Raw genomic sequence first — 72,089 nt, forward strand, 5'->3', positions numbered from 1 at the left:
GATGATGTCACCCCCAGTTTCACCGCGTCTTGTGGGTAAGTTCCGGTTCGGAGAAACAGGAAGGTGGGGGCCTGCAGGTGCAGGACCAATGCAGAAAGCTCCATTTCTACTCATAAAGAAACATCATAGAAGCAATGCCCTAAGTTCGTATGACAGTTGATATGTTGAAGTAAAAATGTTAACGCTGATTCTGTTAAAAGAAATGACAATTGATGAGGTTTATTTTCTTGTGCCTTTGAAAGCATAGCTGGAAAAATTGTGTTGGAGTCTACCTAAAACTGTTGATGGCTTAAGCAGATTCTGCCTGTATGTTGTACTTTAATGTAATACAGTTTGTTATAGTTTTATTTTTACAAATATTTATGATGCAAATGTGGTGTCAAGAAAGAAACAGACACTGTATATGTTTTGTATTATTTATCAACAGTTTTCACCATACGTTAATGTGGAAGAGTGAACAGTGAACGGTTAATCTTACTGCGATCCTGTCCTCATTGGCTCCGGTTTAACTTGGTGTTTAGTCAGAGTTTCAACACACTGCACAAGAACACTACACCTATAAAGTATCCAGGACACCTTCAGGGAGAGGTGTCTCAGGAAGGCAGCATCCATTATGAAAGACCTTCAGCACCCAGGGCATGTCCTTTTCTCACTGTTACCATCAAGTAGGAGGTACAGAAGCCTGAAGGTACACACTCAGCGATTCGGGAACAGCTTCTTCCCCTCTGCCATCCAATTCCTAAATGGACTTTGCTGTGGACACTACCTCACTTTCTTCAATATGCAGTATTTCTAGTTTTGCATGTTTTTAAAAAAAGTAATCTATTCAATATATGTAATTGATTTACTTGTTTATTTTTTTTCTCTCTCTCTGCTAGATTATGTATTGCATTGAACTGCTGCTGCTAAGTTTACAAATTTCACGTCAATGCCAGTGATAATAAACCTGATTCTGATTCTGAATTGTTAAGGACAAGATGATGGAGTACTTGGTGACACAGGACAAGATCAGGCAAAGTCAGCATGGTTTCCTTAAGGGAAAATTTTCCTGATGATCCTGTTGGAATTCTTTGAGGAGATTACAAGTAGGATTGATAAAGGAAATACAGTGGATGCTGCATATTTGGATTTTCAGAATGCCTTTGCCATGAGGCTGCTTGCCAAGTTAAGGGCCCATGTATTACAGGAAGGTTACTGGCATGGTTAGAGCATTGGCTGATTGGTAGGAGGCAAGTGGGAATAAAAGATCCTTTTCTGGTTGGCTGCCACTGACTAGTGGTGTTCCACAGGGGTTGGTGTTGGGCCTGCTTTTTATTATGCTGTATGTCAATGATTTAGATGATATACACTGCCAATGGTGGCTGGAGAGGAAGATGATTGCAGGCATTTTGGAAAACCTTAGACATATGGCTGATAGAAAAATGGAGAATATATAGAAGGGAAAGTTTAGATCGATCTTAGAGTAAGTCAGAAGGCCTGCCAAAATCATGGCTGAAGGGCCTGTAAGGTTCTGTTCTATTTTCTGTTTCTCCTATGTTGAGTTAATGAGACTGACCACATGATGGAGCTAAAAGAACATGTGCTTTTATACCCAGAAACAGACAGCATATCTTCATTAACTCAAGTTAATTCAGCTGCTCCATGCCCCCAGCCCCACAATAAAAATTTATCTGATTTTGCAGGGGCTCATTCAACACGTCTGTCCTGACTGGAGAGAGGGCAAATCCATGCTGACATCAAACGCCCTACCTTGCAGAAAATCTCCCAAGGTAACCGTACCCTGCAGTTGTGACGTGTCATCATCTTACACCAGCTCCACCGTTGGGGTCTTGGTTGGATCTCTCTTTGTCTGGAACCTCCTCCTTGACCTTTCTGCCATGGGTGACCCCACCGGGAACTAAGCCCCAGGCGGTATCATTCTCAGAATCTCACAAGTCTTTCCACCGCAACAAGATTATCCTCGCATAAGATGGCCATGTATACATAAGATTAGCTTAAACATGTAAGACTAATTATAGGTATTTTTAATATAATTTTTAATTATTTCAGTTTTTTTTTTAACTTTCTCACCAGCAACCAAACCAGATTTGGTTACTCTTTCATATCACTCGGAAAGTTCCCAAAAAGTAAGTAAAAATCTGTGAGAATATGTTAAAAGCAAAAATCCCCAGGCCAGTCAGAAGCAATGGTCTCTTCACACAGACATCCGATACTTTTCTCAGAAGGTTATTGCCAAGTCTTAGTGAGTTTCTCTTCTGTAAGTGCTGTGGTCAAACAACTGGTGGTAAGTGCTGAAAGAGCAATAAAGGAAAAAGACTTAATATTCCAAAGCTCCATTCTGCGCATAGTGACTCCTTGCAAGATGGCTTCCATTACCAAAACTGGATATTTATCAACCATCTGGATGATAATCTGGTAAACTGGATCAGCAAGTTTGCTGTTGACACTAAAATTGGGGACACAGTGGACTGTCAAAGCTTGCAGTGGGATCTGGACCAGCTGGGAAAATGGTTTGAAAATGGCGGATGGAATTTAATGCAGTTAACTGTGTGATGTTGCACTTTAGGGAGACACACCAGGGTAGGACTTACACAGTGAACAGTAGGGCACTCAGGAGCGCAGTACAACAAAGAAAAGCATGTAGACTTCAGGAAGTGCAGACAAACCGTCCCCCTCTGTGAATACGTGGCTTCTCCATATCGAGGATTAAATGAAACAATTTTCTGGAAGTTCACATCACAGATGACCTCACGTGGTCCCTTACTATCACCTCCCTGAACAAGAAGGCACAGCAATGCCTCCACTTCCTAAGAAGATTGAGGCAAGCAAGGCTTTACCTCCCCCCCCCCCCCCCCCATTAACTGTGTTTTACAGGAGCACCATTGACAGCGTCTTGGCAAGTTGTATCTCCATCTGGTATGGGAGTTGGCATTGAACCTGAAGTTCATACAAAGGACTGTGAGAACAGCTGGGAGAATCATGGGGCTGTCCCCACCAATCCATCGGGGACAATTATCAGGAGCACTGCGTATGCAGAGCACTTAGTATTATTAAGGATCCCACCCATCCATCCAGCATCCTCTTTGACTTTTTACCATCATACAGGACACTGCGATGCATCAAAACAAGAACGGTCAAGATGGGAAACAGTTTCCTCCCCCAGGCTATCAGGCTTCTGGACTCACTGTGGTCTCATATTTGAAGGGTCACTGGTTAATCTGTTCCAGTACAATACTTAATATTAACACGTTATTTATGTGTGATTCATCTGTAGATTTTATCCTAAACTTCATAAGTTATTGTGTGTTATTGTGGTACTACTCTGTTTTACACCCTGGATCAGAGAAACATTGTCTTATTTCCATATCAATTATATGGTTATATATGTTGTCTACATGTATATAGTTAAACGAAAATACACTTGATTGACTTGACTTGATTCCCTAGAGCCTACGAGAATGAAGGGAGATCTGATAGCTTCCCAAGGACCTTTTCCTTTGTAATGCAATACCAGTCACTTCTACTGCACTGGCTCTCTCACATTTCTCGCATTCTGCTATTCTCTTCCACAGTGAAGACTGACACAAGTCACTTAGAGTTTCTCCGCCATTACTTTGTCCCTCATTAGTACCTCTCTAGTGTCATTTCCCAGCAATCTGATGTGCACTCTCCTATCTCCTTTATTCTTTATATATCTGAAAAACCCTTTTGTATCTTTTTTTATATATTGGCTAATTTATCTTCATATTTCATCTTTACTCTCCTTATAGCTTTTTTAGTTGCTTTCTGTTGGTTTTTAAAAGCTTCCCAATCCTCCACCTTCCCACTGATTTTTGCTATACAGTATTATAATGCCCTCTCCTTTGCTTTTATGCTGTCGTTGACTTCCCTTATCAGCCACGGTTATCCTCCCTTTAAAATAATTATTCATCTTTGGGATGTCTTTTTCCTGCCCCTTCCGAATTTCCCTCAAACACTAGACATCATCCCTACTAGTGTCCCTTTCCAATCAACTTTGGCCAGCAGATCTCTCTTGCATCTGTCATTTCCTATACTCCACTGTAATACTGATACATCTGATTTTAACTTGTCTTTCTCAAACTGCTGGGTGAATTCTATCATATGATGATCACTTGTTCCTGAAGGTTCCTTTACCTTAAGTTCCCTAAACAAATCTGTGTCATTCCATAACACCCAATCCAGAACTGCAGTTCCTCTAGTGGGCTAAACTATGAGCTGCTCTAAAAAGCCATCTCATAGCAATTCTACAAGTTCCCGCTCTTGGGATCCAGCACTAACCAGATTTTCTCAATCTACATGCATATTGAAATCTCCCATAATTATTGTAACATTGCCCTTTTTACATGTTTGTTGTATATCCCATTGTAATTTGTAGCTCGCATCCTGGCTTTTGTTAAGACGCCTGTACATACAGTGCCTTGTAAAAGTATTCAGCCTCCAACCCTTTGTTCACGTAAATGAGTATTACAAACAGAGATCTTGATCAATTTAACTGAGAATTTTTATTTATGAATCACATGTTCTTTTTTCACTGTAGAGTGAAAGAACAGGGAAATCAGTAAAGCATGAAAAACTAAAACTTCAAAAGCTAAAATGTCAGCAGTTCAAATGTATTCGTCCCCTTTTGCTCAGTATTTAGTTGAACCACCTCGCACAGCTATTACAGCCAATAGTATTTTGGATAAGTACTCCCTCCTACCTGTGTCACCACAATCAAATTCCTGGCCCACCTGGAGGCTTTTGGAGGAGGCCACCAAATGGGTTACTCTTTTCTGCCCAACCTGCAAACTTCCAGCCCCCTGCCCCCCGTACACAGTTGAACAGGTTTCAAGCTTACCAGCAAAAGGGCTCAGCCCTTCTGAGGCTCTCAGCAACAGGAGGATGAGGGGTTGCATCACACTCAGCAGTTCCCAGAGGGTAATGATCATGGCAGGCTGCACTGGAATGAGACAGGCATCTGAATAACTTCATGCTGCTGAAAATCTTTGGGTTTCTATAATGATATCTACATCAGACAAGGAGAGAAATCGGAAGACTGACATCAAGCTAATGCAATGCCATTCAAGGAAGTTGGACATCAAAGTATCCTGAAACACTCATCACTCTTCGTAGGTGACCTAGTACAATCATTGACTGATTCTGAGGCTTTCCGTGTCATCACCTGAGGGTCTAAAGAGGAGATAGCCTGGAATAACCTCTCCCACTTCCCCCCCCCCCCCATCCCTCTCCATGGTGAAGCATCTCCTATTGGACCTGTCACTGTGATGATTCATCTACTTTTGCACCCTGAACAAGATCTCCTCGTGGATTTCATCAATCACGGCTCAATTCCCGCCTCTGCCTGTAAGGAGTTTATACATTCTTCTGACCTTTGACTTATACAGGAGAATGAGGAGATGACCAGGTAGTCAACCCTGGGTTGCAAGAGACTGGTAACTTGGTGACGGTCAGGAGAAGAAGGGAAACATCAGCAAGTGCAGAGTACACCTGTGGTCTTTCGCCTCGATAATAAGTATATAACTTTAGATACTATTGAAGATGACCTACCAGGGAGAGCCACAGTGACCAGGTCTCTGGCTCTGAGTCTGGTGCTGTGGCTCTGAAGAGAAGAGAGGTGAAGAGGACTGCTGTAATGATAGGAGATTCCTTAGTCATAGGAAAGGTTCTGTGGGTGTAATAGAGACACTCGGATGGTATATTGCCTCCCTGGTGCCAGGATCAGGGATGTCTTGGATCATGTCCATGGCATTCTCAAGGGTGAGAATGAGCAGCCAAAAGTCTTGGTACATATTAAGCACCAATGATTTGGTAGACAAGGTGAGAAGGTCCAGAAGAGAGATTTTTGGGAGCTAGGTAGAAAGCTGAGAAACAGGACCTCCAGGGCAGTAATCTCTAGTTTAATATCTGTGCCACGTGCCAGTGAGGGCAAGAATAGGATGATTTGGCAGGTAAATGCGTGGCTAAGGAACTGGTGCAGGTTTATGGATCATTGGGATCTCTTCTGGGAAGGTACAACCTGCACAAAAGAGATGGGCTACACCTGTACCTGAGGGGGTCCAGTATCCTTGTGGGCAGGTTGGCTAGAGTTGGATTTAAACTAACTTGGCAGGGGGAGGGAAACCAGAGTGATAGTGCTGAGGATGAGGTAGTTGGGTTACAAACAGAGGCAGTGTGTAGTGAGATTGCTAGCAAGGAGAGGCTGACGATGGGGCAAAATTGCAGTCAACATGATGAGTTGCAATGTAAAAGGTGGACAAAAGCAAAATGGGTGAATCCAGGACTGAAGGTGTTATAGTTCAATGCCCTGGGTATGCGGAATGAGGTAGATGAATTTATAGCACAGTTACAAATTGGCAAGTATGATGTTGTAGGCATCATTGAATCATGGCTGAAAGAAATTTATAGCTGGGAGCGTAATGTCCAAGGATACACATTGTATCAAATGGATAGGCAGGAAGGCAGAGACGGTGGTGTGGCTCTGATGGTAAAAAAAATGAAATTAAATCATTAGGAAGAGGTGACAGGGTCGGAAGGTTTGAATCATTGTGAAATGAGCTAAGGAACTGCAAGGGTGAAAAAACCCTGATGGGAGTTGTATACAGACCCCCAAACAGCAGTAAGGGTGTGGTTTACAAATTACAATGGGAGATAGAAAATGCATACCAGAAGTGCAATGTTACAATAGTCATGGGGGATTTCAATATGCAGGTTGATTGGGGAAATCAGGTTTTTTCAGGATTCAAAAGGGGGAAATTTCTAGAATGCCTACAAGATGGCTTTTTAGAGCAGCTCGTGGTTGAGCTTGCTAGGGGATCAGCTATTCTGGATTGGGTGTTGTGCAATGAAACAGAAATAATTGGAGAGCTTAAGGTAAAAGAACCATTAGGGGAAAGTGATCATAATATGATCAGGTTCACCATGAAATCTGAGAAAGAGAAGCTAAAGTCAGATGAATCAGTATTACAGTAGAATAAAGGAATTACAGAGGCTTGAGGGAGGAGCTGACCAGAATTGATTGGAAAAGAACACTGGCAGGGATGATGGCAGAGCAGCAATGGCTGGAATTTTTGGAAACAGTTCAGAAGGCACAGAATATACACATCCCAAAAGGGTAGAAATATTCTTTTGACAAGATGACACAAACATGGCTAACAAGGGAAGCCAAAGAGAGGACATATAATAGAGGAAAAATTAGTGGGATTTAGAGGATTGGGAAGCTTTTAAATACCAACAGAAGGAAACTAAAAGAGTCATTAAGAAGGTAAAGATGGAATATGAAAGTAAGCTAGCCAATAATGTCAAAGAAGATACCACAAGTTTCTTCAAATACATAGAGTATAAAAGAGAAGTGAGAGTGGGTATCGGACTACTGGAAAACAATGCTGGAGAGTTAGTAAAGGGGGACTAGGAAATGGCAGATGAACTGAATAAGTATTTTGCAACGATCTTCACTGTGGAAGACACTAGCAGTGTGGTGGCAGTTCCAGGTGTCAGGGGTCATGAAGTGTGTGAAAGTACTATTACTAGGGAGAAGGTTCTTGAAAAAAATGAAAGGTTTGAAGGTAGATGTGTCATCTGGACCAGATGGTGTACATCCCAGGGTTCTGAAAAAGGAGGATGAAGAATTGTGGGGGTGTTAGTAATGATATTTCAAGAATCATTTGATTCTGGAATGATTGCAGAAGACTGGAAAATTGCAAATGTCACTCCGCTGTTCAAGAAGGGAGAGAGGCAGAAGAAAGGAAATTATAGGCCATTTAGTCGGACCTCAGTGGTTGGGAAGATGTTGGAGTTGATTGTTAAGGATGTGGTTTGGGGTGCTTGGAGGAACATGATAAAATAGGCCATAGTCAGCATGGTTGCCTCAAGGGAAAATCTTGCCTGACAAATCTGTTTGAATTCTTTGAAGAGATAACAAGCGGGATAGACAAAAGATATTCAGTTGATATTGCATACTTGGATGTTCAGAAGGCCTTTGAGAAGGTGCCACACATGAGGCTGCTTAACAAGCTATGAGCCTGTGGTATTACAGGAAAGATTCTAGCATGGATAAAGCAGTGTCTGATTGGCAGGAGGCAAAGGGTAGGAATAAAGAAAGTCTTTTCTGACTGGCAGCCAGTAACTAGTATTGTTCCACAGGGGTTGTGTTGGGATTGTTTCTTTTTATGTTATATGTCAGTAACTTGGATGATGGGATTGATGGCTTTGTTACAAAGTGTGCAAATGATATGAAGATAGGTGGAGGGGCAGGTAGTTTTGACGAAGTAGAGAGACTACAGAAGGACTTAGACAGATTATGAGAATGGTTAAAGAGATGGCAGATGGAATATAGTGTTGGGAAGTGTATGGCCATGCACTTTGGTAGAAGAAATGAAAGGTTTAACTATTTTCTAAATGGAGAGAAAATACAAAAAGCTGAGGTACAAAGGGATTTGGGATTCTTGTGCAGGATTCCCTAAAGTTAATTTGTAAGTTGAGTCTGTGGTGAGGAAGGCAAATGTAATGTTTGCGTTCATTTCAAGAAGGCTAGAATATAAAAGCAAGAATGTAATGTTGAGACTTTATAAAGCACTGGTGAGCCCTCACCTGGAGTACTGTGAGCAGTTTTGGGCCACTTATCTTAGAAAAGATGTGCTGAACCTGGAGAGGGTTCAAAGGAGGTTCACAAAAAGGATTCCATTTTGAATGACTTGTCATATGAAGAGCATTTGATGGCTCTGGGACTGTCTTCACTAGAATTCAGAAGACTGAGGGATGACATCATTGAAACCTATCAAATGGTGAAAGGCCTCGATAGAGTGGATGTAGAGAGGTTGTTTCCTTTGGTGGGAGATCTAAGACCAGAGAACACAGTCTCAGAATAGAGGGGTGTCCTTATAGAACGGAGATGAGGAGGTATTCCTTTAGCCAAGGAGTGGTGAATCTGTGGAATTCTTTGCCACAGGCAGCTGTGAAGGCCAAGTCTTTATGTATATTTAAGGCGGAGGTTAATAGATTCTTGATTTGGTCAGGGCATGAAGGGATATAGGGTGGGAGGAGACAGGTGTTCGAGATTGAGAGGAAAAATGGATCAGTCATGATGAAATAGAAAAGCAGACTTGATGGGCCAAATGGCCTAACTTTCCTCTATAGCTTATGGTCTTCTGGTTGTCTCCATGACTGTGTCAGTTACCTCCAGGCCTCTAATTTCCTCACACACTCTAAAGACGTACAGTTAGGGTTAATAATGTGGGCATGCTCTATTTCCTCACACACTCTAAAGACGTACAGTTAGGGTTAATAATGTGGGCATGTTCTGTTTCCTCACACACTCTAAAGACGTACAGTTAGGGTTAATAATGTGGGCATGCTCTATTTCCTCACACACTCTAAAGACGTACAGTTAGGGTTAATAATGTGGGCATGCTCTATTTCCTCACACACTCTAAAGACGTACAGTTAGGGTTAATAATGTGGGCATGTTCTGTTTCCTCACACACTCTAAAGACGTACAGTTAGGGTTAATAATGTGGGCATGTTCTGTTTCCTCACACACTCTAAAGACGTACAGTTAGGGTTAATAATGTGGGCATGTTCTGTTTCCTCACACACTCTAAAGACGTACAGTTAGGGTTAATAATGTGGGCATGTTCTGTTTCCTCACACACTCTAAAGACGTACAGTTAGGGTTAATAATGTGGGCATGTTCTGTTTCCTCACACACTCTAAAGACGTACAGTTAGGGTTAATAATGTGGGCATGCTCTATTTCCTCACACACTCTAAAGACGTACAGTTAGGGTTAATAATGTGGGCATGTTCTGTTTCCTCACACACTCTAAAGACGTACAGTTAGGGTTAATAATGTGAGCATGCTCTGTTACCTCACACACTCTAAAGACGTACAGTTAGGGTTAATAATGTGGGCATGCTCTGTTTCCTCACACACTCTAAAGACGTACAGTTAGGGTTAATAATGTGGGCATGCTCTGTTTCCTCACACACTCTAAAGACGTACAGTTAGGGTTAATAATGTGGGCATGCTCTGTTTCCTCACACTCTCTAAAGACGTACAGTTAGGGTTAATAATGTGGGCATGCTCTATTTCCTCACACACTCTAAAGACGTACAGTTAGGGTTAATAATGTGGGCATGCTCTATTTCCTCACACACTCTAAAGACGTACAGTTAGGGTTAATAATGTGGGCATGTTCTGTTTCCTCACACACTCTAAAGACGTACAGTTAGGGTTAATAATGTGGGCATGTTCTGTTTCCTCACACACTCTAAAGACGTACAGTTAGGGTTAATAATGTGGGCATGTTCTGTTTCCTCACACACTCTAAAGACGTACAGTTAGGGTTAATAATGTGGGCATGTTCTGTTGGTGCTGGAAGTGTGGTGACACTTGAAGGCTGACCCCAGCTCACTGATTTGATTTGACACAAGTGACATGTTCCACTGTCTGTTTCAATGTACATGTGACAAATAAAGCTAATCTTTTAAACAATAATGGAGACGAGTGGATTCTCTAGTCACATCTGCCCACATCCTCTCAATCATTTACTGTCAGTCAGCTTCTTAAGCTGTCCTTCAGGATGGGGGTAACTTGCTTTCATTCCAGCTCCATGGGTTCTTGGTTGACTAATGAGGCCAATGTGGGACCTGCAGACTCTACAACACTTGAGGCAGGATGTGCTGAACAGGGTATGTGAATAGTTTGGGAATGGCATACTCCTTTAGCTGTTTATGATGAGGAAGTATGCCACTCCAAAAACTGGACTCTAAATTCTCAGTGAACTTGGACTTCAAGTGAACACTTACATTTATCAAACACTGTGTTGTGAAATATCGTACATTGAAATTACATGGAAACAACTTCGCCCTTCCTGTAGCTGCCATTTACCATAAGCCATTAAACTACCTACTAATGGAAAATGGTTTCTTTATGCTTCACTTATCCAATCCCTTTATAGACAACACAAAGGAGCAGAATTAGGCCATTTGGCCCATTGAGTCTGCTCTGTCATCCCATCATGGCTGATTTATTATTCCTCTCCTCTCCATTCTCCTGCCTTTGACACTCCTACTATTCAAGAACCTATCAACCTCCGCTTTCTGCTTTAAATATACCCAATGACCTGGCCTCCACAGTCACCTTTGGCAATGAATTCACAGACATTCACCACCCTCTGGCTCAAGAAATTCCTCCTCATTCTGTTCTAAATGGATGTCCTTCTATTCAGAGGCTGTGCCCTCTGGTCTAGACTTCCCCACTACAGGAAACATCCTCTCCACGTCCACTCTAACCAAGCCTTCCAATATTTAATTGGTTTCAATTTGATTCCGCCTCATTCTTCTAAACTTCAGCGAGTAAAGGCCATCAAATGTTCCTCGTGCATTAACCCTTTCATTCCTGGGATCAATCCCATGAACCTCCTCTGGACCCTTTTTAATTGTGGACATTTCCATAAAACTTCCATTTGATGCCCTTTGTAGCAGTGAATATCAAACTTTCCATGTAGGTTTGGTGCCCTTACCCTGACATCATGCTAAGGAATGTCTTGTAACTTCTGGAGGAATTCAGCCCCTAAAGCTTGTTCAAGCACTCAATGAGATGATGATCCATACCTTAACGAAGTTTGCCCATCTTTCTTCCTCTTCCCTTAATGCACCGAACTAACAAAATCTGCATTTCACAGCCTCAACATTTCCACATTGATCTACAGATTAATGAAGAGGTCTTCACAAGAACCTCATCAACAATTTTCCCCCAGACATTTCAACATTTTATCATTACTGATGTTTTGTTACTTAAGTTGTCCCTGATTAGATCCTGAGCTTGATTCCTTCCCAGCTGCTACAAAGGCAGAGGTAGATAAGGTAATATCGTTTAATGAAAAGTGGAATAGATGGATATATTTTTCTTTTTTTAAGAGCTACACCACGGGAATAGGCCCTTCTGGCCACCAAGCCCATGCTGTCCAATTACACTTATGTGACCAATAACCTACCAATCTGTATGTCTCTGGAATGTGGGAGGAAACCTGCAAGGTCACGGGAAGAGTGTACAAAGTGGTGGGAATTGAGCTCAGGTCACTGGCACTGTAATAGTGTATTGCTGACTGCTACACTGCCATACTGCCTCAAATGCTACAGGAATATGCAGAAATTACAGGAAGAGAGCACATAGAACATCACAGATGCGTAGTGCCAGAGGCCTATTTCTGTGCTGTCAACCCATGTCATATGAAATCCACAAACACAATTTATTATTTGCTCTTCATTAAATGATGCATTGTATATTATCAAAGATGAAAGTTGTTTGTACCCACATTAATGAGTTTTCCCTCTCAGATCCAGTCTTGGGTAATAATCCAATCCATGCCTCGAGGTCTTTGGAGAGAAGCCAGCCCTGTCCTGACTTCCAAGAAAGCAGCTGATAGGCTTGTCAACAGTCTTCCTGGAAACATTCAACAAGTCATTTGCTACAGTAACAATTTTTGTTTTGCACAGCCACTATAAGCATGAAATCTATGAACTGACAGGTTTGCTTTCTGCTATCATGAGCATAATTCATATCTTAGCAGTGACTTAGGTGGAGCCAATAGCAAAGCTGCAGAGCACGCAAAACACTATCTTACAGAGTCACAGGCACTATAGCGCAGAAACAGATCTTTCAGCCCATCTAGTCTGTGACAAGCTATTATCCTATCTAGTACGTGGAACATAGCCCTCCATACCCCTCCCATATTTGTATCTATCCAAATTTCTCTTAAATGTTGAAATTGAACCCATATCCATCACTTCGTTGGCAGATCGTTCCAGACTCTCACCACTCTCTGCGTGAAGAAGATACCTCTCAGATTCCTCTTCAATATTTCACCTTTCACCCTTAACCTATGACCTTTAGAGTTTCCAGAACAACATCCCATGCAAAATCAATCTTCTGGTCATGCCATTCAAGGACTTGTGCTAATGTTATTTTTGGGACTGTATGTGCGATCATAACGTGTGTGTCTGTATGTATTGTGTTTTGCACCTTGGTCCCGGAGAAATACTGAATCATTTAGCTGCATACATGTATGTGTTTGACAATTAAATTTGTACTTGAACTTGACCTCTAGTTCTAATCCCACCAAATCTCAGTGGAAAAAGCTTGCTTGCATTTACCCTATCTATGCCACTCAATTTTCTATACCTCTCTAAGATCTCTCCTCATTCTTCTATACACCAGCAAAAAAAGGACCACTCTGTTAACAGTTTCCTATAACTTAGGCCCTTAATTCCAAGCACCATCGTTGTAAATTCTCTCTGTATTCTCTCAACCTTATTGATATCTTCCCTGCATCTTTCTGTATCTTCCAAAAGGTTATTAGCTCCTGATAATATTTGCAGCTAATGCTATATGTCTATCCACAAGAAAAATACTTTCCTTTCTGTGAAATAAAATTGTATGCAACAGTTTAATAACTCTGTGTATGTAGGTGGGAGAGAGATCATAAAATCAGGATTAGAGGAACTGGCCGACAGTGGAAATATTCAGATTCCAACTGTGTCCTTTCTCCACTGAGAAACAGCCTTTGTTAGACTTCTGGCAAAGACTCAAAGTTATCTGTCCAGCCTGGCTGACTTATTGCAATGTTCTTTGCTTCCCTTTGTGATCCTGAAGTGCTTGAATCAACACAAAGTCCTGTGTCTGGTTTATTGAGGCAGGATTATTCAAATACGCAGACAACTCTCCTCCTGCTCCTCCAAGCCAGCAGTCTTCACTCAGCAGTTCTTACTCTCCCACCCTCTGGGCTGTTTAGAAAGTCCCACTAAGAACAGGTTGTCATTGGGCTGATCAAATCTTTACCATTACAGCCTGTTTTAGATATTATCATGGAAAGACGAAGAAAAGAACGGGGTCCAATGGCAGGAGCCCCATGTCCGTGAACCTCTGCAAGACCACTGAGGAAGTCGAAAGTCCAATGTCTGCAACTCCACTAGTCTGCTGTAGGATGTAGGCCAAAGAAGAATGTCCTGGGGTGAGGGGAATGTCTGTGTGTGTAGGTGGGTGGGACGGAAGGGCAGGGTTTGTTTTGCTGCTGCTGTTTTGTCGTTTGGGATGTTTTGGTTTCTTTTGTATTCTGTATTGTTCTGGCAATATTGGTGTGGTGATACTCGCGGGCTGCCCCCAGCACATCCCTAGGTGTGTTGGTTGTTAACGCACACAATGCATTTCATGGTATGGTTCGATATATGTACATGTGATAAATCTGAATCAAATGAGCAAGAATAAAAGAACAAGTGATTTAGAGGGATGTTGTGAGGGGTTGGGGGGAGAAATTGCTTGGATAAAACTACATTGTCTTATTGCTGATTCTCTAGGACAGATAAAGTTTACGGTGCGAGGAAAATATTGAATTGCTGGGAAAAGAGACAGGTCACTGGGCACAAGATAAGAGGTGTGGAGTTGTAAGGCTGGTGAAGAGAATTTTTACACACAACTAACACGACTTAGGGATATGCTAGGAGCAGCCACAAGTGTGGCCATACATTCTGGCTGCAACATAGCATGCCCAAAATATTTGGCAGAACAACACAGAACACAACAAGTAAGAAAAGAACACCACCAGCTCAAGCTCATAATAAATCAATAAGCAGGTAACCTGGGCAGAGTATAGAGTTGATTTTGTTAGATTTGCTCTGGGATAAGAAGCAACTCAGGTGATCCAAACTGTTAAACCATTAAGTCAAGAAGATATCTCAGGAGAGTAGTTGGGTCAACCATATGGCCGGAATGAAAAATATTCCCAATTCACACACTAGTGATATCATGCAAAACCATCATCAATGGACTGAGATCAAGAATTCCCAAACTTACTTCATGTAGGAATTCCTTTACCAAGGGCAGAATGAGTTCAATTCATCCTTGGGTCCAGGAGTGAATCAACCAAACCACAGGTTGGTAATTTTAAAACATAAAAATGTGGAAAATATCAAGTTCAATTTTAACTGTCGTGCAACCATACACATCCATACAGCTAAACAATACAGTGCTCCTCTGGGGTCAAGGTGCAAAACACAGTAAAAACGGTCACATATGGCACATATAGTAATGATAGCACATACGGTCACTAAATAATATGTCCCTGAGTGGCATGGCCTGAAGATTGATGGTGCATGGGATATTATCCTGGAGCCACATTTCTGTAAGAACGAGTATGCAGCAGTACCTCAACTTGCACTGGATCAGCAACAGATGAATACAAATCAGCTCATTTTGTGCTGGGTCAGCTAAGCATGATATAAATCAAGCTCGTCTTCTGGGGAGCAAACACTGGAGAGCAGCACCAATAGAGGGGCCGGATTGCAGGGGCCAGCCCCCAACCCAGTACACCCACCATGCCTCTGTTCTCTCCAATCCCATCTCCAGCAGCTCCTCCCCTGGGTGACTGCAAGAAGTGATGCAGAGGCATGAGGGCCTGGTCCACGGAACAACCAAGACCACACAGCTCCCCACCATCAGTCCTTCCAGTGAACCAGACTTGGAGTATTTTACATTACCAATACCCAACAGGGTCTTGCAATCACAAGAAAAACACTTAAGACACATATTTGTACCATTTGTAGGACCCGGAGAGGTCACTGTGACAACACCTCTTATCGGAAATATGAATAACTTAAGAGATTCTACCACTTATGCTGAGGCCATATGGATGTAACCCCCAGGCTCGCCCAGCTCGTGCTCCTCCAGGGGAATCAGCCTTCGGCCCCGCCAAACTGGGTAATCACGTTTGTGTGGATGCGGCGTAATGTACCCCCAGTCACAAACCCACAAAACGTAAAATATCAGACAGTACACCATATGCAATTAAATGATAGACTTTATGAATCTTAATCTGAATATAGGGTTAGTAATGAAAATAAACAAAACAAAAAAAGGGCCCAAGTCAAAATCAAAAGTCCACGTTGGAGCTCACTCAGTAGTCATTCTTCCACCATCGATCTCCTCCGAACATCACCGACCTCAGATCCCAGTCCACTCTGTCCGGTGGTCTACCAGCTCTCTCTACACGCATCCTCCCTCTTCATCTCTCCTTGACAAAAGACCACGAGAAACCCGGCTCCCAGACACAAGAAAGAATAACATTTCTCCCATTGGATAGCCACTGAATTCAGATGTCCCATTATCTCTGGTCATAACCTAAACATTGCTGCCACAGAGAAACCATTACCTTAACAGTGGAACATTACATAGAAGCCATTACATTAGCCTTGGGAGTGAAACCTTACAGCGTGTTACACACTCCTCACCAAATTTAGTCACGTCCTCATGACATTGAGATAATTCGCCAACCCTTCCTGCAAACACAAACCCCAACCCAGGTGTGAAAGACAGTGACATTGCTCCCCAAAACAGTAGAGATCACGTTCTGTTCCCCAGGCACTACATAGGCCAACCTATCCGGTGATTTCCTAATTCTCTGAGGCCTCCGTACCTCCTCACCTAACTCCTCAGACTCAGACGCTACTGAGGATACTTCAGGTCTACTTGGTGAATCCCCCCCCCACCCCCGATCTATCACTCAGGCCCCCTGCCCCGTGTCCAGGCCCCGCTTCCTCTCCTTCAAGGTCCTGCTGTAACCCAGGCTGCCCACAGATACCCTCCCTCCCCACTTCACCTGACTCAATGGGAGAAGGGCCAGGAGTCTCTTCCTCAACCAATGGGGAGTTAGCAAAATGCAGCATGTACCACACCTCCAAATCATGATCCCCTGAATCAGTATCCCTCTCACGGGCGGGGCCCAGCCCAGCTTCTTCCACTGTGGGCCCTGCAGTCTCCCCGCGTTATCGCAGAGTCCTCTTACTAGGTGTAGGCTCCATCGGTGTCTGGGTCTACCTGTACCTCTTGACCCAGGGGCAACAAGTGGTTCCGATGGAGAATCTTGACAGGCCCATTCCCCTCCTCTGGTTTCACCCGGAGGTTTGGCATCTGACTCTCCACCACCCAGGGTGCGACCACCCAGCGGTTAGCCAACTTATGCTTTCCAGGTAGCCCCAAATTCCTTATGAGGACCGGTCTCCCAGCAACAATTGGGAGAACCTCACCTTCTGATCGTACCTCCTCTTATTTCCATGATTCTGCTTGGCGGCCGCAACCCCAGCCAATTCATAGGCCCTTTTCAGCTCTCTCCTCATGTCAGACACATACTTCTGATAATGCTTTGGTGGTAAGTCACCCTCGTCAGTCCCAAAACAAAGGTCAATTGGCAACCTCACCTCGCGCCCAAACATCAGATAGTATGGCGAGTACCCAGTAGCTTCATTTCGTGTACAGTTGTAACAATGAACCAGATGCCCAATATGTTGACTCCACCTGCTCTTTTTGCTGATCTCCAGAGGCCCGAGCATGTCTAGCAAGGTCCGATTAAACCTCTCGGGCTGGGGATCACACAGCGTGTGATAGGGCAAGGTCCTCGACTTCTCAACTCCAAGCATGCCCAGTAACTCATGGATGAGCCTGCTCTTGAAGTCCCATCCCTGCTCACTACGTATCCGCCTGGGAAGGCTATAATAAACCAAATACTTCTCCCATAACACTTTTGCCACCGTAGTCACCCTCTGGTCCTTGGTAGGAAAAGCCTGAGCATATCTGTTGTAATGGTCCATGATGAGTAAGACATTCGCCGTGTTGCTGGCATCGGGTTCTATGGACAGGAAATCCATACACACCAGGTCCAGGGGCCCTGCACTCCGCAAGTGGGACAAGGGAGCTGCCCGCATAGGCAGTGTCTTCCACCGCATGCATCGAATGCATGACTTGCAGTATTCTTCGACCTCTGACTTCATTCGGGGCCAGTAAAACCGGTCTCTGAGCAATCCATAGGTCTTTTCAACCCCCAAATGTCCAGAATCATCATGAAGTGACTTCAACACAATCCTCCGATACTTCTCAGGCAGAACCAGCTGGCAACGCTGAGGTCAGTCTGGGGTGATGTGACCCGGCATAAGATCTGGTTCTTCAACTCCAACCGAGGCCATTCTTTCAGTAATGGAGGCACCGAAGCGTGTTTCGTCTTCTCCACCAGAGCCGTATCTCCCTTTTCAACCGTGGACCAAATAATGCCAATGCCCAAGTCATCTCGCTGAGCAGCTGCCACTTCCCCAGAACTCAAATCTGGCAGCTGATTTGTTTTCAGAGCAGTCAGGGTTACAGTAAACTTGTGGTATGATGTCATCAGAAGCCCCCAATTGATCCACTGCTCGATCCTGCCCCTCCTTTTCCTCTGCCTTCACGGTGATGGCAAATTGACACATGGCCTTCACCCCAGGGGCAGGAACGCTCTCCCACTCCTTGTCCCTGATGTCCCTCATGCACCCGTTGGGACAAAGCATCCGCATCAATGTTCCGGCTCCCCGGCCAGTACTTCAGGCTGAAATCATAGGCGGACAACGCTGCCAAGCACCTGATGGCCTGTGGCAGCCAGTTTCGCCGAGGTCAGGATATAAGTTAGGGGTTGTTGTCCGTCAGCACCTCAAACTTGGCCCCGTAGAGATAGTCACTCAGTTTATCCACCACCGCCCATTTCAACGCCAGGAATTCCAACTTGTGCATGGGATAATTTCTCTCAGAGGGCGAAAAACTCCGGCTGACAAACGCCACAGGCCTCAACCTGGTGCCCTGATCCTGATACAGGACGCCTCCTAACCCCTCTCGGCTGGCATCTGTGTGCAGTACATACGGCAATCGGGGGTCCGCAAAAGCCAGCACTGGCACCTGGGTCAGCAACTCCTTCAGCGACTGAAAAGCCTCCTCACATTTTACATCCCACCTCTGTCCAAAGGGCTCCAACGGGTTAAGATACTCTTCACCCTCCTGTCCTTTTCTCCCCCTCCCTTTCTTCCCCAAGGGAGGGTAATGACACAGAAGCTGATTCAAGGGGTGACTCACTTTGGCATAGCCCTTCACAAATCTCTGATAATAACCACAGAACCCAAGGAACGAGCACAAAGCGCTCACAGTCTGGGACCTCGGCCACGTGGTCACCGCCTGTATCTTAGCTGGGTCTGTAGCTACTCCATACCGTGAGATTATGTGTCCGACATAGCTAACAGACATTTTGCAGAACTGGCACTTGTCCAGGGGAAGTTTTAACCCTTCAGCTTTCAGGCGGCTAGTGGATCCAAATACTATGAGGTCATCCAAATATACCAACACCTCAAGCAGGTTCATATCACCCACTGTCTTCTCCATGACCCACTGGAAGGTTGCAGGGCTCCCGGTATGCCCTGGGGCATCCTTTTGAACTGGATGAATCCCCAGGGGACATATAAATGCCGTCTTCTCTTTGTCAGCCTCACTCATCGGAACTGGTAATATCCACTCCTCAAATCCAGCACACTAAACTGACAGGCCAGCGCGTCCTCGACCCTCGGGACCATATACTGGGCAGGGACGGTGTGCCTGTTAAGAGTTCTATAGTCCACACACATGCATACCTTCCTGTTCTTTTTCTGGGCCACTACTACTGGGGACGCATAGGGGCTTCGGGACTCAGTGATGATCCCAGCTTCCTTCAACTTAAACAAATGCTGCCACACATCTTCTACGTCTGCAGGAGCCAGTCGCTGTGACATCTCTCTGAACGGAGTGTCCTTGGTCACCCGGATAGTGTGACGAGTGCTCTTGGAACAACCCACATCAAACTTGCCAATGGAAAAGACACCTTCCAGCTTCAACATCTTCTCTACCAACCTCCTTTTCCAATCCGGTGGCACTGGGGAGTCCCCGAAGTTGAGTGACTCAGCAGTCAACTTTCCCCCCCCCTTTTTCAATAGTTTCTACCCAGCTTGTCTCACAGGGGCACTAGACATTATCTCACCGGGAACAAATGCACCAGGTGTTCCTGATGATCTCTGCCATCCTGCTCACCTGTACAGCCGAGGGCTTCTGCAATTCGGGCCTCATCAGTACCCCAGCCGGAAATTCTGACTCCCCCTCGGGATCTTCCGGAGCATCCACTAAGAGGGCTTCGCCCTCAGGCACTCCGGGAAACTTGAGGGTCCCCCTCACTCTCACTATTTCCCCAGGCTGTACTACTATTGGCTTCGACTGGGTGAACCACACAGTCCCTCGTCTAAATTCAGTATCCGGCCCAATGCTGCCATGCACTTCCTCAAAAGCAGCTCGAAACACTGGGTGCATAGACAATGTCCCCAAAAAGCTCTCAGCCACCTTCTCCTTGCAGGCCCCCATGAGTCTCCTCACAAGAATGGTGTTGGTCCCCATCAGAATTGAAACGCCGCCCGTCTCGACAGGGTCCGGACGAACCAGCACCACTGTCTCAAGAGCCTCAGACACTCCCACCTCGGCCTCCGAGAACTCCAATTTCACTGACAAATAACCATAGTATGGATAATCACCAGCACTGAGACCCCAGATCTCCAGTGTACTGAATGGCGTCAAGGGTAAATGCTTCAGATACTGGTTGTAAATCAAACGGTGCAGTAACGTGACCTGTGACCCGGTGTCGAGTATGGTTTTAGCATAGATTCCCTCTATCCGTAGTGACACACTGGAGCGTGGTCCCATTAAGCCTTCAGGAATAGGGTCTTTTGCTTTCGGGAGTTCTTTGGTACATTGCTGGGAATGTGTTCCTGCAGAGACACCAGGCCATTTCCTCACTGTGTCTCCTCTAAGTTTCCCAACACCTCTCCCTGCTTAGATACCCAGAGCTCACTCTCTGAGGGGCTTCCTGCTGCTCACACTCCCGCCAGAAGTGCCCCTCTTCCCCAGTTATACCACATGCTACCGGCCACCCCTCTTCTTGCAGAACCCCGGCTACCGCAGCCCTCTGCGTAGTCCATCCCCTTAGGCGGGGGCCCTCTCTACCAGTCCTTTCATACGGAGGGTCCACACCCACTGTCAACACCTGGGACATCTCAGTTCTCAGCTCTGCCACCATCTCCTTTACCATTTCCCGGGTTGGGCTGGCCCCGGACACTTCACCACAAGGGGCTACTACCAAGGACTGTACCCTGCTGACAGAGTCCTCTCACTGCATTCTCCTCCTCCCGCACCTCTCTGATCAGTTGAACAAATGAGGGAGGGGGGTGCGTTTTATGGGTCTGCCGGAGACGCCAAGCAATCATGTCCAGGGACTGGGCACCCTTGGCTATCTGGTCCATCCTAACTTATCCACCTCAGCCATCTGAATGACCCCCCGGGGCCGCGAACAATTTAGCTCTCTATCCGGAAAAGATAAGCGGAAAGCTCTCCCCCTTTCCCTGATGCGTGTTTTGAAAACCACCCCCCCCCCCCCCCCGGAGCTCCAGTGGGCTCCCTGTCATACCAAAAGCGCTCTCTAATGCGTCTAGATACTCAGCAAGGGAAACAAAGGGCAGGTTAACTGTCACGCTTCTTACTACATCAGCCGCTAACCCCCTCAAACTTTCAGCCAATCTCTGTCGCTTATCATCATCAGAATACTGCCACTCATCTAACAACTGAGAGGTCTGCTCCACCCACGTCTCCTACTCCTTTTCCCCCTCGGGGGTGGGCGTTATTCCAGAGAAAATTCTTAGCTTCTTGCAGGGACCCACTACCTGTGCACTGGGCCACTTATTCACCAGAGAGGTCAGGGCTGATGCCAACTCAGAACCCTCACTCTTCACTGGGGGACGGGGACTAATTAAGCTTTCCAAATCTGACCACTCTTTCCCCTCATTCCTCAGAAATGATAGAACCCTGTCTCTGAAATCTCTGCCCCCAACTGCGGGCAACTTAGCTTGTGACCTAGGCTGCTGGGCTCCCTTCTCATCATCCCTGACAGTATGAATAGGCCATGGCCCTGCCTCACCTGGGGCACCGATAGACGCTGGCAGTCCCACCGCTGTTACGTCAGTGCTAGTCTGAACTAAAACAAGGTCTGAGCCTGCCATTTAATCAAACTTATGCGCTACAATTTCAATCTTGCCAACAGTTTTAACCATACTCAAAAATCAAATTAACAATTCATCCAGGGTGCGAATATCCACCCCACTCAACATGCACACATTGATTACCGGCAATCCCACAGAAGCACACCACTGCTGCACCCTAGAAGCATCAATACCAGCACAGATTTATAGATTTAAACAGGGTAATCACACAGCATCCAACGGAATCAATCCCGGGCAAGCCCCCACAATTGTAACCCTCAGGCTTGCCCAGCTCGCATTCATCTAGGGAAATCAGCCTTCAGCCCTGCCAAACTGGGTAAACACATTTGTATGGATGCTGTGTAATGTACCCCCAGTCACAAACCCACAACGCAAAATATCAGACAGTACACCATATGCAATTAAATTATAGACCTTATGAATCTTAATCAGAATATAGGGGTAGTAATGAAAATAAACAAAACAAAAAAAGAGCCCAAGTCAAAATCAGAAGTCCCCATTGGAGCTCACTCAGTTGCCATTCTTCCACCATCAATCTCCTCCGAACGTCGGACCCTCAGATCCCAGTCCACTCCGTCCAGTGGTCTACCAGCTCTCTCCACACGCGTCCTCCCTCTTCATCTCTCCTCAACAAAGACCGTGAAAAACCCGGCCTCCAGACACACAAGAAAGAACAACGTTTCTCCCATTGGAGAGCCACTGAATTCCAAAGTCCCGTTATCTCTAGCCATAACTCTAGTCTTAGCACTGAAACCTCACAGCGTGTTACAGAGTTTTACAGAGCAGTGTTTAAGCTGCATATGAGCATGTTCCCATTCCTCTTCATCTAACCTGGTTAATGCAGTATAGTCTTCTAATCATTTCTGCCTCCCGCACTTATCTAGTTACCCCTTGAAGGATATGGGATTTCATAAAATGCTGCTTCATTAAACACCCTGTCCTTCCTCTGCTATGTAAGTACTGATTTACCTACCCAGCTATCATATAGAAATGCTTTGGTACACAGCTTGCTAAATGATGATTCAGGCTCTGACTCAATGTATTTCATGGAATTAAACAACACTTCCAAAATGGAATAAAATAGCTCTTTATTACCAGTTCTTTCAGTTGCAAATCACAAAAATGCTTAAAACAGCACTTAAATACACCATATAGAGACTCCATCCATATCCTGTAACATTTCTTTCTCAGAATAACACCCTTTCTAGGATTTTTTGACAAGACGTAGAGCTGCACTATATTGAACAAATACAAAAAGGTGTTTAAGTATTTCACACAGCTCACAGGTTGTGAAGGGTGACCAAGATTAGATTATATTGAAGGTCAATGGGCCGATGACGCTGGCTATGTCATATGAAACCAATGGCATTTTGCCACTTCTGGTTAAATTCTTCATTCACTCATGCAAACTCAATGGGAGTCCAAAGCCCATCATTACACAGAGAAATCCACCTTCCTTATTCTAACATTTAAAAACTATAATCTTATATTTCTGTAAGTTTCTGAATATCAAGAGATGGGGCCAAAGGACTGAATTGGCGGAAGGCTATAATCTTATCGATTATCCATGTGATCAGCTTGACTGGTTCTTCACTTCTTGCCCAGGTAAGTGCAGGAGGGCAAGTCCTGTAGAAGATGACACTAGAGACTGCAGAAGCTGTAATCTTGAGCAAAGGACGAGCTGCTGGAGGGACACATGGAGGAAACGGAGAGTCGATATTTTGGGGCAAAACCCTTCTCAACCCAAAATGTCAATTGTCTATTTCCCTCCACAGATGCAGGCTGACCCAGAGCTCCTCCAGCATTTTATTTTCGGTAGATGGTGAGCCTGTGAAGTGGGTCAAACCCAGCCCTTTTGTTTTTCACTGAAATGCACTGCTTATCACTATTCGATCAACCTCTGCTGAAATAAGGCTGCTGCACAGGTTCCGCACAGTGGCACGTTTTCCTAACCTCTGTTTCCACAGGAGAAATGCTGACAAGATCTGTGCCTGCACATTATATTGGTGGTTCATTTTACATCTATAGATGTCTGAATTTTTCAGTCCAAGATCCACCACAGCTCTCTCCCATTCTGCTCCCAGCTGGCTGGACAGCCGATTTAATTGCTTGTCGGTAGGCACACTATTCAAGATGTCTTCTGAAATGGTTGACTGTACATCATCTGGAAGAGAGAAAAAAAGGCTACTGAGTGAATTCCTAGTTTCACAGTGCAACTTCAGAACTAAACCATCATTGGCAGAGGAGACTCTCAGTAGAGTGGAAAAAAAATACAGCCCTGCATTAATTTTTACATGGAGTATTTGCTTAGTGACACCCTACAGATCAAACTAAGACCACACAGAGTTGCTGGAGACACCCAAAGCATTGTCTCACAGGAATGAAGGAAGCCATTTACTGCCTTGAAGCAACTCAATGGTTTGATTAGACTGTGTCTAAGCTCCTTTCACCTGCCTAGGTTCCATAATCTTTAATACTCAATACCTTTCAATTGCAGTACAAATATTGTCGACCAGCTTGTCGGAGAGAGTTGTAGACTTCCAGTAAGTGTGTGTGAGGAACTGCTTCCTGACATCACCCTGACTTTAACTGTGTTCAACCTCTAACATGGGTGTAAATTGGGATGATGTTTTTGCAGGGAAATGTACTATGCACATGTGGTCGATGTTTAAGGATCTCTTGCAGGATGTTAGGGATAAATTTGTCCCGGTGAGGAAGATAAAGAATGGTAGGGTGAAGGAACCATGGGTGACAAGTGAAGTGGAAAATCTAGTCAGGTGGAAGAAGGCAGCATACATGAGATTTAGGAAGCAAGGATCAGATGGGTCTATTGAGGAATATAGGGTAGCAAGAAAGGAGCTTAAGAAGGGGCTGAGAAGAGCAAGAAGGGGGCATGAGAAGGCCTTGGTGAGTAGGGTAAAGGAAAACCCCAAGGCATTCTTCAATTATGTGAAGAACAAAAGGATGACAGGAGTGAAGGTAGGACCGATTAGAGATAAAAGTGGGAAGATGTGCCTGGAGGCTGGGGAAGTGAACGAGCTCCTCAATGAATACTTCTCTTCAGTATTCATCACTGAGAGGGAACTTGATGACGGTGAGGACAATATGAGTGAGGTTGACGTTCTGGAGCATGTCGATATTAAGGGAGAGGAGGTGTTGGAGTTGTTAAAATACATTAGGATGGATAAGTCCCCGAGGCCTGACGGAATATTCCCCAGGCTGCTCCACGAGGCGAGGGAAGAGATTGCTGAACCTCTGGCTAGGATCTATATGTCCTCGTTGTCCACAGAAATGGTACCAGAGGACTGGAGGGAGGTGAATGTTGTCTCCTTGTTCAAGAAAGGTAGTAGGGTTAGTCCGGGTAATTATAGTCCAGTGAGCCTTACGTCTGTGATGGGAAAGCTGTTGGAAAAGATTCTTAGAGATAGGATCTATGGGCATTTAGAGAATCATGGTCTGATCAGGGGCAGTCAGTATGGCTTTGTGAAGGGCAGATCGTGTCTAACAAGCCTGTTAAGAGTTCCTTGAGGAGGTGACCAGGCATATAGATGAGGGTAGTGCAGTGGATGTGATCTACATGGATTTTAGTAAGGCATCTGACAAGGTTCCACACGGTAGGCTTATTCAAAAAGTCAGAAGGCATGGGATCCAGGGAAGTTTGGCCCGGTGGATTCAGAATTGGCTTGCCTGCAGAAGGCAGAGGGTTGTGGTGGAGAGAGTACATTCAGATTGGAGGGTTATGACAAGGATCTGTTCTGGGACCTCTACTTTTTGTGATTTTTATTAACAACCTAGATGTGGGGGTGGAAGGGTGGGTTGGCAAATCTGCAGATGACACAAAGGTTGGTGGTGTTGTAGATAGTGTAGAGGATTGTCGAAGATTGCAGAGAGACATTGATAGGATGCAGAAGTGGGCTGAGAAGTGGCAGATGGAGTTCAACCCAGAGAAGTGTGAGGTGGTACACTTTGGAAGGACAAACTCCAAGGCAGAGTACAAAGTAAATGGCAGGATACTTGGTAGTGTGGAGGAGCAAAGGGATCTGGGGGTACATGTCCACAGATCCCTGAAAGTTGCCTCACAGGTAGATAGGGTAGTTAAGAAAGCTTATGGGGTGTTAGCTTTCATAAGTCGAGGGATAGAGTTTAAGAGACACGATGTAATGATGCAGCTCTATAAAACTCTAGTCAGGCCACACTTGGAGTACTGTGTCCAGTTCTGGTCGCCTCACTATAGGAAGGATGTGGAAGCATTGGAAAGGGTACAGAGGAGACTTACCAGGATGCTGCCTGGTTTAGAGAGTATGGATTATGATCAGAGATTAAGGGAGCTAGGGCTTTACTCTTTGGAGAGAAGGAGGATGAGGGGAATCATGATAAAGGTGTACAAGATATTAAGAGGAATAGACAGAGTGGACAGCCAGTGCCTCTTCCCCAGGGCACCATTGCTCAGAGAAGAGGACATGGCTTTAAGCTAAGGGGAGAGAAGTTCAAGGGGAAAATATTAGAGGAAGATTTTTCACTCAGAGTGGTTGGTGCGTGAATGCACTGCCTGAGTCAGTGGTGGAGGCAGATACACTAGTGAAGTTTAAGAGACTATTAGATAGGTATATGGAGGAATTTAAGGTGGGGGGTTATATGGGAGGCAGGGTTTGAGGGCTGAAGGGCCTGTAATGTGCTGTACTATTTTATGTTCTATGTTCAACATGCCCAAGAATTCCAGTGTCCCCATTACTGAACATTTTAATTCAGGCAAAACTTTACTGCATTCCTCAAACATCAACAGATGCATCCAGTGGTTCTGAGTACAGATCTGAACTAACTATTCCAAATGGTTCCACCAGAGTTTGATGTACCTGTTGCAGTTTCGTGTACCTGCTGCAGTTTCATGTACCTGCTGCAGAGTTTCATGTACCTGCTGCAGAGTTTCATGTACCTGCTGCAGTTTCATGTACCTGCTGCAGAGTTTCATGTACCTGCTGCAGAGTTTCATGTACCTGCTGCAGTTTCATGTACCTGCTGCAGAGTTTCATGTACCTGCTGCAGAGTTTCATGTACCTGCTGCAGTTTCGTGTACCTGTGCAGTTTCATGTACCTGCTGCAGAGTTTCATGTACCTGCTGCAGAGTTTCATGTACCTGCTGCAGTTTCATGTACCTGCTGCAGAGTTTCATGTACCTGCTGCAGAGTTTCATGTACCTGCTGCAGAGTTTCATGTACCTGTGCAGTTTCATGTACCTGCTGCAGAGTTTCATGTACCTGCTGCAGAGTTTCATGTACCTGCTGCAGTTTCATGTACCTGCTGCAGAGTTCCATGTACCTGCTGCAGAGTTTCATGTACCTGCTGCAGAGTTTCATGTACCTGCTGCAGTTTCATGTACCTGCTGCAGAGTTTCATGTACCTGCTGCAGTTTCATGTACCTGTTGCAGAGTTTCATGTACCTGTTGCAGTTTCATGTACCTGCTGCAGAGTTTCGTGTACCTGTGCAGTTTCATGTACCTGCTGCAGTTTGATGTACCTGCTGCAGAGTTTCATGTACCTGCTGCAGTTTCATGTACCTGCTGCAGAGTTTGATGTACCTGCTGCAGTTTGATGTACCTGCTGCAGAGTTTCATGTACCTGCTGCAGAGTTTCATGTACCTGCTGCAGTTTCATGTACCTGTTGCAGAGTTCCATGTACCTGCTGCAGAGTTTCATGTACCTGCTGCAGAGTTTCATGTACCTGCTGCAGTTTGATGTACCTGCTGCAGAGTTTCATGTACCTGCTGCAGAGTTTCGTGTACCTGCTGCAGAGTTTCGTGTACCTGTGCAGAGTTTTGTGTACCTGTTGCAGAGTTTCGTGTACCTGTTGCAGTTTCGTGTACCTGTGCAGTTTCGTGTACCAGCTGCAGTTTCATGTACCTGCTGCAGAGTTTCATGTACCTGCTGTAGTTTCATGTACCTGCTGCAGAGTTTCATGTACCTGCTGCAGAGTTTCATGTACCTGCTGCAGAGTTTCATGTACCTGCTGCAGAGTTTCATGTACCTGTGCAGTTTCATGTACCTGCTGCAGAGTTTCATGTACCTGCTGCAGAGTTTCATGTACCTGCTGCAGAGTTTCATGTACCTGCTGCAGTTTCATGTACCTGCTGCAGAGTTCCATGTACCTGCTGCAGAGTTTCATGTACCTGCTGCAGAGTTTCATGTACCTGCTGCAGTTTCATGTACCTGCTGCAGAGTTTCATGTACCTGCTGCAGTTTCATGTACCTGCTGCAGAGTTTCATGTGCCTGTTGCAGAGTTTCGTGTACCTGCTGCAGAGTTTTGTGTACCTGTTGCAGAGTTTCGTGTACCTGTGCAGTTTCATGTACCTGCTGCAGAGTTTCATGTACCTGTGCAGAGTTTCATGTACCTGCTGCAGTTTCATGTACCTGCTGCAGAGTTTCGTGTACCTGTGCAGTTTCATGTACCTACTGCAGAGTTTCATGTACCTGCTGCAGTTCCATGTACCTGTTGCAGAGTTTCATGTACCTGCTGCAGAGTTTCATGTACCTGCTGCAGAGTTTCATGTACCTGTTGCAGAGTTTCATGTACCTGTGCAGAGTTTCATGTACCTGCTGCAGAGTTTCATGTACCTGTTGCAGAGTTTCGTGTACCTGCTGCAGAGTTTTGTGTACCTGTGCAGAGTTTCGTGTACCTGTGCAGTTTCATGTACCTGCTGCAGAGTTTCATGTACCTGTGCAGAGTTTCATGTACCTGCTGCAGTTTCATGTACCTGCTGCAGAGTTTCGTGTACCTGTGCAGTTTCATGTACCTGCTGCAGAGTTTCATGTACCTGCTGCAGTTTCATGTACCTGCTGCAGTTTCATGTACCTGCTGCAGAGTTTCATGTACCTGTTGCAGAGTTTCATGTACCTGCTGCAGAGTTTCATGTACCTGCTGCAGAGTTTCGTGTACCTGTGCAGAGTTTCATGTACCTGTTGCAGAGTTTGATGTACCTCTCTGCACTGCACCACTTTATTCTCTGCCATTATGGAAAATGAAAAAATAAACCCAAAATTTACTTTGTGGATTGGAAACACTTACTACGCCCCAGTCCACATAAATGTCTAGGAATGTAGGAACAATTAACAATGTGCCTTATTTTTACTGTTCAACTTGCCAAGACAGAGTGAGTTTTCCAAACCACACAATGGTGAATCGAGGCTAGTGTTAGTAAGACATCCAGATGAATTTCATTATGATGTTAAGGATATGTACTTTTTTTTTAAACTGGAAGGAGATGATTGGGCTTTAAGCAGAATTACAAAGTTACTTCAGTTCTGCTTTTACTTGCAAGTCCAGACAGAATAGATCATCGTGTGCCATGCTGATCATACTCCTCATGATTACTCTTCCTTTCTTGTCCTTGTATTATTCTCCCAAGAATTAGCTCATACAAGAAGCATCTTGTACTTGCTTTGAAACCACATTCTGACATATTTCACAAATATGCAAACCCAATTGTTTTAGAGTGCTAGAGCTGCAGCTACTGATATCAAGGGCAGTTTGTTTGCTCCAACCAAAACCCCAACATGGACTCACCATCTGAGCATTTTGTCTCTCATTTCAAGAAAAGTCATGCGGCAGGAATAAATGATGAACAAGTTAACCCAGCTTAGAAGTAGGCATGGCTAAGAGGACGGCATGTATTTCCCATTTTGAGTGACTCTTGTAGTGGTGGTGAGCCACTTATTGAACCTCTGCAAGACCCAAGGGTGGAAATCACATCAGTGATTTTACCTACTAACATCTCCTCCCTCACCTCCATTCAGGGCCCCAAACAGTCCTTCCAGGCGAGGCAACACTTCACCCTCCAATCTGTTGGGGTCGTCCATTGTGTCCGGTGCTCCTGATATGGCCTCCTCTGCATTGCTGGGACCCTTCGTAAAAAGGGGGAATGCTTTATCAAGCACCTCCACTACATCCGCCAAAACTGGAACTTCCCTGTGGCCAAGCATTTTAATTCCTATTCCTATTCCAACACGTTGATCCATGGCCTCCTCTTGTGCCAAGATGATGAGGCCACCCTTACGGTAACCTCCAACCTAATGGCACAAATATCGATTTCTCCTGCTGGTAAAAAAAAATTCCCTCCACTTTCCCTCTTTTTCTATTCCCCACTCTGGTCTCTTCTCACCTCCCTGTCATCTCCCTGGTGCCCCTCTTCTTTCCCTTTCTGCTATGGTCCACTCTCCTCTCCTATCAGATTCCTTCCTCCACAGCCCTTCAACTTTCCTACCCAGCTGGCTTCACTACCACCTTCTAGCTATCCTCCTTTCCCTCCCCCCACCTTTTTATTCTGGCATCTTCCCCTTTCCTTGCCAGTCCCGAAGAAGGGTCCCAGCCCAAAACATTGACTGTTTATTCAATTTCCATGATGCTGCCTAATCTAGTGCTCCTTCAGCATTTTGTGCTTTGGATTTTCAACATCTGCAGAGTTTCTCAAGTTTAAAATCACGTAGGTTGCTCTATTCTGGTCAGCACTGAGCTTCTGTCATAGCCAATCCCTTCCTGATAAATATTTCATCATGCCCCTGCCTTAAGTCATTTGCTTGTGATTGATATGTTGTAAGGCATGACGAGGCATCCAGTTGCTGCCCTAATTTCATAAGCGTGGTGTAAATGAGAATGGTACAGTTACGTTTCAGAGCCCAGAGGAGATGCTGCCAATGACAGCCATGGTGGAATGGAGGAAGCTAGCCCTTCCTTAGTTATAGAGTCAGAGCACCACAGTACAGAAAGATCCTTCAGCTCATCTAGTCTGTGCTAGCCCAGTCTTCTGCTAGTCGCACCTTCCTGCACCTGGACCTGGACCACAGGCCTCCATCTCTCTCTTCCACGTACCTATTCCAACCTTTCTTAAATGTTACAACTGAATTTGCATGCAGCACTCCCACCGGCAGCTCATTCCACACTTGCATCACCCTCTGAGTAACAAAGTCCCCCCTCAGATTCCCATTAAATGTTTCACCTTTCACCCCAAACCTGTTACCTCTACTTCCAGTCAATCTCACCAATGGTTCCTTAAGGTGTTAAACCCGGGGGTGGTAATGGGGACAAGCTCCTACTGCCTATTAAATGCTCCCAATAGCATGCGTCTCAAATTGCCTCTGACAACTAAGTCCAAGTCCTGGTCTTCAAGTGTAGCTTAGCTACTAAGCCTGCCAGAACCATTTCTACTGAAAGAAGGGGCAAAAACAGATTACTGGCATCTTAAAGCCAGTTGCTTCGGGCAGGTGGAGCTTGTCAGCCGCGGTTGGCAGCTCATCTAGGAGAAGGAAAACTCTGATCTCAAACCTCCACTGCCTTGAGGCTATACCCACTCACGGGGAAGGCTTCGGGAGTAAACCCCGAGGAAAAAATCCAGAACTGGAGCCCCTAAGGTGGTCTTGCTGCTGGTACCAAACTGTATGGCTCTCTGCTGTTCCTTTACATTCATCTGATGTATGGAGGGAGGGAGCTTGCTCTCCATATCGTACTGCCCGGGTTTACATATCTAGACAGCTAGAAAGCAACATCCATGGTCGACCCTGACTCACTCACTCACTCTCATCAAACCAGGTGAGAAATGGCCTGCAAGTGTCTATACCCCACATTGTGTGGCTGGATGAACATGAACATTGCCCATCTCATGTCACCAATAGAGGTAGACAATCTGACAACTAACAGATCAAAGCTTTGCAGTTCCAATATATCCACTGAGCATGGCAGTGGCCAACTGAAGTGTTAATAGGAGGAATCTGTATGCACCTCCCACCCTCAGTTACGATGGGGCTCAGCACTGGGTTCTAAACACTGCAGCAACGTTCAACTGGTGGAGGATTCACCTTGGCTGAGATTCCCAACATCACAGACACTAGTCCCCAGCAATTCTGCTCACTCTAGGGAATCTGAAGAAAGAGCCGAGGGCACTGGATACAGCAATGGCTATAACACTAAACAACACCACCACTCTAGTGTTGAAGGCCTGAACCCCAGATTTAGTTGTGCCTCTGTCCAAATCTGTCACATATAATTACAACAACGGCATCTACCCAACAATGTGCAAAATTGCCCAGCTAAGGTGTGCTCACATAAAGCAGAACAAATCCAATCCAGCTAATGACTGCCCAAAGAATATACTTACAGTCATAGGCAAAGTGATGAAAGGTGCATCATTGACAGTGCTAGTGAACAGTAATTCACTTTGCTTTTGCCAGAGTCATTCAGCCCCACGCCCAATCACAGCCTTGGCACTAGCATGGACCAAAGAGATGAAGTCTAGAGGTGAGGTGCTTTTAACATCAGGGCAACAGGAACATGGCATCAAGGCACACTGGTAAAATTGAAGTCAATGAACCTCAAAGGAAAAATGCTCAAAAAACATTAAAATGAAGGCCGTCATAGCTATTGAAGATCAATCACCCCACCGAAGGCTAGGACTTCCTCAGAGTAAGGTCCTCAGCCAACCATCACCCTTCCATAGAAAGGTCCGAAGAAGGGATGTCCACTACCAAATGAACAATATTCAAATCCATTCACAACTTCTGAACAAATGAAGGAGTCCATTACTACATCCAACAAGTCCTACACAACAGTCAGGCATGAGCTGGTAAGTGGCATGTAACATTCATGATACAAAAATACCAAGCACAGCCACCTCCAACAAAAAAAAATTCAATCACTGACCCTCGGCACTCAATTACATTATTTTGATAGACATCCTTGGAGACAGCATTTCAAATGTGACAGCAGCATAAAGAGAGACTCCAAGAACAGAGCAGATCAGTAACTGGGCATCCTGTGGCAACTGACTCACTTTCCTCTCTGCATAATGAACACATCGGAAGTGTAATGGAATAATATCCACTTACTTACACGGGTTCAGCTGCAATCAAGTCAAAGTAAATTTATTATCAAAGAATATGTAAGTCACTACATACTACCTTGAGATTCATTTGTTGCAGGCATTTACAAGAAAATGAAGAAATACAATTGAATTTATGAAAGACTATACATAAACAAAGACTGACAAATAACCAATTTGCAAAAGAAGATGCTGTGAAAACAGAAAAAAATAATACTGAGAGCATTAGTTGTAGAGCCCTTGAAAGTGAGGCTGTAGGTTGTGGAATCACTTCAGAGTTGTGGTGAGTGAAGTTATCCACACCGGTTCAGGAACCTGATAGCTATAGGGTAATAACTGTTCCTAAACCTGGTGGTATGGGACCTAAACATCCTTAACCTCCTGCCCAATGGTAGTAGCAAGAAGAGAGCATGGCCTGGATGATGGGGCATTTAAGAGATTCTTAGATAGGCATATAGGCATAAACAGCTATGTAGGAGGGAAGGGTTAGATTGATATTAGAGTAGGTTATAAAGTTGCCACAACATCATGGGCTAAAGGGCCTGTACTGTACTTTAGCTTTCTATGTTCTAATGCTGGAGATGTTGGACTGGGGAAGGACAGTGGCATTGGTTTGCTTGTCCTGCCAGTAGATGAGTTAATTTTGTGGAGAGAGCAATGATGGCTCTCCAGTTCTTTGGGGTGCCTATGTAGGTAGTCTATGACTCTAGAGTAGACAGAACAATGGCAATTACTGCTGCCCAACAGAGGGTGAACTTTGTGTTGGGTTTGAGGTCCTGATCTCCACGCACACTACCTTAATGTTGCAGAAGACTATGCTGGAAAGCACAGGGTTTGGTGATGATTTTTATCAACAATGTAGAGATATGGGGAGTGGGCCATATTTTGCAGTTTAATTTTGTCAGTGTTGCACAGTGGGAACTGGTTGCTGATGAACCATGACTTATGGATAATTTGCAGGACACCCAATTTCCTGTAGGCTTTGGTCAATGATTTCGCAATAACACAGAGCGCCATCTTCATACTGCAACTTAAAAATTTAGATGACAGCAATTTAAGTTGAATAGTTTCTCATTTATCCCGTGCCTTAGCTGCATTTCAGTGGGAGCTTACTGGAGCCAGGCTTCAACAATACAGTGAGAAAGATTAAGGCTATCAGGCAGCCTTGCTGGATGCTGGACACAGAGCTGCAGTGAAATTGGAGCTGCTGGCTGAGACCATGATTTGCATGTCACCGTGAAGCAAATGTCGGAAGGAGATGAATTCCTGAGTGCAACTAAATCTGAGGGGACTATTTCAATACCCCTCTCAAATGACAATCAAGATCCTCTGCTAGGTCAAAAAGGCTATGTACAATAGCTGGTGCTGCTCCCTGCATGCTTAGGGTTATGTCCACTATGTAAAACAATGAACAGAATCCATCTTCCGATTCAGTGAGCAGCTCTTCAGCCATTGGGAGGAGGTATATGAGATTATAGTCACATCCCCCTGTGGCAGACCCTTATCTCTTATGTAAATCCATCACACTACAATTATCGGTGCCCAGAGCATGAACACTAAGGAAGTACTCTGACCTTGGCGAAAGCAAAGGCTTGCATCTCTGAGAGAAAAATAGATCCTTCTGAGCCCACTCTCAATGCCACGGCTGTAAAGAATAGAGTCCTCTGGAAAGGGATGATTGGCAGGAGGGTATTGGGGAAGTTCTTCATGCCTGGAGCATGGTCTTAATCCTGTTTCTTCAGAGACAAGTTGCAAAACCTCAAGGCAATATTCTCAATCAAATGCTTGGGCTCCTATTAGGTGATAGCATCATTTGAGAGGCCACAAGGATATTCACCTCACCTACACTATGAGTGCTGTTTTGACCACCAATGAATCCATTCTGTTATCAATGATAACTTGTCTCCAAAACAACAGCAGCAACAGAAAAGCTACCAGAACAAAGGTGTTTTCAATTATCTTAGAGGCCAGACTTGGTCAGCACTTCACAGGCGACTTGGGAATCACCGTCAATAATCCCTATAGTGTATCAGTCTTTGGGCTGGCCTGAGGTCCAAAGCAGCCACCAAAAGACATTCTGCCCTCTCAACTAGAAAACACCAGACAGCTTTGATAAGGATGATAAGCAGATCTAGGATCTAACTAGGTTGGTAGGAGAAAAGAAATGGTCCTATAGATATCTGAAAGCTAACAGAAAACTCAATGAACTCAAGTACAGAAGGGGAGTGGAAAAAGTTCAGAAGGTCTGGCTGCTGGTTGATAACCAGGATGTGCTCAGACTTTCAGTACTACTGAGGTCCGAACAACTGAGTGATCATCCCAGTGGAACTAAAAACAGAGGACAGAGAGGCAGGCTGTCTCTGCTGAAGACCTCCTTAACCCATTGACAATCCATCCTCTGTTGCTGCCTCTACTGGAAAGGTAACAGAACATAGAATACAGAACACCACAACCACAGCACAGTATAGGCCCTTTGTCCCATGATTATAGCATTTGAGGATAACCAACACATCCTATTCTTCACAGGTACGCAGAATGAGGTTGTGAGTTATGTTCTTCTACCTTAAAGCTTGTTTATTTTATTTAGAGATATAGTGCAGGAACAGATTCTTCCGGCCCATTGAGTCCACAATCCCCAATTACACCCACGTGACCAATTGACCTACTAACCTGTACAATTTTGGGATGTGGGAGGAAACTGGAGCACCCAGTGGAAACCCATGCAGTCATGGGGAGAATTTACAAACTCCTTACAGACAGTGGCAGGAATTGAACCCGGGTTACTGATGCTGTAATACCATTACACTGACCGTTACGCTACTGTGCACCCCATGAATTCACTCATTTTCTTCATGTTCAGATTCACATTTAATTTTCTCATGTACATTGAAATATACAAAGTTCAAAGTAAAAAATATTATCAGAGTATATGCATGTCACCACATTCAACCCTGAGATTCTTTTTCTCTGGGCAGACTTGGCAAATATGTAGAACAGTAAACATCAGGATCTATAAACTGTAAACAAACTGTGCAAATGCAAATATGAATAAATAGCAATAAGTAACAATATAAGAGTCCTTAACTGAGTGTAACTAACCCCTTTTGTTCAGGAGCCTAAAGGTTGAGGGGTAGTAACTGTTCTTGAACCTGGTGGTGCGAGTCCTGAGGCACCTGTACCTTCTACCTGATGGCAGCAATGAGAAAAGAGCATGGCCTAGGTGGTGAGGATCTTTGATGATAGATGATGCTTTCCTACAGCACCGTTTCATGGTGTTCCCAATGCAGCCAGTCAGCACACTTTCCACCACACATCTATAGAAGTTTGACAAGGTTTTCAATTACATGCCAGATCTCCACAGATTCCTGAGAAAGTAGAGGCACTATTATGCTTTCCTCACAATAATATTTATATGATGAGTCCAAGACAGGTCCTCGGAGATAGTGACACCCAGGAATTTGAAGTTACTGACCCTCCCCACCTCTGATCCTCTGAGAACTACTGGTTCATGGACCTCTGGTTTGCCTCTCCTGAAATCTACAATCAGTTCCCTGGTCTTATTGACATTGAGTAAGTTGTTGTTACGACACCACTCAGACAAGTTTTCAATCTCCATCCTGTATGCTGATTCATCACCCCCTTTGATACAGCCCACAACAGTGGGGTCATCAGCAAACTTGTATATGGTGTTGGAGCTGTATTTAGCCACATAGTCGTAGGTGTAAAGCGATTAGAGCAGGGGGCCAAGTACACATCCTTGCAATGCTCCTGTGCTGATGGAGATTGCAGAGGAGATGTTTTTTCCCAATTCGAACTGACTGAGGTCTACAAGTGAGGAAATCCAGGATGCAACTGCACAAGGGGGTACTGAGGGCCAGGTCTTGGAGCTTACTGATTAGTTTTGAAGGGATGATGGTGTTAAATGCTGAGCTGTAATCGACAAAGAGCATCCTGATGTGTGCATCTTTGCTGTCCAGATGTTCCAGAATTGCATGAAGAACCAGCAAGACAGCACCTGCTGTAGACCTGTTGCTTCAGTAGACAAACTGGAGCAGATCCGAGTCACCATTCAAACAGGAGCTGATATGCTTCAACACCAGCCTCTCAAAACAGTTCATCACTGTGGATGTAAGTGTCACTGGGTAATAGTCATTGAGACAGGTTACCACACTCTTCTTGGGCACTGGTACGATTGAAGTCTGCTTGAAGCAGATGGGTACCACACACTGCCGAAGTGAGAGGTTGAAGATATCTGTGAATACGCTAGCCAGTTGGTCGGCACAGGTCTTCAGTACTCAGCCAGGTACTCCATCCGGACCAGATGGTTTCCCTGGATTCACTCTCTTGAAGGCAGTTGTAAATCATCTTCAGATATCGAGATCAAAGGATCATCAGGAGATGGGGGGGGGGGGGGGGGTGCGCGATGGTTCCTCCCTGTTCTGGTGGTCAAAGCGAATATAGTAGGTGTTGAGCTCATCTGGAAGCAAAGCGAAGCTGTCCCCCATACTGCAAGATTTAGCTTTGCAGGAGGTTATGGCAATCAATCCCTGCCACAGCTGTTGAGCATCCCTCGTTGATTCCAGTTTAGTCCGGAATCTCCACTTCGCCCAAGAGACGGCTTCCAGAGATCATCCCTACACCTCGTAGCATTCTTGATCTCCAGATTTGAATGCCTCTGCTCTGGCTCTTAGCAAATTCCAGATTTCATTGTTCATCCGGGGCTTCTGATTGGGAAAAACTCTGAATGATTTTTTGGGGACACTTTCATCTACAGCTGTTTTATTAAAGTCTGTACCAACCTTGATATAGTCAGTGAGATCCTCAGATGAGTTCTTGAACACAGCCCAGTCCACTGACTCAAGACAACCCTGTAACCATTCCTCAACCTCTCGTGACCAACACTTAGTTGCCTTGATCTCTGGAGCCTTGCTCTTTAGGCTCTATCTGAATGCAGGTACAGTCGGCCCTCCTTATCCACGAGGGATTAGTTCCGGGACCCCTCGCGGATACCAAAATTCGCGAATGCTCAAGTCCCTTATTCAACCTGTCTCAATGCACTGGACCTTAGGACCCAGCGGAACCCCGGACCTTATTTAACATGTCTCAGTGTGGTGGACATTAGGACCCAGCAGTAGAGCTCTGAATCCGCAGTGTTTCTGTTCACAAAAATAATCATGATCACGATTGAAAATAAAGTGGAAATAATAAAGCAATTGGAAAGAGGTGAAACGCCATCAGTCATTGGAAAAGCGTTAGGATACAGTCGGTCAACAATCAGAACAATTTGAAAGGATAAAGTGAGAAAGGCTCTGCCCCGATGAAAGCTACAATTATTACTAAACAACGCAGTGATTTAATTATTGGGTTTTGGGTTTTTGATCCTCCACATCAACCCAACACGATGGAGAGCGCACTTGGGAGCAGGCTGTCACTGGATCAAACTCGGGAAATTCCGTTCCCGAGCCCGGTGCTGAAACATACGTTCTTAAGTGTTTTGTATGCATAGAAAGGTAAAATATATACTATATACTAAGACAAACATTTGACTGACGCTAAATAATACCGATTGTACCTGTTCCGACTTACCTACTAAGAGAACTTCTGATTTTTTTCAATCCTGATCCACGATAACCCACGCACATCCTCCCGCATACTTTAAATCATCTCTAGATTACTTATAATACCTAATACAATGTAAATGCTATGCAAAATAGTTATTATACTGCATTGTTTAGGGAATAATGACAAGGGAAAAAAGTCTCCACATGCTCGAACAACAAGTGCTGGAAGAGCACTTCCGGGTTTTCGCAATTCGCGGTTGGTTGAATTCGCGCATGTGGAATTCGCGGATAAGGAGGGCCGACTGTAGTAGGAGTACAGACAAATGATCCAACTTGCCAAAATGTGGTCTTGGGAAGGATTGGTAGGCATTCTTTATCATAGTGTAGCAGTGGTCTAGTGTGTTGGGCCCTTTGGTGCAACAGGTTATGTGCAGGTGATAACTGGGCAGGGTTTTCCTCAAACAGGCCTAGTTAAAGTTGCCGACTATAATTTGAAATGCATCGGGTGAACGGTTTCTGTGCGGTTGCTTATAATCCACCACTGGTGGTGTATAAACTCTGGTCAGGATCACAGACTAGAACTGCTGAAGCAATAGAATGGATGCATTTAATTGTTAGTTGTTCTAAGTCAGAGCAACAAGAAATCAACGTAACCCCAATGTCCATGCACCAATGAAAATTGACTAGAAAGCATACACCGCCATCTCTTTTCTTAGCAGAATTCGAGATTTGATCCATTCTGAAGATTGTAAATCCTTCTTGTCGGATAGCTGTGTGTTCACTGTTAACCAAGTCCCAATGCAACAGACAATGGAGACCTGCCTCTGATACAGCAGCCTTGCCCGGAGATCGTCAGTCTTATTTTCCAGTGACTGCACAGAGTAATGTGGCATTTGCATTAACAACCAACACACCCTAGGATGTGAAGTGGGCAGCCCACAAGTGTCGGCACAGTTATTTCTTCCGTTAATATTGGAAGTTCATCAAGAGAAAATGCTGAATATATTCTTCACTCCATAGGGCTGCCTAATCCGACAACTAATTCCAGGATTCTCCTGTTTATTCAGATTTCCTGCATCTCCAGTAATTTGCTTTTGCCCTGGACTTACCCGACAGCTTGTTACAAGGTTAAACTATCAAACTAAAAAAAAAATGCTTAATCCTGGCAGCATTGACTTGTAACCAGATGATTTTCTCTTGAAATGTTTCTGTAAATACCCAAAGAATCAGTGCTCCTCAGCACAGAAGGTCCTTAACCAGAATTCCAGGTCCATGGACCAAGCTGGGCCACATTATGAACACACTTCCTCTCATACAGACTCATTGATAAAATGGTGTTACATTTCCCATCTACGAACCTGGTTCTTCAGCCTGTATAAAAAAGCAGCAGCTCTATTCAATACATTCTGGTCGCCTCACTACAGGAAGGACGTGGAAGCCATAGAAAGGGTGTAGAGGAGATTTACAAGGATGTTGCCAGGATTGGGGAGCATGCATTATGAGAACAGGTTCAGTGAACTCGGCCTTTTCTTCTTGGAGCGACGTTGGATGAGAGGTGACCTGATAGAGGTGTATAAGATGATGAGAGGCATTGATCGTGTGGATAGTCAGAGGCTTTTTCCCAGGGCTGAAATGGTTGCCACAAGAGGACACAGGTTTAAGGTGCTGGGGAGTAGGTGTTGGGGTAAGTTTTTTTACTCAGAGAGTGGTGAGTGCATGGAATGGGCTGCCGGCAATGGTGGTGGAGGCAGATACGATAGGGTCTTTCAAGAGGCTTTTAGATAGGTACATGGAGCTTAGTAAAATAGAGTGCTATAGGTAAGCCTAGTAATTTCTAAGGTAGGGATGTGTTTGGCACAACTTTGTGGGCTGAAGGGCCTGTATTGGGCTGTAGGTTTTCTATGTTTCTATGCTGTATGCCAAGTTGGAGGTCATCCATAGCAACCACTCCTTGAAAGCATAAAACACTGAGAGCCAACACTGCATCAACCCATTTAAAACAAAGCACATGCCAGTGTTTCCATTCTCAGACCAACCACTACATTCCCCAGGCATTAGTTCTCTAATGCTTAGCTATTGCACTGCTGATATTTACACTAGGCCTAATAAAAAGAGCACTGGTTTAGTTATTGCAGCTTTTGCTTACATCTACTCACACTTCCAGTTCTGATCCCTAACTCTAGGCATGTTTCTTTGATGACGCACTTCTTGCACAGTTCCAAAGATCTCAGCTCTCAAGGATTCTGAAGTGAGGAAGATGTGACCTGTCCTCTTGTCCTCAAAATGGTAATCACAGATGGAACTCATTCCTCCTTCTGTCACAGTCAGCCGAACATCCCGGCTCTGACTTCAAGGGAAGCCCAATGTAATCCCCAAAAGGCCAGTTATCACTGGATGCCAAGCTGGTATGGGAGGTGTGGCTGGGTGAATCGGGGGGAGGCTGGGAGGGAGGAATGGGGCTTGTTGTGTGTGTTGTCTAGCTGAGCATTGCGGGCAGGCTATGTTGGCACTGAAACGTGTGGCGACATTTGCGGGTTGCCTGGTATGTCCCTAGGTTATGTTGATTATTAATGCAAATGACGCACTTCACTGTATGTTTTGATGTACAAATGATAAATAAATCTGAATCTGAAAGTCCCTGTGACTAAGTTCCAGACTTGATAGCTTACCATTTGCACAGAAGTCCATAATAGTGGAAAGTTAGACAAACCAAATGGAAGATGTATTACTTAGAGTAATTCAAAATGTCTAACAGAGATCTGATTGATGCATGGGCTTCAAAATCTACTATTATATCTTCAGTGCAATCTGTCTGAAATACTTCAGGGCCTTAGTTCAGATTTGAGGCTTCACACTATGTAATTAAATGCAACACACACAAAATGCAGGAAGAACTCAGGTCAAGTAGCATCACCTATGGAGAGGAATAAACAATCAACGTTTCGGGCCAAGATCAGTCCTGATAAAGGGTCACATCCATACATGTCATCTGTTTACTCCTCTCCATAGATGCTGCCTGACCTGCTGAGTTCCTCCAACATTCTGTGTTTGTTGCACTGGATTTCCAGCATCTGCAGAATCTCTTGTGTCTGTGAAATTAAATATCACTAAAGGGGTCAATATGTCACTGTCTGGAGTGTAAGCTGGGAACTAAATGAAACAGGAGGAAGAATTTAATTGAATCTACCATCAATATACAATTGGTCGCCTCAAGTCAAGAGATGTGGTGTTCATCCAAAATTGGGCCTAGGGCCACATTAAAAGATCCTAGAGAGCTGGCAGGTCCTGCAACAACTCCACAGGAGGTTCACCTAGCTTCAAGATGATGAATAATATGTCCTGTATGTTGGCTGTATCTGCCAAGCAATGGGTAATTGTTTGGCACGTATAGCATGTAGGGTCTGGAACAAGGTAACAGGTTTAACTAAGGAGACTGGATACTGTGCCTTTTGCAAACTGTCCTGTTTGAGCACTCTCTCACTGCTACCCTGGAGCTCCAGCTCAGATTCAGCTTCTTGAATGGGATTGAATTCATGGAGCTGACCTGGCGTTCAACCTATTGAATAGTGCCACATGCTTGAGGGGCCAAGGTCTGCTCTCCATTTGTGTCAACATGCTGATGTAAATACAATGCCCTGTGAATGACAAGCATTGAATAGACTTCATCATATACATACATCGTTATGAAAAGAAGTTAAAATTAAAACAAGAGTCGGCAGACACTGGAGGCTGAGTTGGTAGTAAGGAAGGCAAATGCAGCGTCAGCACCCATTTCCAGAGGGCAAGAGTACAAGAGCAAAGAAGTAATGCTGAGGCTTTATAAGGCATTGGTCAGAACAGAATTGGAGTATTGTGAGCAGTGTCTAAGAAAGAATATATTAGCATTGGAGAGGGTCACGAGAATAATCCTGGGAATGAAAGAATTAATGTATGGGGAGCTGTATTGGGCCTGTACTCACTGGAGAAAATCTTATTAAAACCTACCAAGTATTAAAAGGCCTAGATAGAAAGGACATTGAGAGCATGTTCCAATAGTGGGAGTGTTCAGGACTAGAGGGCACAGACTCAGAATAGAAGGATGTCTCTCTAAAACAGAGATGAAAAGGAATTTCTTTAGCCAGACAGTGGTGTATCTGCGGAATTCATTGCCACAGATGGTTTTGGAGGCTAAGTCAATAGGTATATTTAAAGCAGGGGTTGAAATAATTAAGATGTAGATGAAATGAGTTATGAAGGCTGGAGACACCTGCTGGAGGAGATGAGCAGCAATACAAAGGGCTTCCATCTCGACTTTATGAAGTAAAGGAGGTGAGAACAGGAACTATTGGGGATGAGATGAAAGGCAAATGGAACCAGGACCAGAAGTTAAGATTTTTGTCATGGTTCTTGTGGTAGTTTATGGGCCTCGGCTGGTGCAGGAAGCACCAAGGGTAAACAAGAAAGGCTTCTCACCTGACACTGCTTTGGGCTATTTTCTGGCATCCCTGGAGGGTGTCTAGAATTGGCATTACGCTCTACACAAATGCATGTAGCTTTGTAGCTTTCAGCTGGTTGAAACAGTTGAACTGAAGCGGGCCACGTAAGCTGCAGCTGCTCCCAAGGCGAGGTACTACAGAATGTGATTACTCTTCTGGGTTCTGGTTCCATTTGCCTTTCACCTCGCCTCCAGTAGTTCCCATTCTCACCTCCTTTACTTCATAAAGTTCAGCTGGAAGCCCTTTGTATTGCTGCTCATCTCCTCCAGCTGATGTTTCCAACCTTCATAGTCATAGCTTGGTGATTATGACGTCTCCATTGAAAATTTGGTTCTTTCAATTTGCAGTGACATAGCTGAAAAGGGAGCTTAAAACTATGTTCATTATTTGTGAAGAGAGATAGGAGACATTTGAACAAATTCTCCACGGATTGGGACACTGACCTTCCTAAATCAAAGTACTGCGTACAGGAGGTGGGGATGTTATGTTGAAGCTGTATCTTGACATTGGTGAGGTCTAATTTAGAGTATTGTGTGCAGTTCAGGACACCTACAGGAAATATATCAATAATATTGAGGGAGAACATAGAAAATTTACAAGGATGTTGCTGGGACTCGAGGACAAGTTACAGAAAATGGTTTGACAGGTTAGGACTTTATTCCTTGGAGGGCAGGAAAATGACGAGAGATTTGATAGAGGTATACAAAATTATGAGGAGCATAGATGGGTAAATGCAAGCAGGCTTTTTCCACTGAGGTTGGGTGAGGTTTGAAACACAAACCGCGTGTTTCCAAGCCCTTACTCCAGAACTAAGCTCTCATCAATAGCGAATATCAGTATCAGAATAGCAAAGCTTGCCCATGAGCTTATAAAAACCCAAGAATGATTTAGAAAGGGTGCTTAGACAAAGGGAATTTTTTTAAAATAACTTTTTGCCTCTTACAAGCGAAATTAATTGCTCAGAGGTACCTGCCAAATTCTTTAAAAACTACCACGCCAGTAGTAATTGTAAAGGACCAACTGAACTGAGAGAATTAAGCTTTCAAGGAATAGGTAGAGAAAATAAATAACTTACCATAAAATAGCCTCAGATCTGATGATATGAACGTTCCTTTCTCCTTCTGGTTAAAAAAAATTCCATACACCCTCCCTCTGTTCCCCACTCTGGCTCCTTACCCCTTTCTCACCTACCTATCACCTCCCCCTTCCCTTTCCCTTTCTCCTCTCTGATTAGATTCCTTTACCTCTCCTACCCATCTGGTTTCACCATCACCTTCTAGCTATCCTTCTTCTCTTCCCCCCCCCCCATTTTATTCTGATGGCTTCACCCTTCCTTTCCAGTTGTGAAGAAGGGTCTCGACCATTTGTTCATTTCAATGGACGCTGCCTGACCTGCTGAGTTCCTCCAGCATTTTGTATGTGTAACTTATCATGAGTTGCTACTTGATTCTAATTAATATTTTGACTCCAAAACTAGGTGATGCTCAGTTTCACCAACAAGTTAATAGACTTTTTTTTTGAAGGTTGCAGTATTATCAGAGAATGGTTGAACCTTCCAGCTTGTCCTTGGTACGATCCTACAAGCAGAACCTCTTTCACATGCTCCAGTATTTGCCCACACTGCCTAATAGTTATCCAAATGAGCAGGCCTAGAGATTACAGTCGGCCCTCCTTATCCGTGAGTTCCACATCTGCGAATTCAACCAACCAGAATAGCGAAAATCCGGAAGTGCTCTTCCAGCACTTGTTGTTTGAGTATGTACAAACTTCTTTTTCTTGTCATTATTCCCTAAGCAATGCAGTATAACAACTATTTTACAAAGCATTTACATTGTATTAGGTATTATAAGTAATCTAGAGATGATTTAAAGTATACGGGAGGATGTGCATGGGTTATCATGAATTGGGATCAAAAAAAATTAGGAATTCTCTTACTAAATAAGTCGGAGCAGGTACATCCAGTATTATTTAGTGTCAGTTAGTCAAACATTTATCTTAGTATATAGTATATATTTTACCTTTCTATGCATATAAAACACTTAAGAACGTATGTTTCAGAGCTGGGAACGTGTTGGGTTGATGTGGAGGATCAAAAACCCAATAATTAAACCACTGTGTTGCTTAGTAATAATCGTAGCTTTCATCAGGGCAGGACCTTTCTCACTTTATCCTTTAAAATTGTTCCAATCGTTGACCAACGTAGTCGAACGCTTTTACAATGACCGATGGCATTTCACCTCTTTCTGATCGCTTTATTTCCACTTTATTTTCAATCGTGATCATGATTATTTTCGTGAACAGAAACACAGCGGATTCAGAGTTCCGGCGCCAGGTCCTAATGTCCACCGCACTGAGACAGGTTAAATAAGGTCTGGGGTTCTGCTGGGTCCTAAGGTCCACCGCATTGAAACGGGTTGAATAAGAGACTTGAGCATCCGCGTTTTTGGGTATCCGTGAGGGGTCCTGGAACCAATCCCTCGCGGATAAGGAGGGCCAACTCTATTTAATTTTATTTAGAGATACAGTGTGGAAGGAGTCACACCGCCCAGCAACCTACCTATTTAATTATAACCTAATCACAGGAAATTTACAATGAAGAATTAACCACTCTCCACGGTTGCTGCCTGACCTGCATAAGTGTGTCCAGCATTCTGTTGTTATTCCTGTCAGAATGAGTACACTACTCACTTGCATTACCCTAACCCTCCAGTAGATGGAACTGTTTGAAATCTAAGGACAGGATCAACCAAATTCGAGGCCTTCCATTTCTTTCATTTTTCGATTGTCTGTTTCCCTCCCCCTTTTGTTATGTGTTCAGCAAAATCAAACATTCTTGGCTATAAAAAAGGTAAGGAATTACATCAGTTGCTTGCAAATGCAGTTAAATTAGTTGACATTTAATTTTGAAAACGATTAATAATCACTGATCAAATCATCATGTTCATATTAATGATCAACCAATGGTCAGTTGTCAGACTGAGCATTCAGAAAGCCACATGTAGTATTCTCCAAACTCTGCATAATGGCTGCTTAATTGCAGAGCAGAGTTTTATAGATAGAACAAAAAAAAGATTTTTCTGTGCTGTTGTTCAGTCATTAAGTCGAGTCCGACTCTTCGTGACTTCATGGACACCCAGCCTTCTTGTTAGAAACTCTCCAAGATTCCCCAAGGTGATACACATTGTCTGAGTAATATTATCTATCCATCGTAGCCTCTGTTGTCCTCTCCTTTTTACTTTCTGTTTCACCTAACATGAGAGTCTTCTCCAAAGAATCCTGTCTTCTCACCATGTGGCCAAAATATTTGAGCTTTTGTCTCATAATCAAGCCTCCTAGTAAGCAGTCTGGCTGTATTTTCAGCATCGAAGTTCAAAGGTATCAATTCTTTTGTATTCAGCCTTATTAACAGTCCAGCTCTCACAGCCATACATCACAACTGGAAACACCATAGACTGTGCTACTCTTCTGAAAAAGTCAAGTTCTGCAGAAGGAAACATCTCCTCTAACAATGCCTGTTATCTTCTTTTGTGCATTACAGGGTAATGACTTCTCATCCTCTACCAGACCAGCACCCACTGCAATAAGACTGGTTACAACATACTTGCTGATCTACACCTAAACCAACAGTTTTATTCAAACACCTTTCATAGGTGCCAGTTTGCTGTTGTGTGAAGTCCTGTGGGTCAGAGAATGTTCTCATCTGTCCGTCTGTGAAACACATTTTCACTAAGATTGGTTAATAGCACTGCCAACTAACCCCAAGACCATCCCTCTAAGTATGGCCTATTTATTGACTAACTCCTATTCTCAGGGTGAATAACATTCTGGAAATGCTATGAACGATTGTTTGCTGTAACCTTTCTCTGTTACAGTCTCCTGCAGTGTGATCAAAGCATTGATATTACTGGAGAAAAAAAAGTGTATTGGCATTTGGACAGGTTTTCCTGCACAAACGTGTATTCAAAACAGACATCTGTAATGGAAAAATGTCTCAGGGCACCTTGCAACATTATCGAACATCTGTTCTGTGGCTCATCCGGAGGGATGGCTGACTAAATGCATGAGCATTTAAAGGCAGCGAGAGGTATGATGAGGTTACAGTGCAAAGTTCAAAGGAAATTTATTTTCAAAGTATATATGTATATGTTACCCTGAGATTCATTTTCTTGCAGGCATTCACAGTAAATACCACAGAACAACAAAAGAATCGAAGAAATACAAATAGAGATAAACAATTAATGTGCAAAAGACTACGAACTATGCAATTACAAACAAGAGAAAAAAGTAATAATAATAATAATAAAAGCCACATTCTAAACACCACTAGAAAAGTCCAAAAGTTCCTAGCAATTGACAAATGAGTGTGCCTGGCTACGCAGTACCTCAGGTTTTACCAGATTGAGCTGAGAGAAAATAAAAATACAACAATAGAAATAATAATGAATAAATAAGCAATAAATATCAAGAACACATGTTGTAGAGCTCTTAAGAGTGAGTTCATAGTCTGTGGAATCAGTTCAGTGTTGAGATGAATCAATGAACCCCTCTGGTTCAAGAGTCCGATGGGTGAGAGGTAATAACTTCCTGTCACTCTTTCCTGATGGCAGCAGCAAGAAGGGAGCAGGGCCTGGATGGTGGGAGGTCATTGATGGATGCTGCCTTCTTGCGATAGCACTCCATGTAAATGTGCACAATGGTGGGGAGAACTTTGATGAAGTGACCTTTATTCACCACTGTAGACTCTTCCATTCCTGGGCACTGGTGTCTCCATACCAGGCAGTGATGCAACCAGTCAGGATTCGCTCCACTCTGCATCTTTAGAAGTTAGTCAATGTTTTAGTTTACATGCCAGATCAAGGCAAACTTAAATAGAAGTGCCACCATGCCTTCTTTGGCATGGCACTTATGTGCTGGTCCCAGAAAAGATCCTCTGATACGATAATGCCCAGGAATTTAATGGTGGGAGGGGTAAAAATTGGGACTGAGCACAGGCCAGACTTAAGAGGAAAGCAGAAATGCAGGAATGTTAGAGTAGAGGGGTGTAGTCACTGGAGCTTTTACAAACGAGTCTTATAGGTGAGCCAGAGTAGTCCATCTGCATAGGGGCAAGAGGAACAGGGCAAGTTACTTCACAGGTTAGGAAGAGCTCTAGTTTGTTTACAGTGGAAGGAACAACGTCAGTAAGGGGATTGCTGGAATGGTAAAGTCCTGAGGACACAAAGATGCTGCTGTGAGGTTCAACACTCAATGACCTGAACTTCGGAAAGGTTGAAACTGGTGGCATGGATGATCAAAATCTTTGTGATAAATGTCCGTTCACAACCTGAGTCAGTTTGAGAAAGTGACCAGCGAGAGGAACTGAGTCTCTGGGAAACTGAAAACAAAGTCTTCAGACTTTTATACATTTAGCTGTTGGATCATCAAGCATCAAATAATCAAACTGACAATTCAGAGGGTAGAGGGAAGGGGAAAATAAAGCTTGTCAAAACTGATGTCACACATTCCACCAACGTCACTTCTCAACTTCGACCACCCTGGGGACAGCCTAATCCATCTCCAATATTCAACAAAATGATGCTTAAAAAGGAAATTTGGAAAGCACAGACAGGTCATGAAATAGCAACTGCTGTCGGAAGCAAGGTAAACCCAAGGACATTTTGTAAGAATTTGATGTTGGGGAGTTTGCCGAGCTTGGCAATCAGCTTGCAGACGTTTCCTCACCAGTCGAGGTGACATCCTCAATGCACAGTTGTTGGTGTTTCTCTCTGGGAGTGCTTGTGTTTATATAGGCCCCCGTCACTTGCCTCAGTCCTGATTGGTTACCCCTTCAGTTGACGTTTGAATTCTATTGGCTCACATTTCTTGGGCTCTTAGGGATTCATATTTCAATATTTTTTGTTTATGGAGTTTACTGAAGGGATAGCCAATCAGGACTGAGGCAAGTGACGGGGGCCTATATAAACACAAGCACTCCCAGAGAGAAACACCAACAACTACACACTGAACATGTCACCTGGACTGGTGAGGAAACGTCTGCAAGCTAATTGCCAAGCTCGGCAAACTCCCCAACATCACACACTTCAACCCGAGCTACCAATATTCACCACCATCTTGTACGTATATCATGTACAATAGAATAACCAGGGAAAAGATAGGAGGCCCATTAGGGACAACAGGGGCAATCTGTGTGTGGAGCCAGAAAGTATTGATGAAGTCATAAATGAATATTTTTCATCGGAATTCAGAAAAAAAATACAAATTTTGTATTTGGAATAGGGATGGTGAAAGTCCAAGTCTCCAAAATAAAAGGGAGATTCTGTCTTCCTGATAGATTGAAACAGTGAAAAAGGCCCCCCTCTACCCCGAAGGAGCAGGCCCTCTGTCTGGCCACAGCTGATGTAAGGAAGACCCTAATCAGGGTCAACCCACGCAAAGCTTTGCAGGGACAGGATACCTGATTGGGTACTGAGAGACTGTTCGGCCCAGCTAGCAGATGTTTTCATGGGCATCTTTAGCATCTCTCTGAAGCAGTCCCTGGCATTCCTATTGACCCCACAGGCTTCAAAGCTGCCACCATCATCCCAGTGCCTAAGAGGCTGACAGTAGCCGCTTAACAACTACCATCCGGTGGCACTGAACTCAATAGTAATGAAGCGCTGGTCATGCACTGTTAATTCTGCATTGGACCCCTGCCAGTTTGCATATCGCTCGTATCGGTCCACTGATGATGCAATAGCCTTTACCCTCTACTCAGTCTTATCCCACCTGGAGAACCGCGTCTCCCATGTCAGAATGCTGTTCACCGACTTCAGTTTGGCATTCAATACGATCATTCCTCAGAAGCTGATAGTTAAAACTGTCCTTGTTGGATCTCAAGACCTCCTTCTGTAACTGGATCTTGGACTTCTTGACAGAGAGACCTCAGTCCATATGGTTAGCAACATCTCCGGCTCTGCCCACTGCTGTTCACGTTGCTGACGCATGACTGTACTGCTAAGTCCAGTTCTAACCACATCTTTAAGCTCGCTGATGGCCTCAGCCATCAACAGGGTCTCAGGGTTGTATACTACATACATACTTGATAACAGTATGTATCTTTGAATCATCAGCAACAACTATCGCATTTCTGGCTGATTTTTTAAATTTTTGCTTGCCACAAATGAGATGCTAAATAACTGGAGGATAGCAAATGTGGTCTCCCTTTTCAAGAAACACCTCTATTGACGTCAATGGATCTGTGGTTTGAGAGGGTGAACAGCTTTAAGTTCCTCGGCATACACATCACCGAAAATCTCACATGGTCCGTATATACTGGCTGTGTGGTGAAAAAAGCACAACAGTACCTCTTTCACCTCAGACAGTTGAAGAAGTTTGGTATGGGCCCCTAAATTCTAAGAACTTTCTATAGGGACACAATTGAGAGCATCACTGCCTGGTATGGGAACTGTACTTTCCTCAATTGCAGGACTCTGCAGAGTGGTGTGGACAGCCCAGCACATCTGCAGATGTGAACTTCCCACGACTCAGGACATTTACAAAGACAGGTGTGTAAAAAGTGTCCAAAGGATCATTGGGGACCCAAGTCACCCCAACCACAAACTGTTCCAGCTGATACCATCCGGGAAATGGTACCACAGCATAAAAACCAGGACCAACAGGTTCCAGGACAGCTTCTTCCACCAGGCCATCAGACTGATTAATTCATGCTAACAACTGTATTTCTATGTTATATTGACTGTCATGTTGTATATACTATTTATTATAAATTACTATAAATTGCACATTCAGACAGAGACATCACTTAAAGACTTTTACTCCTCATGTATAAAAAGGATGTAAGTAATATAGTCAATTCAAGAAAGGCAGCTGGGGAAGGGCTGTCAGACATCAGTAGTAGGAGTTATTCTGCAGGATAGAATTAGGGATCACTTAGAAAAACAAGGTATAATCAGAGATAGCTAGCATGGCTTTATCAAGGACAGATCTTGACTGATCAATGGGATTGGAATTTTTGACGAGGTAACAAAATCTATTGATGTGTTCAGCACAGTAGGTGTGGTTTATATGACTTCAACAAAGTCCCACATTGAAGGTTCATCAGATCCAGAACAAGTTGTGAATTTAGATCCAATAATGGCTTAACATAGAGGAGAGGGTGATGATAAAGAGCTCTCTGTGATTCGATGCCATTGACTAACCATGTCCCACAGGGATCACTGCTGGGACCCTTGTAGTTTGTAAAATATATGAATAATTTAGTTGTGGAAGGAGGAGGCAAGGTCAGTAAGTTTACAAATTATGCAAAGGCCAGTGGAATTGTTGGAAGCTGAGGTATTAATGGCAGATGGAGTTAATTCCAGATAAATGCAAGGCAATGCAGTTTGGGAAAATACCTGAGCTTAGGACATACACCATGAATCAGGAGGTCTTTAAGACTACCGAGAAACAGAGGATCTTGGTGTCCACGTCCAAAGACCTTTGAAGGTGGGCGTGCACATAATGTGGTTAAGGTATATAGGATGCTGGCCTCCTTTCATCAGGACATTGAATACAAGAGCAGGGAAATTGCACTGCAACTATAAAACATTGTTAGACCTCAGCTAGAGTCCTGCCACCACACTATAGGAAGGATGTGATGGCCATGGAAAGGGTGCAGAGGAGATTCACCAACATATTGCCTGACATAGAGCATTTCAGTCATAAGGAGAAACTGAAGCCAAGTCTGTTTTCTCTGGTGTGAAGGAAGTCAAGAGGGAACATGATCGAGGTATCTAAAATTATCTGCATAGATACTATATCATTAAAAGGAGCCCTTACAGGACTGCTTTACGTCTGTGAACTGGACAGTATTCAGGGATTCATTTTCTAGTCTGAATGAATACACCCAGTTGTCACCAACTCCATCAAGACCCATGTGGATGAGTGTGTGCCTTCAAGAACATAGCAGGCAGACACAAACCAAAAATTGTGGATGAACCAGGAGATTCGTAGTCTGCTGAGGACTAGATCTGTGGCATTCAAGACTGGTGATCTGGAACTGTACAAGAAGTCCAGGTACGACCTACGGAAGGCTATTGTAAGGGTGAAAAAAAGAATCCTGATTGAGGTGAGAGACAGAATCAGCTCTGGCAGAGTTTGCAGGTCATTACTTCCTACAAGGCAAAACCTACCATCACGGATGGTTGTGATGCTTCACTCCCAGAGCTCAATGCCTTTACACTGTGACTTCTGATTCAGAGGCTGACGTCAGAACATCTTTCAAGGTAACCCTCAGAAGGCATCAGGTGTACCTGGTAGAGAACTGAAAACCTGTGCCAACCAACTGGTAGGAGTGTTCAAGGACATCTTCAATCTCTCACAGCTGCACTCGGAGGTTCCCACCTGTTTCAAAAGGGTGGCAATGCCAAGAAGAGTAGGGTGGCCATCCTCAACGACTGTCACCCAGTGGCATTCACATCTACCATGATAAGGCTGGTGATGCTTTGAATGTAGCTGAAATCAGCTCCTACCTAGCAAGAATCTGAACCTGCTGCAATTTGCTTATCACCACAATAGATCTAAAGCAGATGCAATCTCACTGGCCCTCCACTTAGATCATCTGGACAATAGTAATACCCATGTCGGGCTGATCCCGTGCTGTGGCCCCTCCATACCAGATGGCAATGCAACTAGTTAGAATGCTCTCCACAGCCATCTACTCCATCATCCAATTCACTGACATTTAACATGAAAAGCAATCCCAGTACCGAGCCTCACAGCAGCCAATCAGAATAGGTGCCCTTTTTCCCACTCTTTGCTTCCTGCCAATCAGCCATTCTTTCACTCATGCTAGTACCTTTCCTGTAATACCATGGGCTCTTATCTTGTTAAGCAGCCTCATGTGCAGCTTGTCAAAGGATTCTGGAAATCTAAGTAAACAACATCCACTGACTCTTCTTTGTCTATCCTGCCTGTTATTTCCTCAAAGAATTCCAACAGATTTGTCGGGCAAGATTTCCTTGAAGGCCTTCTTTATCACGACCCTCCAAGTACTCTGAAGCCTGACCCTTTAATAAAGGACTTCAACATCTTCCCAAACACTGAAGTTAGGCTATTGGCCTATAACTTCCTTTCTTCTGCCTCCCTCCCTTCTTAAAGAATGGAATGGCATTTGCAATTTTCCAGTCCTCTGGAACCAATGCAGAACCTAGTGATTCTTGAAAGACCATTTACTAATGCCTCCACAATCTCTTCAGCCACCTCTTCCAGAACCCTGGGGTGTAGTGCAGTTAATTTCTGAATGAACAACACACGCAAGAACACTACCTCAATACACACACTTATTATAATTCATAGTTTGTTTTTTTATGTGCTGCATTGTACTGCTGCCGCAAAACAACAAATTTCATGACATTTGCCAGTGATATGAAACCTGATTCTGATTATGAGGGTCAATTGCTGAAAGCCTATCCCCTTCATTGAGGTAAATTAAATTAAAACATAATTTTCGGGTAAAGAGTAAGAGATTGATGGGATCTGAGGAGGACTATTCCCGACTAGAGTGGGGAGTACCTGGACCACATTGCTAGATGGAGTGCTGGAGGCAGAATCAATGGGATCATTTAAATATCCAGAGGAGCACTTGAATCAGTGATGAATGGAGACCTGCTGGCCAATGCTGGAGAGCGGGATTAATGCAGATGAGTGCCCACTAGTCAATGTGAACACGACAGGGCAAATGGTGGGGAAGGCTGGGGAGCAACAGAGTGCGTGGGGATGAGGATGGTGGGCTGATGGTGGAGTTTGGATGGGGCCACTGGGTTCTCCTGAGATGCAGCTGTTGTCGGAGAGCAGTAAAGACAAAGACGGAGGCGGCTGCAATACTATGCTGCCATCACAGAGAGCATCCTCACATCCTACTGATTTGGTGCAGCTTCCTCACAATATACAAACACTACAGCAAACTGTCAGGACAGCAGATGACTGCCATCTATTGTCACCATAGGACTTGTAATGTGTCCAGGACAAAGAAACAGGCAGGAAAAAAATCATGCGGACACCACCCACCCAGAAACTGTCTTTTCCAAAAGCTCCCCCCTGGAAACGCACTATAAGGCTACTAAAACTAAAACTTCACGCCATCTTAAAAATCTCTTCACCCAGCCGGTTAATCTGATTGATCATTCTAGTTACCCTCCCCCCACTTTTACCCCAATTATTGCGCAGTACTGCAAATATTTTAAACCACTTATAACTACAGTACAAATACATGCTGGTATTTTTGTACATAGAACCATAGAACATTACAACACAGAAACAGGCCTTTTGGCCCTTCTTGGCTGTGCCGAACCATTTTTCTGCCTAGCCCCACTGACCTGCACCTGGTCCATATCCCTCCATACACCTCTCATCCATGTCCAAGTTTTTCTTAAATGTTTAAAGTGAGCCCACATTTACCACTTCATCTGGCAGCTCATTCCACACTCCCACCACTCTCTGTGTGAAGAAGCCCCCCCACCATGTTCCCTTTAAACTTTTCCCCCTTCACCCTTAACACATGTCCTGTGGGTTTTTTTCTTCCCTAGCCTCAAAGAAAAAAACCTGCTTGCATTTACTCTATTTATACCCATCATAATTTTATATACCTCTATCAAGTCTCCCCTCATTCTTCTACACTCCAGGGAATAAAGTCCTAATCTATTCAACCTTTCTCTGTAACTCAATTTCTCAAGTCCCAGCGACATCCTTGTAAACCTTCTCTGCACTCTTTCAACCTTATTAATATCCTTCCTGTAATTCGGTGACCAAAACTGCACACAATACATTTATTCCACATCTCTATATTCTACATTATTTTTATACAATTCTTTATAAATATAGATTTTTGTTACGTGTAGCACCAACACAACAAATTCCTAATACGTGTAAATGTATTAGGACGAATAAAGTTGACCCTTACAAGAGGTACCAGAACTCTACTCTGTGTTGGGGCTGGGGGAGGAAGCTGGATTCTGAGTTGGTGGGCCGTGGCGGTGTGTAATAGTGAGGGGGGTGAGTTGAGAATGGGATCCTCTGTGGTTTGGGTGAGGGTCGGGACGGTGTGCAGTTGTGGAGCTGAGAAAGATTTTGATGGAGGGTTTTGGAGTGGAGGTTGGAGAATGGGTGGGGAGCGGGAGACATTGGGCCTATGCTGGAACACTCACCCTCCGGCGGCTCGGGCTCATCCTCCGCCCTCTCCTCCTCCTCCAGTCGGCGGCACAGCCACGGAAACTCGTCCCTCAAAGACTCGATGAAGGCGGCGAAAGCCCGAGGCCCGCGGCCCGGCAAGTAGTCGAGCAGCTTCAGGGTCCGGCGGACGCTGACCGGCTCAGCCTCCAGCTCCTCCAGGAAATTCTGGCTGACCACCCGCTCCTGGTACAAATACTGCACCAGCTGCTCCACTCGCAGCTGGTCGGCCAGCTCCAGCCGCAACCTCCGCAGGATGCGACGCTGCTTCGGCTCCATTGCCCGCCCGGCCCGGCCGCTGGTACCGGGGCTGGGCTGTGCCGCTCGCTGGTTCCACCTGACCTGAGATACTATGACTCTGATCACCGCAGGCAGGCAGAGTCTGCCCTCATCTGCGGTCAAACTCTGAGCACTGTTCTTTCCTAATGCCGACAACTCTCCCTTTCTCTACCTCCAGCACCGTCTTTCATTTCCCTCATTGTGTTTCACTCCCTCTCCCCCCCCCCCCACTATTCCCATCCTCCCTCTACCCCTCACCTCCCTATCCCCTCGCTTCATCCTCTCCCCACCTATACCCCCTCATCCTCTCCCCACATACCCCTCCCCATCCCACCCCCCTCATCCTCTCCCCACATACCCCTCCCCATCCCACTTCCCCTTCACCGTCTCTCCACCCACACCCCACCCTCCCTCATTCCCCTCCATTCTCTTCCTCATCTCACTCCTCCCCTCATCCTCTCCCCACTTATACCCCTCCCCATCCCACTTCCCCCTCACCGTCTCTCCACCCACACTCCTCCCTCCCCATCCTCCCTCATTCCCCTCCATTCTCTTCCTCATCTCACTCCTCCCCTCCTAATCCCTCTCCCCTTCTCCCCATCCCCTCTCATGCTGATTATCTGGTTTATTGAATATTACAGAAACCTACTGGGTCTTATGTTATTGTCTTTTAAAATCTGTGAAGTGTCAAAGTTTTAGTAAAGTAACATTTAGTGAGTTTCTGAGGAGTGGCCAACAGAAGGAGTGAGCTGTAAAGGAATGGAAGGACCCAGGTCTCGGCTGGAACCTGAGTGCCAATGTGTCACCAGGGAGCACAGGAGAAGCAGCCACAGGATCCTGGAGACTGCTAGAACCAGGGAGCCAGGTGAGTGAAAATTTTAACCATCATGTCGCGTGTCAAATGCTGAACCTTTCTCTTTTTTCAAAATTAAACTTTATTCATAAAAATATATACAGAAAATACAAAATCAAAGATTTTTTTGGCAATATGCACAAGTACAGGTACTCACAGATACAATGAAAAATGTATTTGCAGCAGCATCACAGGCACATACCATCAGATACACACATTCACAAGAAAAAAACATTAATTAAACATAACTTATATGCAATTTTATTGGGGGCTTTGCTATGCCATGTATGGTGCGTGATGGTTTTTGCAGAAGTGGAGGAGAGGGAGGGTTGTTGCTTTGCTGCTGCTTGTGCATAGTGAGGGAGAGTGGGGAGCTTTGAGGTCCTAACGTTTTAACTGTCACTTATTCTTTGGGGCACTCTTCTGTTTTGTGGATGGTTGTGAAGAACAAGAATTTCAGGATGTATCTTCGTACATTTCTCCGATATTAAATGGAACATTGAACTATTTTTACAAAAACACAATTAGAACAGTAAGCATTTTTGAGCAAAGTGGTCACAGTGTTGCTAAACTGTGGTGATTAGGGTTGTGTCAGTTAGTTCAGGAACCAAATGGTTGAAGGGAAGTAGCTGTTCTTGAACGTGGTGGTGTTGGATTTCAGGTTTTTGTACTTTCTGCCTGATAGTAGCTACAAGAAGGTGTCGTGACCCAGATGATAGGGATCTTTGATGATGAATGTTGCCTTTTTGAAACAGCGCCTCCTATAGGTACTATACTACCAATGGACCGATGGTGGGGATGATGTGCCCGTGACGTATTGAGCTGAATCTTCTATATTCCTGCACATTTGAATGATCATACCATAATCTTAATCTTTCTTTCTTTTTCTTTTTCCAATACTCTTATTAAATTTCATATACACAAATACAGAATTCATAAGGATACTTATCAATTAAAATAAGATAGCTCAAAATGCACTATATATAAATCACACTGATACAATCCCATATTCATGATCAATCAAATAAAATAAATTGAATTATGAAGTACAATAATATGGTTAATTATTTTAAAAAATCTACCCCCACTACCAAGACAAAGCTGGTTGGTAAAAAAAAGAGAAAAAAAAGAATTTTCTTTACAGAGTTTTACATAGATTTGGTTTCCAAGACACAATTATTAAAACTATACAGACACTATATGACAATCCTACTGCTAGGATTAAAACCAATGGATATTTATCAAATAGTCTTACCCTAGAAAGGGGCACAAGACAGGGTTGTGCATGGTCACCACTACTCTTCGCGTTATATCTGGAACCATTAGCTCAACACATCAGACAAAATGAAGATATCAGGGGAATTACTATTAAAGGGACAGAGCATAAATTGGCTTGTTATGCAGATGACATTTTGATCTATCTAGGGCAACCAACATACTCTTTACCTAAATTGATGCAATCCTTTGAACAATATGGTCAATTGTCAGGATACAAGATCAACATATATAAAACCCATTTACTTTCATATTACTATAGCCCACCAAGAGAAATTGAAAGTCGATACCCCTGGGCATGGCACACAGAGTCTTTCAAATATTTGGGCATCATTATGCCAAAAGATTTGGCAAAATTATCAGAATGTAATTATCAGCCTTTATATAAAACAATTAAGGAAGATGTGGCAGGATGGAACCTGATTCCTTTTCTCAGTCTCAGTTCAAGGATTGAGTCTATTAAAATGAATATACTGCCCAGACTGTTATATTTCTTTCAGACCCTACCATTAGAGATTAATCAAAATCAATTCAATGAATGGAACAAGATGCTATCAAGGTATATTTGGCAGGGTAAAAGGCCTAGAGTTTGTCTCAGAACTTTGCAGTTAGCAAAGGAAAAGGGGGAAGGGGCCTACCTTCTCTTAGAGATCATTATTTTGCAGCACAGTTGAGAGCTGTGATATGTTGGTGCAACCCATCATATAACGCTCAATGGAAAAACATTGAGGAGCGGGTACTTCCCATCCCCATACAAGCAATTTTGGCTGATAACAACCTGCATAGGTACATAAATGCTATTGATAACCCATGGGTGAAATTGACTCTTAAAATATGGAAAACTACTATAAAAGAATATAATCTAGAGGGAGATACTGCAATTCTTAAATGGTTTGCATATGACTAGGATTTTACACCAAATAAGTTGGATGCTAGATTTAAGGACTGGACAGCTAAAGGAATAACAGTTCTTTGCAACATAATGAAAGAAGGAACACTGTTCAGTTTTGAAATGCTTAAAGAGAAACACTTATTAGAAAAACAAGATTTTTATCAGTATTTACAGATGCTTAAAAATGTAACCAAGGCAAATACATGCTTGATAGAGCTCTTTAGAAAAGCGTATAATTCAAATAATGGTAGTAGAATCATTTCAAGCATGTATAAGGGGTTGTCAAATCTTAAAACACATTCGACTTCATACATTAAAACAAAATGGGAGAAGGAAGGAGGGATAATTATATCTGAGGAAGAATGGACAACAATATGGAGATATCAATGGAAGTGTACCAGTTCACAGAAATGGAGGGAGTTTGGATGGAAAAACTTGATAAGATATTTTATTACACCCTCTCAGAAATCCCATTATGATAGTAACCTCCCTGTTTGCTAGAGAAATTGTGGAAATCAAAATGCAAATCATTATCATATATTTTGGGACTGCCCTGTTATCAAAAACTATTGGAGGGGGATACACAATGCCCTACAAGACATCTTTAAATGTGAAATACCCTTAGAGAGTAAGACCATATATTTTAGATATATACCTCAAGAATGGTTGAAAAGAGATAAATATTTAATGAATATACTATTGGTGGCTGGTAAAAAGACTCTTACTAGGAAATGGTTATCAGAGGAGAGCCCAACTTTAAATACATGGATGGAAATTAGAATGGACATTTACAAAATGGAGAAGATAACAGCATCTATTAATCATTAGCTGGAACAATTTGATTCATACTGGGAAAAATGGTTTAACTACATAATGCCTCATAGGCCTGATTTTATTCTCACAAATCAATGAATCTGTTGTAAAAAAAAGATCACTCCCTACTTGTACGTAGTTCTTTCCTTTTGCTTGTTCTTTCTTTCCACTCTTTTCTGTAAGTGTATACCTCAGATAAATACTTTGTGGAGATTTGTGATATATATGATCATATGATATATATGTACAATGTCTGAAATACATCTTATGGAATGTTTGTTTGATGATGAACTTCAATAAAAAAAAATTACAAAAAAAGAAAAAAAGAGTACTTTGCCATATAGTGTTTTATGATAATAGCCCAGATCTATATTTTAGTAACAATAACAATTCAAAGATTTTTAAAATAGTTCAGAAAGGGTCCCCATAGCGTTTGAAAATCTTGGTTAGAATCAGAAATCGAACAGCGAATCTTCTGTAAATTTAAACATGACATAACATCGCAAGATCACCCTTGCGAGAAATAAAAGCTAGTACCCACAAATGAGAAGGCTACAAAATTATAGCTCTTTCCTCAACAATACCAAATAAGGCAGTCAAATGATTTGGCTTAAAATTAACTTTAAAAGGTACAGAAAAAGTTTGGATACATCATTCCAATATTTTTCAAGGCCCTAACATGACCAAAACATATGAATTAATGAAATCTCTCCATTATTACATCTGTCACAATAAGGAGCTATATCTGCAAAAGAAATGAGAGAGCTTGTCTTTAGACATATGAGCCATAAGTACCACTTTAAATTGTAGGAGGGAATGATGAGCACATGATGATGAAGAATTAACCATTTTGAAAATAGCCCTCCAGGTCTCATCAGATAATGAAGTCTGTAAATCCTTTTCCCAATCCTTTTTAATTTTGTCTAAAGGAGCCATTCTCAATCCCAACAACAGACCATAAATATAAGATATTGAGCAATTATCAAAAGGTTTCAAATTAAAAATTACATCTATTATGTTCTTATCTGGGCTGGTAGGAAATATATGTAGTTTAGATCTTAAAAAATCTCTAATCTGTAGATATCAAAAAAAGTGGGTATTTGATAGGTTATATTTCACTGAGAGTTGCTCAAATGAAGAGAGATTCCCTCCAACAAACAGATCCTGAAATCGTTTAATGCCTAATCTCTAAAAAACAGATTGGTCATAGATGGTTTTTAAAAAATTAGGAAACATAGGACTAGAAAGGGAAAATCTCAATAAACCGCAATGTTTTCTAAACTGTAGCCAGATCCTCAAAGTGTGTTTAACCACCAAACTGTCAGTTAATTTATTTAAAGATAAAAGAAGAGAGGATCCAGGAAGAGAAATAATGGAAAATTTAGTAAAAAGACCCATATTGGACAATCCTCACGGTTAATATAATATAACCAGAACGTAAGATTTCATATGTTAATTGCCCAATAATATAACCTAAAATTGGGTAGAACAAGGCCTCCATTCTTTTTAATTTTTTGAAGGTAGACTTTATTTAATCGAGGTTTTCTGTTCTTCCATATATAGGAAGAAAGAATCTAATCTAAAGAATCAAAAAAAGATAGGAATAAAAACAGGTACTGCTTGAAAATATATATAAATTTAGGTAAAATATTCATTTTAATAGAATTGATTCGACCAATCAATGATAAAGAGGTGACCAATTAGAAACTATCTTTCACATAATTCATTAAAGTTAGAAAATTTTCTTTGAATATATCTTTATAATTCTTAGTGATTGTTACACCCAAATATGGAAATTGCTTTATTACAATTTTCAAAGGAAGGTCAATATCGGTTGATATCAAATTATTTAAAGGAAACAATTCACTCTTATGTAAATTCAATTTATATCCTGAAAACTGACTAAACTTAGTCAGTAAAAGAAACATAGAGAGTAAAGAAGTTGTAACATCAGATATAAAAAGCAATAGGTCATCAGCATAAAGTGAGACTTTATGAATAGTACCTTTCCTTAAGATACCAGTGATATCTTTAGACTCTCGAAAGGCAATTGCTAAAGGTTCTAATACCAAATCAAAAAGCAAAGGACTCAACAGACATCCTTGTCTGGTTCCACGTTAGAGTTTAATCGGTTTAGAAATCTGAAAATTAGTAAGCAGAAGGAGATAAATAAAGTAATTTAATCCAATGAATAAAATTGGGCCCAAAATTAAATTTTTCTAAAGTTTTAAATAGGTAATTCTGTTCAACTCAATCAAAAGCCTTCTCCACATCCAGAGAAATCGCACGTTCCGATATTTCCTTGGATGGAGAATGCATAACATTCAGCAGTCACCGTATATTAAAATGGGAATATTGATTTTTAATAAATCCTGTCTGTTCATCAGAAATTATAGAAAGTATAATATTTTCGAGTCTATGGGCCAAAACTTTAGATAGGATCTTAGCATCGACATTGAGTAAAGAGATTGGTCTATATGAAGAGCATTCAGTGGGATTTTTATTCTTTTTAAGAACATGTGAAATGGAAGTGTTACGAACCCCGTAACTGGGTCACTTACCAGCAAAGATAGAGAGGTCCATTGAAGTCTGATGATACTATTTTTAACAGTATTTATTAGTAAAAATACACAAAAATAATATCAATGCAAATATACAGATAATATACGTCGTCAATACTAAATCTAAAAGTGCGGGTATAATAATAATCGATAAGAAATAAGCTCTATCGTTGTCTAGGGGATAATGTATTGTCCGATGGAAATATAAAGTTCACTCAGTTCATGCAGGCTGCAGCCTTTGGGGACCGCTGGGTTGCAATGGTTGGAGAGAGAGAGAGATTTTTGGGAGAAAAACTTGCCAGCTTTCCTTTTATGATTTCGATCCATTGAAGTCTCGTTGGTGTGGCCGTTCACTTGTGGCCTCTCCTTTAGCTAAGTCGTTCTTCCGTGGTGAGCCCGCCAACCCAGGCAAGGGAGGACACACACGAGCCCCCCACCGGCTGTCGCTATTAAACGCTGTCACGGGATTTCTAGCGTTTCTCCTGGTGCGTCTAAAGGGGTTGTTCCTCAGACCCTCTTTTATCCTTACTCACGGGGTCTCAGATGTCAATCAGGTTGAGATGATGCAATCCCTCAACCAGCCCACTCTGGTCGTCCCCTGAGGGGCTTCAATGAATAGTATAGTACTCAATACACAATTCCGTCTCCAAGAGAAAATAGCCGTTATCAGTGGTTTTGTTTCGCTGAGGCCAGGACACATTCCAAACCTTGTGGATTCTGTGTGTCTCTCTCTCATTTCCTGGGTCCCAGACCCGAATTAATAGCGATCTTGTGATTCTCAAAAAGGAGGGGGCGAATTTGTACCCTTCGGCCCCTCAGAGTTGCTGCACATTCATAACACCCCCTTCCTTCTAAGATTTTTACCACCAGTAAAAAATAATTAATACAGGGTCTTACAGGATTTCAGAATCTAACACAATACAAAAGAGTTTTTTTTCACTACAGAGTAATACAGTTATACATTCAATTCAGCATCTAAACAGTTAGCGATTAAATTGTCACTTCCTTTAATATCTTAACATCTTGTACCTTAATAAATTCTTGTAGCATCAGACTCCAATTTAATAACCACCTATTTTTATTCCTTTTCTTCAGCAAACAAAAACTAAAGAGTTGTGATCTTAGCTTACGTGTATATTACAAAAGTTCATGCAAATACTCATCTTTATTTTACTTTCAAACTTAACAGTCAATCTTCCATGGGGTTGTCTTTATTAGTTACATGCTTTGTCGAAATCCCTTAAAACCGGATCCTGTTATTTAAAGTGACATCCCGTCAACCCTCGCCCCTTTTCCAGTTAACTCCCACGTGGTTAACTTGTATACTAGTGTGGAATAGGCTTTTGCATGCTCCTTTCATAGGAGTTATTTTATCAACAATGTGTTCCAAACTTAGACCATTTTCCGAATTTCCACACTATTCTTTAATTTTAAGCAAGTTGTTAGTTTTATCTTCATGTTATTAGTTTTCAGTTTAAACTCTGCAAGCGATCCCTCTTTGTCCAAACAGCATTTCAAATTCTGCCTCTTCACAGCACTCTCTTGAATAACAATAGTGTGTGGGGCACCTTTACATTCCAAATCAACCTGTAATTGATTCGCAGGCACTGTGTTACCAAGCCATTGTCCCTGTAGCCTGGTTGCTGCTTCTGACATCAATCCAGACTTTAAATTTTCTTCATTCAATTTAGGAACTACACTTTTCCCTTTCCCTTCAATAATAATATTCACCTCACCACCTTTTATCTCCTCACTAACTTTTAACACACCTTCGAACGCAAACAACTGGGAATTCTCACTTCCCACTAGTACCAAGGTTAACCCTTTCTTCACTGAACCAAGTCCATCTGACCCACAAGGACTGCATTCCTTTTCAACTGAATCAAATACCTCAGACTTTTTCAGAGTTCCATTACTAGGTTCAGTACCACGTGCATCCACATCTTGAACACACTCAAACGGGACATCTGCCTCTTCCTGGCTTTCAATACCCGTACCCTTTTCAAATTCTAAATTCACCTGATCCTCCCAGTTACTCTCTGGGCAACTCCCTTCTGGAGTAAACTCAACCCCGCAGGCTGAAACAACCTCATCTGCCAACCCAGCAGACTTCTTCAAGGTAATGGCATCCTTTTCATTTAGGACTGCCCTCATTTCATTATCGGGAACACATTTAAAATTTTCAACTTCTTCAAACAGTTCTGTCAAATCAGACAGATCATCCATGTCCAACCCTGGACCTTCTAACAGCCTTATCTGTTTCTCATCTTTACTCCGTGCCTCTATAAATTTCCTCCTGGCTAAGGGCAGGTCTACCTCCTTTACCTTACTCTCGTTCACTTTCCTATTCTCCGTTTTTCCACCCTCTAACTCCTCTTGGTACAGGGTCGGTAAAAACGTCTCGGCCAAATCGATACTGGCCTGATTTAAACTGGTCTTTTTCTCAGCTGCCTTTTCCGACATGCTGCGAGTGGTTGCGCATGCGGGATAGATCTTGGAATCTAGGGGCGGGACCTCAACACTTACAGGCTGGCTCGTCAGCTCCATGGCTGACCAGACTTCACCACCAGCTAAATCGTTACCCAGAAGGATGTCTACGTTAGTTCTCGGGAATTCTGATCGCACCCCTATTTCAACTGGTCCAGATACCAGCTCACAATTTATAATGATCCTATGCAAAGGCACCGCTTCGGTCCCTTTTCCTATGCCCCTCAAAGCTACCTCTCCAGTCTCGTGACCAAAATCTAGTACCATACTGCGAATCAATGACAGCTCAGCTCCCGTGTCTCTCCAGATCCACACTGGAACTGGTGTGTCTCCCTCTTTCACAAACACGGTTCCTTCTGAAATAAATTTCTCAGGCCCCTCTTGTATTCTGTCTACCGGGGGCTTTCTCGTCGATTTACTGATCACCACAACACATCCTGTAGGGACTGCTGCTCTCTCTTTTCCTACGTCCTTCCTCGGAGCAAGGCACTTAGATGCAATATGACCCACCTTTCCACAATTAAAACAGGTCAAGCCAGGACCTCTCCTGCCATCTTGCCTCTCCTCAATTTTACCACTAGCTCCCGGTGGGATCTCTGCCTCAGCCGGCGGGCTTTCTCTACCATTCCCACGGTCTCTCTGGTAACTTTTATTCGAGGAAAACTTTGTCTTGTGGGTTAGGGCATATTCATCTGCAAACCTAGCAAATTCGGAGATGGACTTATTCGGCTTCTCATTCAAATATATCCGGATATCATCCGAAACACAACCTTTAAATTCCTCAATCAGAATTAACTCCCTGAGACGCCAAAATTCCTCTTCCACCATTTCTGCTGCACACCAGCGATCCAAGAGCACACCCTTCTCATAGGCAAACTCTGCATACGTCTGATTCCATCCTTTCTTTAAATTTCTGAACTTTTGTCTATAGGCTTCAGGTACCAATTCGTAGGTCCGAAGAATGGCCTCCTTTACTTTCTCATAATTCTCAGACTCCTCCTCCATGGACAACGCCGCATATGCCCGTTGTGCCTTCCCTTTTAACACACTTTGTAACAACGCCACCCACTGATCTTTGGGCCACTTCTGACTCACTGCCACCTTTTCAAAATGCAAGAAATAGCTATCAACATCCGTCTCCTCGAACGGAGGTACTAACCTAAACTCCCAACTGACATTAAACCGCTCCTCTCGGTCTGACCCTTGAGCTCTTTGCTCTTGCCTTAACTTCTCCATGTCCAAGTCATGTTGCCTCTGTTTCTCCTTCTCCCTCTCTTTTTCGGCCCTTTCCTTCTCCTTTTCAGCTGCTTCCAGCTGTTTTAACTTAATTTCATGCTCCCTTTTCACCTCTAACTCCTTTAGCTGGAGCTCATGCTCCCATTGCTTTTTGGCTCTTTCTTTTTCCTTTTCGGCTGCTTCCAGCTGTTTTAACTTAATTTCATGTTCCAACCTTAATTTCTCCAACTCTAACTGAGCTGTCCCACTAGCTGGTACCTTTTCAGGGATATTTTCCAATACCTCAGCTGAAAACACATTCTTCACAATATAATACTGAGTTATGGCCCTCCGCACCTCCCGCTTTTTCATCGACAACCTCACCTCTGCGAGATTTAGTCCTTTCGCAATATGTATCAAGTCCGACTTTGTGGCTGCCTCTAGTGCCTCCAGAGTCGGGTTTTCTATGAATTCATCTACGTCCATCTTTGCTGGTTTCCCATCTGGTTACCCGTGCAAGCAGATCCAAGTTTGGACTTAAAAGCCCGATTTACTGGCCCTCCAATTTGGTATCAAATCCCGGATGAGCCCCCACGTTGTTACGAACCCCGTAACTGGGTCACTTACCAGCAAAGATAGAGAAGTCCATTGAAGTCTGATGATACTATTTTTAACAGTATTTATTAGTAAAAATACACAAAAATAATATCAATGCAAATATACAGATAATATACGTCGTCAATACTAAATCTAAAAGTGCGGGTATAATAATCAATAAGAAATAAGCTCTATCGTTGTCTAGGGGATAATGTATTGTCTGATGGAAATATAAAGTTCACTCAGTTCATGCAGGCTGCAGCCTTTGGGGACCGCTGGATTGCAATGGTTGGAGAGAGAGAGAGTCTTGGGAGAAAAACTTGCCGGCTTTCCTTTTATGATTTCGATCCGTCGGGAGTCCCGTTGGTGTGGGCGTTCACTCGTGGCCTCTCCTTTAGCTAAGCTGTTCTTCCGTGGTGAGCCTGCCAACCCAGGCAAGGGAGGATGCACATGAGCCCCCCACCGGCTGTCGCTATTAAACGCTGTCACGGGATTTCTAGTGTTTCTCCTGGTGTGTCTAAAGGGGTTGTTCCCCAGACCCTCTTTTATCCTTACTCACGGGGTCTCAGATGTCAATCAGGTTGGGATGATGCAATCCCTCAACCAGCCCACTCTGGTCGTCCCCTGAGGGGCTTCAATGAATAGTACAGTACTCAATACACAATTCCGTCTCCAAGAGACAATAGCCGTTATCAGTGGTTTTGTTTCGCTGAGGCCAGGACACATTCCAAACCTTGTGGATTCTGCGTGTCTCTCTCTCATTTCCTGGGTCCCAGACCCGAATTAATAGCGATCTTGCGATTCTCAAAAAGGACTTTGTACCCTTTGGTCCCTCAGAGTTGCTGCACATTCATAACAGAAGCTTCATAAAAAGACTGTGGCAACCTACCCACCTTGAAGGTATCAGTAAGGGTAGAACATAAATAAGGTATAAGCAATGAAGAAAAAGCCTTATAAAATTCTCCAGAGAATCTGTCAGGTTCTGGAGATTTCCCAGAATGCAATGAACATATAGCCTCAGTGATTTCCTCCTGAGAAATATGTTGCTCCAACTGCCTTTGATTATCACCCAGAAGTCCAGGAATATTTAATTGGTCTAAAAAATTGCTCATTGCAGTATTATGTTTAACAGAATCAGAACTATACAATTTAGAATAAAGTTCTCTAGAAGTATCATTTATTTCAAAATGGTCAGTTGTCATATCACCACTGGTTTTGCAAATTTCTTTAATTTGCCATTTAGCTATAGAGCTCTTTAATTGATTAGCCAACAGTTTACCAGTTTTTTCTCCATGTATATAAAATTGGCTTCTATCTTTTAAAAGTTGGCTTTCAATTGGATACATTATAAGAAGATCATATTAAGTTTTAATTTCAATACGTCTTTTGTATAGTTCAGGATCTGGTGCCAAAGCATATTTCTGGTCTAATTGTTTTAATTGATTAACTAAATCAGTTCTCTCTTTATTAGCTTTTTTCTTAATATATGCAGTATAGGAGATAATTTGTCCTCTAATATATGCCTTAAAAGTGTCCCAAATGATAAGACTAGAAATCTCTTCCAATGCATTTTCTTCAACAAAAAAAAAAGAGTAATTTGATTTTCCAGAAATTTTGGAAAGTCCTTATCAGATAACAAAGTTAAATTAAAATGCCAGTATCTGTTCATATGAGTGAAACCAGGAAGATTTAAAGAGAGAAAAATACAGGAGAATGGTCGGATACAGCTATAAATGGTTGGATCGAACTAATGGAATCTTTTGACTATCAATTAAAAAAATAATCAATCCTGGTATAGGAATGATGGACATGAGAGAAGAATGAATACTCCCTTTCTGCTGGGTGAAAAAAATGCCAGATGTCAACAATATCACACTTCATTAGAAAGGATTGAATAAATAAAGCTGATTTATTAGGTGTGGCTGACTTAGGAGAAGAACGATCTAATACTGGATCTAGACAACAATTAAAATTTCCTCCCATCACAAAAGAATACAAACTCAAATCTGGCAGGAATGAAACGAAATGCTCAAAAACTCCTGGGTCATCCACATTAGCACATACAATTAATTTATTATCTAGTTTCCCTGACACTATGACAAATCACCCATTAGGGTCAGAGACAACTTTACGTTGAACAAAAGAAATTGTATTATCTATAAAAATTGAGACCCTCGAGCTTTTGCTCTGGATGAGGAATGAAATTATAGACCCCTCCACCAATTAAAAAGGAGTGCATTGTCACAACTACATACATGCGTTTCTTGTAAATAATCTTAACTGCCAGGAATACTTTATGACCCCTCTTTACTCTCCTAATCTCTTAACTCCCCTTCTTCCCACATGGTATTCCTGAAGGGCCTTCCATTTTCAGTGTCCATTCCTTCTGTACTCTTCCTTATCTTTTTAATCAAGCCCTCCCTTAGATAGATAGATAGATAGATAGATACTTTATTCATCCCCATGGGGAAATTCAACTTTTTTCCAATGTCCCATACACTTGTTGTAGCAAAACTAATTACATACAATACTTAACTCAGTAAAAAAATATGATATGCATCTAAATCACTATCTCAAAAAGCATTAATAATAGCTTTTAAAAAGTTCTTAAGTCCTGGCGGTAGAATTGTAAAGCCTAATGGCATTGGGGAGTATTGACCTCTTCATCCTGTCTGAGGAGCATTGCATCGATAGTAACCTGTCGCTGAAACTGCTTCTCTGTCTCTGGATGGTGCTATGTAGAGGATGTTCAGAGTTTTCCATAATTGACCGTAGCCTACTCAGCGCCCTTCGCTCAGCTACCGATGTTAAACTCTCCAGTACTTTGCCCACGACAGAGCCCGCCTTCCTTACCAGCTTATTAAGACATGAGGCGTCCCTCTTCTTAATGCTTCCTCCCCAACACGCCACCACAAAGAAGAGGGCGCTCTCCACAACTGACCTATAGAACATCTTCAGCATCTCACTACAGACATTGAATGACGCCAACCTTCTAAGGAAGTACAGTCGACTCTGTGCCTTCCTGCACAAGGCATCTGCGTTGGCAGTCCAGTCTAGCTTCTCGTCTAACTGTACTCCCAGATACTTGTAGGTCTTAACCTGCTCCACACATTCTCCATTAATGATCACTGGCTCCATATGAGGCCTAGATCTCCTAAAGTCCACCACCATCTCCTTGGTCTTGGTGATATTGAGGGTGTCCTTGACATCCAGGGTTCTCTAAATGTACCAGATTTACTGTTCATCCTTATGGAAATCTCTGCGGGTCCACTGGGGAAATCAAAGGCCAAACATCTGCAGCGCCAAGGCAGAAGTCACCTGTCCAAGGGTTGGAAGACTCTGTGGACATGGATGGGTGGGAGGAGAGAATGGGGTTTGTTTTGCTTTTGTTACTTTGTCACTTGGTAAGTTCTGTTCTGTTGTGTTTTGTGTTGTTCTGCCAAGCATTATGGGCATGCTTGTTGGCACCAGAATGTGTGGCAACCCTTGCAGGCTAGCCCCCAGAACAACCCTGGGTGTGTTGGTTGTTAATGCAAATGACACATTTCACTGTATGTTTCGATGTAATAGTGGAAACACGTTGGCCCTGAATTCTCGTCATTTCACTTTTAAAAGATTGCCACCTTGGCTGTAGATTTACTCAAAGGTTTTTCCCACTATACATTTGCCAAGCTGTGTTTAATAATTTTGAAACCAACCTTCCCCCCCCCCTCCACTTCAGGGCCTTAATTTCCTGATCATCCTTACACCTTTCCATAATTTCCATGGAACTGTGGTCACTCTTGCCAAAGTGTGGTAGAGAAGATTTGAGGATGTTCCCAGGTCAAGTCACAAAGCAATACCACACAGATACAGGCCTGTCAGCCCATTGTAGTCAACGCTGTCCTTGGCACCCACCCAGCTAGTCTCAATTTTCTGCCTTCAGCCCACCCTTTCCCTACATGCTTCTGAGATGATGCTGTTGTACCTGCCTCAACCACGTCTTCTGGCAGCTCATTCCATGCACTCACCACTCTCTGGCTGAAAAGTCCGCTTGGGCTCTTTTTAGATCTTTCCCTTCTCACCCTAAACCTTTAGTTGTGGACTCCCATACCTTGGGAAAAAGACTGTTACCATCAACTCTATCTATGTCTGCCATGATTTTAAACACCTGTAAAGTTGCTCCTCATTCTCCTCTATGCTCCATGAGCAAATGGCAGAGTAGATTCAACTGGCTGAATGGCCTAATTTTGCTCCGATATCTTGTAGACATTCCATGCTGATCGCTGCTCAACACTTGTGGTCAAAGGTTTCATTCTGCAGAAATTTACCTTTGCCGAGATTCAACCAGTCTTCAGAATTACAAAAGATAGGGCTGACCTCAATACTGCACAGTATTTCATACAGTTGGAAACTATCATATTACCTGTGCACCAGGATTTCCAAATGTCCAAGTCTGGTCAAAAATGCACAGCAGACTTGGCCCATAGGCAGAGTAACAGAGACAATTCAGTAGTTTTAGACAGGGAGAGTGAAAGTTTGTAGCAACTGGTTGAGGTTGGCTGGTCTAATGAGTGAACAAAGACTGGATGAGAATTGTAGTTGAACAGGCTCTAGACGATGAGTCTGGAACAAGCGATATGGGTGTCCTTTTAGCTGGGTGGAGACTGGGAGGGGTCTGCAGGAGCAGGCCTGAAAAGTCTGTGTGTTTATTTTAGGATGGAGAGAACCTAGCGCACTTCTAACTGCACACTAGCAGGCTACAGGAGTCAGGAATGTTGGTGGAGAATCTACTCCAGTGGAACAGATGGAAGTCAGTTCAACAAATCCAAAATAATGCCGTATCTATCACCTATGTTCAACAGATTTATTTTTCTTAAACTAGTTTGCACAAAAATTATTCCCAGTTCTCTGGGATAAAAGCAGAAGTTGTCATGGCTCTTTGACATAGTTAGATAGTTAAACCAAGATCTGTCTGCTGTCTAAGATGAGTGTAAAATAACCAATAGACTTTTCTAAGAAAGGTTCTTCCTGTAGCCTGCCCAGCATTCCCACTATCTACCTAAAGACCTTTAAGAGTTTTTGACTTGAAGCGTAAACTCTGTTTTCTCTCCACATGCTTCTTGACTCACTGAGTGTTTTAGCACTTGCTGTTTTCCTTTCTGTCAAATAAGATCCTTCAAATAAGATCATTATTGTGTCTGATTATCATCTCATTGCCATTTGCTGGATCATGCTTTCCAGCAAATGGCAAGTCGGCCCCCAGGGTCACTTGTATATGTGAAGTACGCTGGGTTTAAATTGGAATGCTGTATTTTAAACATCCATTCTGTTCAAAATTCACCATTCCAACTTAAAATGTGCATTCCTCAACACTGGCCTGAAATAACACAACACCCCACAAGGGGCAGTATCTTCAGTGGCAGGTTAGCTGATGCTGTTGAGGAGGGTTTAAGCTGACCTGCCAGAGGTGCTGGAGGCTAAGCAAACATTCCTAAGGGAGGAGAACAGAGCTGGAAAATAATGGCAGAAAATTAGTAAAAGCACTTTAGCAACTTTGGATAGGTCCAATAGGTGCTTGACATTTAAATCCACAGATAGCAAGATTGGAAAGGTGGGGCAGTCTTTTAGTTGTTCCACATAATGTGAACCAGTATAAGGATTGGAGGGTTAATATTTTTCACGTACGTCGTCCCTTCTCTAACCCATCAAAGCATTCAAATGTCAGGAGTCGTATCAGCATTTTATTTATACATTTTGCACAATCTCAGGATGTCCAGTGCTGGAAATGTGGCAGTGAATTTGTGTATAGATAATAGGTCCGAAGGCAGCATTGTGACACTAAACAGATGCTACCGGTCATGTTAGTTGAAGGGTAAACATTGGCCAGCACTCCTGAGAAAATTCCCCCGCTCTTTAAATAGTGTTGCTGCATTACTTACATCCATGTGAGGACAAGCCACAGTTTAAGCAATCAAAGCAGTTGAGTGGGATCTGAATCAACAGCCCTCTAACTGAGATGAAGTGAACCATGGCTATTGAAAAATAAAGCTGCTATGTCTGGAAGGACTAACTTCCAATCCAAGACGAATTGGTAGACCATTGT

The 72,089-nt window shown here is 43.3% G+C and overlaps 1 protein-coding gene across 5 annotated transcripts; it reads right to left on the reverse strand.

The window, feature by feature from the left end:
- Positions 1–2,122: 2,122 nt before the first annotated feature.
- Positions 2,123–55,525, reverse strand: cradd (CASP2 and RIPK1 domain containing adaptor with death domain). 5 transcript variants are annotated; one of them, XR_012101391.1, is made up of 4 exons: positions 55,011–55,525; positions 12,335–12,462; positions 4,859–5,026; positions 2,123–2,291 (listed from the first exon to the last, which is right to left on the reverse strand). XR_012101391.1 is itself a non-coding variant. In XM_073066022.1 (2 exons), exons 1-2 carry the CDS (start codon positions 55,309–55,311, stop codon positions 23,792–23,794), a joined length of 603 nt encoding a protein of 200 aa, XP_072922123.1. In that variant the 5' UTR covers positions 55,312–55,525; the 3' UTR covers positions 23,014–23,791. The 5 variants fall into 5 exon arrangements, 3 of the variants coding, with proteins under 3 accessions (XP_072922123.1, XP_072922125.1, XP_072922124.1); XR_012101392.1 differs by having other exon boundaries at positions 2,124–2,291; positions 4,859–4,960; XM_073066022.1 differs by lacking the exons at positions 2,123–2,291; positions 4,859–5,026; positions 12,335–12,462 and adding an exon at positions 23,014–24,093.
- Between the last annotated feature and the right edge of the window lie 16,564 nt (positions 55,526–72,089).

Source organism: Hemitrygon akajei, chromosome 14, assembly GCF_048418815.1.
Source record: "Hemitrygon akajei chromosome 14, sHemAka1.3, whole genome shotgun sequence".
NCBI classification, from domain to species: domain Eukaryota; kingdom Metazoa; phylum Chordata; class Chondrichthyes; order Myliobatiformes; family Dasyatidae; genus Hemitrygon; species Hemitrygon akajei.

Excerpts from the sequence above, each read along its gene's own strand:
- cradd (XM_073066022.1), bottom strand. The coding sequence starts at position 55,311 with ATGGAGCCGAAGCAGCGTCGCATCCTGCGGAGGTTGCGGCTGGAGCTG. Across the intron at positions 24,094-55,010 it reads TGAGCCCGAGCCGCCGGAGG|ATGATGTACAGTCAACCATT; the intron begins GTGAGTGTTCCA and ends TCTCTCTTCCAG.